Here is a 72,089-nt window from a genome sequence, read left to right as displayed (position 1 = left end):
CGCCAGGGACCAGTGGCTGGGCGTTCAATGCCCAGAAGGAGCACAAGGTTGGCGTTGAATGCCAGAAGGGGGATAATCTAGGCGTTAAACGCCCAACAAAGGGTAGTAAGGTTTAACTCTTTCAAATCATATTATTTCCAAATCATATCTTGTTGTTTTTAATTTTGAAACAAAAATCTTTCAACTACTATCTTTTAAATTTAATTTCCTTTTAAGTTTAAAAATATTTTCATATCTTTTTCAATTCCTTTTCAACTCTTTTTCAAAATTTTAAATCTTTTTCAATTATTCTTCAACTCTTTTGTTAAACTTTTAAATCTTTTTCACATCTTTAAATAACTTATATCTCGTTTTTTTAACTTTCATGCTTCAACAATTTTAAAACTTATCTTTCTTATCTTTTATCAAAGTTTAAGTCAATTCTTCTTTATCTTTTATCTAATCAATTCTCGAAACCTACCCTACCCCTCCCTATATAAACCACTCGCTCCATACACTCCTTCATCCATCTCCCATTTGACTCCTTCTCCTCTCATTCAACTTCTTTCTCTTCTTTTTGCTCGGGGATGAGCAAACCTTTTAAGTTTGGTGTGGAAAGAGCTCTGCTCTCTCATTCATTCGAACTCCATGGCTCTAAAAAGTGGAAAATCCAATTCAAGAAGCAAGAAAGAAGACGACCTATCAACACCAATTGCTATTTTAAAACCCTTCAGATTCTACACCAAGCAACATAAGGAACATTATTACAAAATAATGAGCAAGAAGACAGTGATCCCTGATGACAAGTCATCTTAGCCTAGTTTCACTAGTCTTTTTCCTTTGTTTTCACTTGAATTGTGCACTTTCTTGAGCTACAAGTAAGCTAATTTGGGTAGATTTTCATGCTTCCTTTGATTGAATCAACCATGTATGAATTCATGCTATTTCATGAGGTTTTATGCTATAATTGTCACATATTATGATAAAATGAATATCTCATGATTTTAAGCATAGCTTTGATGTGTTTGGTTGATTAATGATAGGTGAAGAAAGCTTGGAGAAAGGTTGAAGCAAGAAGGAATGGCTAGGAGTAAAGAGAGGACAATGGAATAAGTGAAAATGAACCAGGAAGCAAAAAGCTGGACCAAAAGTTAGCCTCAAACTTTTGCACAAACTTTTGGGTGAAAAGTTAGCCCCAACGTTAGCCCCCAACTTTTGGGCTAACGTTGGCACATGAAAGTTACTCCCTGGGCACCAAAAGTTTGCGCCAACGTTAGCCCCTAACTTTGTGGCTAACGTTGGCATGAGAAAAACACTCCCTGGGCACCAAAAGTTTGCGCAAACGTTAGCCCCTAACTTTGTGGCTAACGTTGGCATGAGAAAAACACCCCCTGGCCACCAAAAGTTTGCACCAACGTTAGCCTCTAACTTTTGGGCTAACGTTGGCACATGAACATTACAAAGGGGGAGCAAAAGTTTGCGCCAACGTTAGCCTCTAACTTTTGGGCTAACGTTGGCGCCATAAGTACACATAAGGAGGCCAACGTTGGAGCAAAAGTTAGACCCCTAACTTTTGCCTCAACGTGGATAGCAGCAAAGCATGGAGGCTGATAGTAAAAGTTAGAGTAAAAGTTAGCCTCAAACTTTTACTCTAACTTTTACTCAAACTTTTGCAAAACTTCAACCCGGTTCAATTGGTTCACTTTGGTTCCTCTCCAAACTCCAAGAGCAATCAACCAAGGCCTCTCTTAACCCAGTTCCACCAAGAGCAAAGGCCCAACTCAAGGCTTGAAGATCATTTGAAGAAAGTGTATAAATAGGATAGAATTCAAGTTCTTAGAGAGCTTTCCTTTTGAGTTTTCATAATAGTTTTTGGAAAGCTTTGGATATTGAGTGCTCTTTAATTTCTTAGTTTCGGGGAAGGAGAATTCCACTCTCTTCCTCTTAGTTTTATTGCTTTCAATTTCAATTGCAATTGTCTTGGATCTTGGGTTGGAGAATTGAAGGAATTCTGTTTCAATCTCATCCGAAGATCTCTCTGTTTCTTCTATTGCTTATTGAATTTAATTTCTGTTAATTGTTCTTCATCTACTTCCTTTGCAATTTACAATTCCTTTGCAATTGTTCTTGTTGGATCTAGGAAGGCATTGAGATCTAGAATTGGTTATCTAGTCTCTTGGGTCCTGAGATCCGGATTCCCCATTTCCCATTCCCTGTTTACTGTTTTCATGCTTATTTACAATTCTATTTTTAGATCCGGTTCAATCCAAGTGTTCTTTTACTTCTCTGTTGGTTGTAATTTACTTTCCCTCGTTTAATTTCTGCAAATCCAACTCCCAATTCCCTTTACAATTCAAGCTATTTACATTTCTTGCACTTTAAGATTCTGCAATTTCCATTTCTTGCGTTCTAAGTTTCTACCATTTAATTTCTTGTTCTTTAAGATTCAGCATTTAAATTCCTGTTCTCTTTAATTTCATGTCAATTACCCATTCCCTTTACTTTCCATGCAATTTAAATTCTGCAAATCACAAATCACTCAACCAAATCTTGATTCGCTTGACTAAATCAACCACTAAACTAAAATTGCTCAATCCTTCAATCCCTGTGGGATCGACCTCACTCCCGTGAGTTATTATTACTTGATGCGACCCGGTGCACTTGCCGGTTAGTTTTGGGTGTTTTGGAGAAATTCGTTTCTCCACAAAAATATCCCATCAAGTTTTTGGCGCCATTGCCGGGGATTGATTAGATTGACAATGATTAAGTGAGGTGGTGATCTAGATCTAGCATTTTTATTTTCTGTTCCTTTAATTTTCAATTAACCCACTAACTGTTTGAATTTTTGCTTAAGCTAACTAAAACTTCATTCTAGCAATAGATTGAAGTGTCACTGGTTTGTGTGTTTCTTATGTTTTCTGCTTGTATGTCAGGTACAAGAAGAAATACACCCATCTTTCATGAACAAGACGAAAGAACTCTTAGAAGGTTAAAAAGAGCTGAAAGAGGGAAAAATATTGTTGGAGAAGAGGAATCAGAAGAAGAATTCCAAGATATGGAGGAATATTCAACCAATCCACCAGGTGGAGTAGACAACAACAATAACAATCCACCCCAGAGGAAAGTTCTGGCCTCCTATACCTTTGCAAATGCTAGACATTATGGAAGCAGCATTCTCACCCCTAATGTCAATGCAAATAACTTTGAATTAAAGCCACAACTCATTACATTGGTCCAAAACAACTGCTCGTTTGGGGGAGGACCATTGGAGGATCCAAATCAACATCTGTCTACCTTCTTAAGGATTTGTGACACTGTCAAGTCCAATGGCGTGAATCCTGAGACCTACAAGCTTCTAGTGTTCCCGTTCCCATTAAGGGACAAGGCCGCACAATGGCTTGAAACTTTTCCTCAAGGAAGCATCACTAGCTGGGATGATTTGGTGACTAAATTTCTAGCCAAATTCTATCCACCTCAAAGGGTTAACAGGCTGAAAACTGAGGTACAAACATTCACACAATTGGATGCTGAAAATCTGTATGAAGCATGGGAGAGATACAAGGCTCTGCTGAGGAAATGTCCACCAGAAATGTTCACTGAGTGGGACAAGCTACAGAACTTCTATGAAGGACTCACCCTAAAGGCTCAAGAATCACTTGACCACTCAGCTGGAGGTTCCTTGCAACTCATGAAAACTGCAGAGGAAGCTCAAAATCTCATTGATATGGTGGCTAACAACCAATATTTCTTTGCTCATCAAAGAAACCGCCAACCATCACAAAGAAGAGGAGTAATGGAGCTAGAAGGAGTGGACTCAATCTTGGCTCAAAACAAGATGATGCAGCAGCAAATTCAACAACAATTTGAGCAAATGGCCAAGAGGATTGATAGTCTCCAAGTTGCAGCAGTTAACACTAGTCAACCATCAACCACATGGGGACAGAGTGAAGAAACTCAAGAAGAACAACAACAAGAGCAAGTACAGTATATGCACAACCAAGGACCAAATGAAGTGCATGGTGATACATACAATCCATCCTGGAAGAACCACCCAAACCTCAGATGGGGAGATAATCATACCCAAAACCAATAACCATGGCAGAGGAACTCAAACCAAAACAACCCAAGAAGCAACCAAAACCACAACCAGCAGCAGACTAACCAAAACCCCTACAGAAAACCTCAAAACAACTACCCCAACCCCAACCAATACCAATCTAATAACCAACCCACCAACCAAAATGCCTACCATCCACCACCCACATCTCATAACCCACCTCAAGTATCACCTGAAGCCCAGAGAATCACTAACTTGGAGGCTGTGATAGACAAAATGTTGAAACACCAGGAAATGGTAACCAAGAATCAGGAAGCATCCCTGAAAAGCCTAGAGAGACAGATGGGGCAAATCTCCAAACAGATTTCTGTTGAGAGACCTTCAAGCTCACTGCCGAGTGACACAATCCCAAATCCTAAGGAAGAATGCAAGGCAATACAATTAAGGAGTGGGAGAACATTGATGAGCAACAATGACACTACTAAGAAGCAAGTAGAGAGCAGCAAAAGACCAATAGAAGAGGAACAGCCAACACACACAGAGGAAGCCAATGATGATGATGCAATGGCAAGCAAGGAAGCTTCAAAGCAAAGTCAGGCAAAGGAGGAACAATCAAAAATTCCGAAAAAAGGGAATGAAGCAGTTGAAGAGCCAACCAAGAATCAAAAGCAGCAAGCAGAGAAAACCTTTATACCTCCACTGCCATATCCCCAGAGGTTCAACATAGAAACCAAGGACCAACAATTTCATAAGTTCCTTGAGACTTTCAGAAAGCTGGAAATCAATATTCCTTTTGCTGAAGCACTTGAGCAAATGCCTCTGTATGCCAAGTTTTTGAAGGAGCTTATCAACAAGAAAAGAAGTTGGGATGAGAAAGAAACCATACTGCTCACTGAGGAATGTAGGGCTTTGATTCAAAAAGGGTTTCCCCCTAAGCTTGAAGATCCAGGGAGCTTTTTGCTACCTTGCACCATTGGGGAATTAACCATCACTAAAGCAATGTGCGATCTAGGAGCAAGTATCAACTTAATACCATCCTCCTTGGTAAAAAAGCTGCATATAGAGGAAGTTAAACCAGTACAAATATCTCTAGAGCTAGTAGATAAGTCAACAGTATATCCCAGGGGTATGATTGAAAACCTGCTGGTCAAGGTGGACAACTTCATATACCCTGCAGATTTTGTGGTTCTAGATTCAGAAGGGGATGATGGTGATTCTATTATTCTGGGAAGGCCATTCTTGGCCACTACTAGGGCTATCATAGACATAGAGGAAGGAGAATTAACTCTTAGAATGCATGATAAGAGTGTCACTCTGAAGGTATTACCAGAGGCACAATTTAGCAAGGAGAAGAAAGACTATATGAAAATTGACAAGGGAGAATCACAGTTGAAGGAAGAAAATGACAAAGAGAGTCACAGCAACATCCCAAGGCTAAGGATTATGCAAACTGATGAAGAGGCCCAAGAGGATATTGGAGTATTAGCCACTGAGAAGAGAGGTCCCCAAGGGAAGCCTACGGCCAAAAAAGAAAGATCAACAAAAGGAAAGATGAAACGGAGAAACAAAACAAAAAGGGGTTGGAAGAACAGGAAGATCCCAACAGAGGGGCTTTCCAAAGGTGACAAAGTGCAACTGATATATCAACAGCTGGGGGCAAACCAACAAACTGAGGACTACTACACTGTCAGCAACATACTCTCATTAGAGCATGCTGAAATTGAACACCAGTGAACAAAGAAGAGGATTACAGTCAGGGGAGTCAAATTGAGGCTCTACAAGCACCAACCACCATAAAAGAAAGCCTCAATATCAAGCTAATGACAATAAAAGAGCGCTCCATGGGAGGCAACCCATGATTTAAGATTCATGTCATTTTAAATTCAATAAGTTATGATCATTTGAGCATGAATTCTTTTCTCTTTTCATGAACATGTCCATTGACTGCATGCACTGTTTTGAAACATATGCTGAGAATTCTAAGTTTGGTGTGCCTTCAAGCACACTAAACTAATGTTACAAATAATTCCGTTTTGCAAGCTTAGAGTGTCTTGACAAAGCATATGGCCAAACACTAAAGTTTGGTGTCCACATAGCTTCATGAAAATTAGAAATTCATGCATCAATAATCATACAATTGTTGTTTTCCAAAATCTTATAAATGAAAAAATTCTTATTCGGTAATGAAGGCATCAATTGTGATGTACCCTTTGACAAGAAACAAGTTTGGTGTTCATCAAATTAGGATGAAAGTAATTCTTATAAACATGTAACTAAGAGTGACATTGGGATTTCACTAATTGGAGGAAGAGATACAATTTCTTCATACATGACCAAACATTAAGTTTGGTGTCCTCCAAAGATAAGTCACAGTTTAATTGGATATAAGAATTGATGATTCATATAATATTAATGAAAGGAATAATCTTGCCACGGTTGGACAAAACTAATGTATGTTGTCTTGTTGTGATGACTAGGTGGTCAAAGAATCTTCAATGAAAGAGACAAGACAAAGGAAAGCATAGCATGAGGACAAAATCTCATCACATGCTTCGAAAAAGAAATCTGCCACTCCTTGAGAATGATCACGGCAAAGGCAAGTGAAGAAGCAAGCTTTGTCTTCATTCATCCTTACATGCACACCTTTGATTCCCATAGTGTCTAGTTGAATCCTAGCCTTTCATTGCTCATTTAAAAATGTACCACCTCAAGCCATGCACATGACCGAATCACTCCAACCTTTGAAACTTCATTCCCTTCATCATTTCTTGTCATAGCAAGTTCGGTCTCAATTTCGTCTTGCTCCAAACACACATCAAATTCTCCAACATTCTTCACACTCCCTCTAACCTCACAAAACTCAACCAACCAAGTGATCATGGCCTCTTCCTCAAGAACCAAACAAAGAAAAGGAAAAGATCCCATGGTGGAGGAGAGCATCCCTGAATATGATCAATGGAGATTCAAATCTCGGTACCATCAAATGCAAATTGAATGGATGAACGAGAAAAAGATCTATCCTGAAATTCCATTCTTGTTGCCGGATGATGGATACCAAGAAATGAAGAACAAAATTCGAAAGAGGAGGTGGGAGGAACTTGCATCACCAGCCACCCGAATCAATGCCAATATCATAAGAGAGTTCTATGCAAATGTCTCAAGGCTTGACATGCGTGAGCCCCCAACGTACAAGAGCTATGTGCGGGGGGTGGAAGTAGACTTTAGCTCGGATGCAATCAAGAAAGTCTTGGGACTAAAGTCAGTCCGCTTTAGTGAACCGGGATACCAACAAAGATTGAATGAAGATCAGGATTATGATGAGATTGCGAGAGATATTTGTATGGAGAACTCAGAGTGGGAAGGAGATGACAGGAACAAATATAAGTATCTGAAGAGATGTAACCTCACCCCGGAAGCAAAAGGATGGTATGAGTTGATGAAAAGATCAATTCTGGGCACAGTGAACACCTCAGAAGTTAACAGGGAGAGAGCCGTGATGTTGCATTGCATCATTGTGGGAGGAGAGACAAGAGTTCATGAAATCCTTGCAAAAGACATTCAAAAGCTGGCTGAGAAGAATTCGGCCGGATCTTGGTTGTACTATCCGAGTACCATTTGGAGGTTGTGTGCAAAGGCTAAAGTTCCAATGGAAGAGGAGAATCCAATGTGGTTAAGCCAAGGCATGCCTATAACCATTGAAAGAATGATGATGCCCCCTGAAGCACATCAAGGCCGAAGGCCACATGGAAGAAGGCAAAGAGAAGAACCAATGGAAGAAGATGAGCCACACATAGAAGAAAAGCCACAAGAGGAGGAGGAACAGCCGCACTTTTTCCCACATGGCAATATGGATATGACTCAAATGCAAGAAGCAATTGGAAGATTGTCACAACAGTACACAAGAATTCAAGAAAGGCAAGAGGAATATCATTCACTATACATGAAACACCAACAAGCACAAGAAGAACGGGAGCTAAGAATGATGAACAAACAAAGTGAATTCGAGTCAAGATTCCTTGTGATGCAAGAAGAACATGCTTTTCAATCTCATGAATCATTTGGAAAGTTGGAACAAATGCAAGCTGAAAATTTGAGGGCTCTCAAAGAGTTCACAACACTCCAAGATGCAAGATATGAAGTCCAAGCCGACTACAACATAAATAGTCAAATCAAGCTTAACTATATTGGAGAGCATCTGCACAACATGGATCCAGCTTTTCCAACCTTTGATGAATTCTTCAAAAAGAGAAGTGAGATAGAAGTAAGCAATGCAATGAAACTTGAAGATAGAGTAGAGGAAGCAATGAATAGAGCTGGGTTCTGGCAGGATCAACAGACAACAGACATGGACACAGGGAACACCATCAACCAGGTGTATGAAAGAAGAAAGAAAAAGCATGACAAATAAAAGGTGGACTTGATCCTTGTTCAACACTAAGAAAGCATGCATTGTGTCTGTTTTAAGTGGTCCTTGCATCTTTAAGTAGTTGTCATAATTAATAGTCTTTGCATCTTGTTTGTTTCTCTTAGAATAAGTAAGCTAGTCCATGTGTGTGCTTGTGTGTTTACTTTCACTTAGCAAAAAGCATGTTTTGTCCCCTTTATCTTTAAGTTCAATAAAAGAAATGTTTGAATGAGAAGTAAGATGGTCTCTGTTAGATAGAAGTAGAATAAAAGTAAGTGGTGGTATGTGTGTGATTGTATAATAGCTCACTTTTAGTGAATAAAGAGCTAGGATATCTCCTTCTAAGTATAGAGTGGCCTACTGTCTATTAATCTCAATCGAATAAAAATCCTTGGTTAGAAAGAAAAACAAAAAGAAAGAAAAAAAGAAGTGGCAGAACAAAAGAAAAACAAAAAAAGAAACAAAGCTGGACACCAATAGCTTGAACCTTAGAATATATGCCTGTGGTGTCTTTGTATTAGGATCTGCTTGGATTATTAAGCTCTTTGGAGTGCATCAACACTCGGTGACTTGGGTTAACTAACCCGGGATCATCAGCTGAAAGTCCACTATCAAGAGCAACCTAACTACGAGGCACTTAGTAGCCCAAAGAGGTACTGGGCATCAATGTTCTAAGAAGGAATGTGAGCCAAGTGTCTATAGTGAATAATGTGTCAAGTATAAAGAAAAGGAAATGAACTTGCTACACATGACACTCAAATAAAGCTTATAAACAAAGTAATAGCCAAGGATAAAGGAATAATGAGAGGTCATAGCAGTATGTTACTTGAAGCTTGAAGGAGACTTTCTAGGCCTAGGAGTCAATAAGAAGTGAGTATTTACATATCCACACAAAATCCCATGAACTATCAATAATACTCTGCTAGCATGAACATCCTCTTCCATTTCATCCTTTCCTCTCAATAAATCTTTTCTTGCTTGGGGACAAGCAAGCTTTAAGTTTGGTGTTGTGATGACAAGTCATCTTAGCCTAGTTTCACTAGTCTTTTTCCTTTGTTTTCACTTGAATTGTGCACTTTCTTGAGCTACAAGTAAGCTAATTTGGGTAGATTTTCATGCTTCCTTTGATTGAATCAACCATGTATGAATTCATGCTATTTCATGAGGTTTTATGCTATAATTGTCACATATTATGATAAAATGAATATCTCATGATTTTAAGCATAGCTTTGATGTGTTTGGTTGATTAATGATAGGTGAAGAAAGCTTGGAGAAAGGTTGAAGCAAGAAGGAATGGCTAGGAGTAAAGAGAGGACAATGGAATAAGTGAAAATGAACCAGGAAGCAAAAAGCTGGACCAAAAGTTAGCCCCAACGTTAGCCCCCGACTTTTGGGCTAACGTTGGCACATGAAAGTTACTCCCTGGGCACCAAAAGTTTGCGCCAACGTTAGCCCCTAACTTTGTGGCTAACGTTGGCATGAGAAAAATACCCCCTGGCCACCAAAAGTTTGCGCCAACGTTAGCCTCTAACTTTTGGGCTAACGTTGGCACATGAACAATACAAAGGGGGAGCAAAGGTTTGCGCCAACGTTAGCCTCTAACTTTTGGGCTAACGTTGGCGCCATAAGTACACATAAGGAGGCCAACGTTGGAGCAAAAGTTAGACCCCTAACTTTTGCCCCAACGTGGATAGCAGCAAAGCATGGAGGCTGATAGTAAAAGTTAGAGTAAAAGTTAGCCTCAAACTTTTACTCTAACTTTTACTCAAACTTTTGCAAAACTTCAACCCGGTTCAATTGGTTCACTTTGGTTCCTCTCCAAACTCCAAGAGCAATCAACCAAGGCCTCTCTCAACCCAATTCCACCAAGAGCAAAGGCCCAACTCAAGGCTTGAAGATCATTTGAAGAAAGTGTATAAATAGGATAGAATTCAAGTTCTTAGAGAGCTTTCCTTTTGAGTTTTCATAATAGTTTTTGGAAAGCTTTGGATATTGAGTGCTCTTTAATTTCTTAGTTTCGGGGAAGGAGAATTCCACTCTCTTCCTCTTAGTTTTATTGCTTTCAATTTCAATTGCAATTGTCTTGGATCTTAGGTTGGAGAATTGAAGGAATTCTATTTCAATCTCATCCGAAGATCTCTCTGTTTCTTCTACTGCTTATTGAATTTAATTTCTGTTAATTGTTCTTCATCTACTTCCTTTGCAATTTACAATTCCTTTGCAATTGTTCTTGTTGGATCTAGGAAGGCATTGAGATCTAGACTTGGTTATCTAGTCTCTTGGGTCCTGAGATCCGGATTCCCCATTTCCCATTCCCTGTTTACTGTTTTCATGCTTATTTACAATTCTGTTTTTAGATCCGGTTCAATCCAAGTGTTCTTTTACTTCTCTGTTGGTTGCAATTTACTTTCCCTCGTTTAATTTCTGCAAATCCAACTCCCAATTCCCTTTACAATTCAAGCTATTTACATTTCTTGCACTTTAAGATTCTGCAATTTCCCTTTCTTGCGTTCTAAGTTTCTACCATTTAATTTCTTGTTCTTTAAGATTCAGCATTTAAATTCCTGTTCTCTTTAATTTCATGTCAATTACCCATTCCCTTTACTTTCCATGCAATTTAAATTCTGCAAATCACAAATCACTCAACCAAATCTTGATTCGCTTGACTTAATCAACCACTAAACTAAAATTGCTCAATCCTTCAATCCCTATGGGATCGACCTCACTCCCGTGAGTTATTATTACTTGATGCGACCCGGTGCACTTGCCGGTTAGTTTTGGGTGTTTTGGAGAAATTCGTTTCTCCACAAAAATATCCCATCAATCCCGTAGGCCAGATTCGAATTAAAAGAAGATGAATACTTGGAGATCCAAGAGCATATTCGAAAAAAGGGTTGGGAAACTCTGGCCAACCCTGTGACCAATGTTGGAATAGTAATGATCCATGAATTCTATACAAATTTGTGGATGACAGATAAACAAAAGAAAGATGGACAAGGCTTTCACACTTTTCGGACCATGGTCCGAGGAAAGACTCTCTATTTTAATCTTGACAAGGTGAGAAAGATCTTTAAATTATCCCCACAAAAGGATGATCCAGAATCCTTTAGTAGGAGGGTACAAGCAAATCCAAAGCTGGATCAGGTTCTAGAGGAAATATGTCTTCCTGGAGCTCAATGGATCAATGACACAAAAGGCAAACCAAACCAACTGAGAATAGTAGACCTCAAACCAGTTGCTAGGGGCTGGCTGGACTTTATTGGGCGCTCCATTCTCCCCACTAGCAATCAGTCTGAAGTCACTCTTAAAAGAGCTATGATGATTCACTACATCATGATGGGGAATAAAGTGGAAGTTCCCCAATTGATTCCCATTGAACTGTACAAGTTTGCAAATAGGATGTCAACTCAAGCTAAATTGGCCTTTCCAAACCTTATCTCTCGCTTGTGTAATGAGGCTAGAGTCCTAATTAATAGAGATTCACGTATCCCAACAGACAACCCAATTACAAAAGCAGTGATGGAAAGCACCAGAATACCAGAAGAGCATCCCAAAAGGAAAACACCTGAACCTCAACAAGAACAGAATAACCCTCTAATTGAATATTGGACTAAGCTAGAAGAATCTGTTGCACAATTGCAATCCACTTTGAATCAATTGAGAGAGGAGCAAAAGGACCAAACTAGCATGCTTTGCGATGAATCCATATTTTACGATATATTTTAGTTTGATTTGAGTGGATTCCATCACATAAACCCACATTTATTCACCTAAATAGCATGCTTTTGAGATTTCTTCCCAAATTGTGCTTGAAAGTGAAAACATGCTCTTTTGTGCTTAATTTAGTCAATTTTATTCACTTTAATCCCATTTGGTGCCTTGATGTATTTGGTAAGTGATTTTTAGGTTTCCAAGGCAAGTATGGGTTGAAGAAGGGAGGAAAAGAGCATGCAAAAGGGAAGAATTCAAGAAATGAAGGATTTGGAAAGCTGCCAGCCCTGACCTCTATGTACTAAATTGGTCATAACTTGAGCTACAGAGGTCCAAATGAGGCGGTTCTAGCGGCATTGGAAACCTAACGTCCGAGGCTTCAAAATGATATACAATTTACTATAGCGGACATAAGTCTAAGTGTGGGTACACACAGGTACTTATGCGTACGCACAAGTCAGGATTCAGCGTGTGTGTTTGGGCGTCCGTACAGGTCCCTCCACGTGACCTCATTAATTGCAACTCGCTGGCAGCAATTTTTGGGCCCCCAAAACCCAATCCAACTCATTTTTTTGAAGCTATTTAAGGCCAAATTGAAGAATGATGAAGGGGGGCAATTAGGGTTAGCTTTTATCATGTTTTAGTGTAGTTTCTAGAGAGAGAAGCTCTCCCCTCTCTCTAGAATTAGGGTTCTTTAGTTTAAATTCTTGTAATTTCTACTCTTAATTCTTATTTTGATTTACTTTTCCTTGTCAATTATTGTTATTGCATCTTTGTTCTTCTTTATTTATCTTGTATTTCCTTTATTTTGCCACTTTTATGTTATGAGCACTCTTTTGTTATTTTAATTCCAATTAATGCAAATTTATGTTTCTATGTCGTTTATTACTTTCTTTAGTTGTTATTGTCATTTTCTTGATTTTGGTATTTTAGCATTTATTTTAATGTCTTTAATATTATTTTATTCTCATGCACACCACGTGTTTGATAAAATGCTTGGCTTAGTTTTTACATAGTTTTTCTTCACTCTTGGCTTGAAATTGTTAACTTTGGTGTTCCTTGAGTCATTGATATCCATTATTGTTTGATACATTAGAGTAGTTAGTTGATTTGGTTTCCCTTGACTCTATGTGACCCCTTAGCGTTGACATAGGACTTAGGGATTGAAATTAACTATGCCTATTTGACTTATCTTCGATGTAAGGTTGACTAAGTAGGATTAACTCTTCACAATCATCATATGTTTGTGGTCAATGACTAGGATAGATAGTCTTAGCCTTCAATTACTTGCCAAGAGGTTTCTTGCATTTTAAGTTTCTTTTACTTACATTTAATTTCTTTGACTTTTATTGCATTGACTTTTATTTGCTTTGATGTTTAATTTCTTGCAAGTTTAATTTTCACACTCTTGGTTGAGAAATTGGATGTTTGGGTGGAATTGAGTTGTGGATGTCCATTCCACATTGTGTGAGAATGGTTAATTGATTTGGTTTCCATTGATGCTAGTCTTTCACTAAGTAATTAGTGAGTTGACTAGGACTTATGGATTGAGATCAATTACACCTTTTGACTAATTTTCAAGGAGGATTGACTAGTTTGTACTGCTTCCACACAATTGGCATGTTTGTGGTCCACAACTAGGATAGGAAGCCTAGATTACCCAATTCTTGCCAAGAGTTGCTATTTACATTCCTTGCATGTTCATTTACTTTCTTTCTATTTACATCTCTTGCTTTCATTCACAATCCCCCATGCTCTCTCTCATAGCCAATAATTGTACATCTCATTTGCAACTCCTAGGGAAGACGACCCGGGAGCTAAATACTCTCGGTTATAACTTGTTTTAATTTGAATTTAACATTTGATTTGGGAATTCATTGTTGGTTTGGACTATGCTACCAATGAATTGATTCTTGTTTTGACTATACAAGAATTCACGTTATCAAATTTGGCACCGTTGCCGGGGAGTTGCAATGGTGTAAAGTTAGTGGCTATTGTAAATATGTTAATATGTAAATAGCTTGCTTTTTGGTTGTCTTTTGTTAGGATTGGGATCCCGGAGGATATTGGACATTCAAGGATTTGGTGGGAAAGTCAAGCATAAGCCACCATAGCAAGGGCTCTCCCAATTGTCTAACTTAAAGACATTAAATAAAAGTGCTTGGTAACATCATTCCTACTCTTCTCTTTTTGTATATATTTTGGCTTTATTGCATGTTTGCTTGTTTTGGTTAGCTTAGAATTAGTTTAATTTTTAGATTTGTAAGTTAATTTTGGTTTGGATCATGAATTTATGGGTTATTGCATGTTTTGGTGTTTGGTTTTGATTGAACTAAGGCTTGGTACCTTAGAATTTTGAAGAAAAATTTTTGCAAAACAGGGCATTTGTGCGTGCGTACAGAACTTCTTTTTTCGCGACCTGTGCGTGCGCACCGACCTGTGCGCACGCACATGTATCATTTTGCCCTCTGTTCGCAGCGCTAGCACACCTTGTGCGTGCGCGTTTCCCTGCTTTCTGCGACCTGTGCGTACGCACCTAATCGTGCGTACGCACACATACCCTTTTTCGCGCTTCCTGTGCGGATGCACAGACGTGTGCGTCCGCACGCCAACTTGCAACCACTCTGTTGGGAGCGTTCGCACAGCGTGTGCGCGTGAACCCCTGCCCCTTACGCTCTTGTGTGCGTGCACGGACCTGTGTGCCCGCGCACACATGATCCTTCCCCAAAAAAAAAAAATTTCTTCTGTGCGTGCACACACCCTTGTGCGCACGCACACTTCGTACTCCCTCTTCTACCAGGAGCGCTCGCATAGCGGTTGCGCTCATACACCTTTCCCTTTTCTCATAGTGTGCGCATGCACACACCCCTGTGCGTGCGCACACCCCCGTTTTCTAACACTTTACTTCTTTTCTTCTCTTCTCTCTACTTCTCCTCTTCTTTTCCCTTCCACCCCTCTCTTCCCTTGCTTTTGCCCTTTTTTTCTACTTATTCTAGTTGCTTTTCTTTGCATTTTTTTTTACTTTAGTAATTACATTAGTTTTTGTTTAGCTACTTGTTAATTGAATAAATTGCAAGTGTTTGCTTTATGATTATTGGTTTGCTTCTTACTTTAAATTTGATCGAATGAATATGTGCACTGAGCATCATGTCTTTATTTAATTTCCTAGATGAATTGTGAGTTTGATTCATATGTTGTAGCTACCATATGCGTTAAACTTTACCCTTGTTTGGCATCTTGAACTGTGCACTTTCACTTTGGTGAATTGAGTTGAAATTACTTGTTCATCTTGATTTTCATATCATATGGATCACATGTCCGGTACTTGTTTCTTTTTTATGTTTTGCATTTGTTTGAGTGACTTAACTTGATTGCTATCAAGTGTATCACTTTTTGTAACAAGTACCTATACCATGTGACTTTTTCCTTGTGTTTCATGATGAATAAGTAGTTTCCTTTTCATTAATGGATCGGGTGTTGTTTATTGTGCTATTTTATTTCACTCTTGAGCTCTCACTTGCACAATTTCAATATCCAATATTCTTAATTCAATTCACTCTTGTTGCAATTGCCTAAGTTTGCTTATGTTTGATTGATGCTCATTTATTGCTTGCTTCTTAGGCCATTTAGTTGGGGAACTCATGCTTACTTTTTCATTGTGTGGATGCCATGTTAACTGGCCGTTGTGTGTATTTCATACCACTATGCAAACTTCCTTAATTAGATGCCTAATTGCTCTCTCTTTTACCTTTTTGTGTTACTTGCCTATGAATTCTAATTATGCTTTATTCATTCTTTTCGAGGATGAGACATGAAGGCAAGGAGCCGGGAGAGGAGGAGGATACTGACGAGGGAGATGCCGAGCATACATGGACTCGGTAATCTCCACACAACCCAAGCCCCTACATCCGCCAACCGAAGGTGGAGCTCTTGAGAGACATTCTCCCCGGATTTTGTTTGTGCACGGAGGATCGTACAACGCTTAAGTGTGGAAGAGGATTCGCCATTTTGGGGTGTAAACTTTCTTTTCTCAAACACCTTACACTTTCTTTTTACTTCTTTTAGTAGGTTTCTTGTATATATTTAGAGTATTTTTTACTGTTGCATTGTATTTTCCTTTGGTATATATATCATAGTTTATATCTAGCTATGGCATGTTGCATTTTTGCATCTATTCCTTAGTATATATTTTATAAATAGAAGTTGTGATTGGATGATATGAATAGTATAACACCTAGTTCAATTTTGTCCTAATTATTCATGTTAGTTTTTGCTTGTTGAAAATTAGAAATAGAACTAGGAAGATTTTGAAATTGCATCCATCACAACATACATACATGCATACATATAGTAAATAAGTTTTGGTAAAACAACAAAGAATTTTCAAGAAACCCCTTTTTAGGGCATTCCATTGATTAGATTTGAAACCTGTTTTTGAACTTGCTTGAAGTATCTTTTTATGGAACATAGAAAAGAGCTTGAACAAATACCAAGTGAGATTTGAGCTTTAATTGTGTGATTGCACATTTTCAACCATAATTTTTTGTTCTTGTGTGATAAAATCCTTTTATGATTGTGATCTTAGATTTGCTTTAGTCTATATGTCCTATATTTGTTGTTTTGGATTGCATTTAGTATGATTGAGGCCATCTTTGTATAGCTCACTAACCCATATGGCCAACTCTTGCATCTATCTTTGTAAACCACTTTTTGAGCCTTTAATTCCCCTTTGTTCTCATTATAAGCACATCATTTACCCTAAGTGAAAAACCATTATGTCCATTGATTGTATCTTTGATTAGCTTGGGCTTGAGTGTGTGTGTTAATCAAGTGTGGGGGGAATTTGTGGGAAACATTGGTAGTTAGTTAGCTTTGGGTGTTCATTAAAAATATGGCAAAATGGGTAACTACTCATGCATCTATTGGTTAAAACATATACATCTCTTTTTGTTAATAATAAGAAAAGAAATGAAAAGAAAAAAGAAAAAAAAGGAAAAGAGAAAAAGAAAAGAAAGAGAAATGATAATAAGAATGTAAATAACAGATGCATATGTAGTTGAATTGGAAAGAGTATGCATTAGTGAGTGTGAGAAAGAGAATAAATGGGTAATTAGATTGTTTTGTTATGTATATGGGATGATATAAGATTAGGTGGGATACTTGAGCTAATCAAAGATCCAATCTATTAGCCAACTAAACCATATTTGCATTCATTCATCAAGTATTAGTTGATTGTTAGATGACTTGCAAATCTTTGAGAAATATGATTAAAGGAGGATTGAGTGATTAAACCCTACACACTGAGCGATTAGAGTGTAAACACATTCGGTGAGGGTTTCAATTGCCCAATTCTATGTTTCCATTGCTTATTTTGTATCTTTTCGCAAGTTGTTGAACTTAATTTTGAAAATTACAAATCAATCTTTGGACATTGATCATATTGCTATATTTTCCTTATCTTGGCCCTAAGTTTCTACTTTGGATTGATTAAGATTCTTTTATTTGTTTTTGCCAAAATCAATAGGAATCATAGTGTAAATATATATAGATAGCATTTAGTATAGTTACATGCATGTAGGTAGTTGCATTAATAATTACCCCTTCATTCATCTCCTTTGATTGGTTTAGCATGAGGACATGCTTGGTTTAAGTGTGGGGAATTGATGAATCTATATTTTACGATATATTTTGGTTTGATTTGAGTAGATTCCATCACATAAACCAACCTTTATTCACCTAAATAGCAGGCTTTTGAGATTTCTTCCTAAATTGTGCTTGAAAGTGAAAACATGCTCTTTTGTGCTTAATTTCGTCAATTTTATTCACTTTAATCCCATTTGGTGCCTTGATGTATTTGTTAAGTGATTTTCAGATTTTCAAGTCAAGTATGGGTTGAAGAAGTGAGAAAAAGAGCATGCAAAAGGGAAGAATTCAAGAAATGAAGGATTTGGAAAGCTACCAGCCCTGACCTCTATGTACTAAATTGGTCATAACTTGAGCTACAGAGGTCCAAATGAAGCGGTTCCAGCGGCATTGGAAAAATAACATCCGGGGCTTCAAAATGATATGCAATTTGCTATAGTGAACATAAGTCTAAGTGTGCGTATGCACAGGTACTTGTGCATATGCACAGGTCAGGATTCAGCATGTGTGCGGACGCACACATCTGTGCGTCCCGCACAGGTCCCTGCACATGACCTCATTAATTGCAACTCGCTGGCAGCAATTTTTGGGCCCCCAAAACCCAATCCGACTCATTTTTTTGAAGCTATTTAAGGCCAAATTGAAGAAGGATGAAGGGGGCAATTAGGGTTAGCTTTTATCATGTTTTAGTGTAGTTTCTAGAGAGAGAAGCTCCCCCCTCTCTCTAGAATTAGGGTTCTTTAGTTTAAATTCTTGTAATTTCTACTCTTAATTCTTATTTTCATTTACTTTTCCTTGTCAATTATTGTTATTGCATCTTTGTTCTTCTTTATTTCTCTTGTATTTCCATTATTTTGCCACTTTTATGTTATGAGCACTCATTGTTATTTTAATTCCAATTAATGCAAATTTATGTTTCCATGTCATTTATTGCTTTCTTTAGTTGTTATTGTCATTTTCTTTATTTTGGTATTTTAGCATTTATTTCAATGTCTTTTAATATTATTTTATTCTCATGCATACCAAGTATTTGATAAATTGATTGGCTATGTTTTTACATAGTTTTTCTTCACTCTTGGCTCGAAATTGTTAACTTTGGTGTTCCTTGAGTCATTGATGTCCATTCTTGTTTGATACATTAGAGTGGTTAGTTGATTTGGTTTCCCTTGACTTTATGTGACCCCTTAGTATTGACATAGAACTTAGGAATTGAAATTATCTATGCCTATTTGACTTATCTTCGATGTAAGGTTGACTAAGTAGGATTAACTCTTCATAATCATCATATGTTTGTGGTCAATGACTAGGATAGGTAGCCTTAGCCTTCAATTACTTGCCAAGAGGTTTCCTGCATTTTAAGTTTCCTTTACTTGCATTTAATTACTTTGACTTTTATTGCATTGACTTTTATTTGCTTTGATGTTTAATTTCTTGCAAGTTTAATTTTCACACTCTTGGTTGAGAATTTGGATGTTTGGGTGGAATTGAGTTGTGGATGTCCATTCCGCATTTTGTGAGAATGGTTAATTGATTTGGTTTCCATTGATGCTAGTCTTTTGCTAAGTAATTAGTGAGTTGACTAGGACTTATAGATTGAGATCAATTACACCTTTTGACTAATTCTCAAGGAGGATTGACTAATTTGTATTACTTTCACATAATTGGCATGTTTGTGGTCTACAACTAGGATAGGAAGTCTAGATTACCCAATTCTTGCCAAGAGTTGCCATTTACATTCCTTGCATGTTCATTTACTTTCTTGCTATTTACATCTCTTGCTTTCATTCATAATCCTCCATGCTCTCTCTCATAGCCAATGATTGTACATATCATTTGCAACTCCTAGGGAAGACGACCCGGTGGCTAAATACTCTCAGTTATAACTTATTTTGATTTGAATTTAACATTTGATTTGGGAATTCATTGTTGGTTTGGACTATGCTACCAATGAATTGATTCTTCTTTTGATTGATTCCAAACTATACAAGAATTCACATTATCACTTGGTAAACTGGTTAAGGAACAAGAGAAGTAGGGGCATGAACTAGAAGAGCTGAAGTGTCAAAAGTTATCCCCTAAAGAGAATAATGACCACCATGACTAAGGTGGTTGAGTTCCATCCTATCTAAGTCTTATTTTAGTATTTTAGTTTCTGTCTTTTAATTTAAGAATTGCATGATCACTATTAGGATTTTATTTTTAGTTATCTCTCTTCTGCCAATTAGATATAAAATATTCTTCTTATCATTCCATTGAACTTGAATAAAAATTTCAAATTTTTTTAGAAGTAAGATGTGTGAACTCGAGTTATATAATAAGAATAGTTTAATTATGTGATGTGGTGGCATTACTTTTACTTTCTGAATGCATGAATAAACAGTGCATATTTGATGTTGGAGTAAGGAAGGTTGGTCCTTGAAAGAATGATAGAAAAGGTGAAGTAATATTGGTAATCTGAAAAATCCAATTATTGATTCTTGAAGCAAGAAAAACCATCAAAAAGAAAGAAAAAGAAAGAAACGAAAAAAAAAGAGAGAAAAAAAAAGAGAAAAAAAAAAGAGAAAAAGCCAATAGCTCTTTAAACCAAAAGACAAGAGCAGGGATCCAAGACTTTGAGCATCAATGGTTAGGAGGGTCTAAAGAAACAAAATCTTGGCCTAAAAAGTTCAAATGAACTCCTCCCCTAACTAAATACTTGTGGTATGAAGGTGTCAAGTGAAAAGCATGAGACTGAGTAGTTAAAGTCGTGATTCCAAAAGCAAAAGAGTGTGCCCAATAACTCTGGATACCACTGGCTGGGGATTCTAGCAAAGCTGAATCACAATCCAAAAGGGTTCACCAAGTTAAGTGTCTGTGGCATTTATGTATCCGGTGGTAATACTGGAAAACAAAGCGCTTAGTGTCACGGCCAGGCTCTAAAAGAGGCTGTGTTCAAGAATAAAAAAGAACTAAACTAAGAGAGTCAATAATATCATCCGGATTCTGAATTCCAAAAGACACCAACACTTTTGAGCTTCAAAGGATAGTGAGATGCCAAAACTATTCAGAAGTAAATGGTTACTAGCCCCGCTCATCAATTGGAAATGAGCTTCATTGAAAAACTCTAAGATTTATTGTATCCTTTTCTTCATTCTAATCCTACTTTGTTTTTGGTTGCTTGGGAACAAACAACAGTTTAAGTTTGGTGTTCTGATGAGCGGATATTTTATATGCTTTTTGGCATCATTTTCATATTGTTTACTTATGTTTTGTTCAAGTTTTATTGTGTTTTCATAGGTTTTAGTGCAAAATTCACATTTTTGGATTCTACTTTGAGTTTGTGTGTTTGCATATGGTTTCAGGTAAATTCTGGCTGAAATTGAGGAGTTTTGGCAAAGTCCGATTCAGAGGCAAGGAAAGTGTAGCAAATAGTGTCAGAATCAGACTTTCGTGCATTAAAAAAAGCATTTTTGGATCTACAGAGGTCCAAATGATGCATTCTCAACGGTGTTAGAAATCTAACTTTTAGATCTTGTCAGCAATATATAATGTTCTACGCTTTTCTCGAAGGAGCCTGTCCAAAACTGGGTTAAACGCCCACTTCTCCCCCTTATTTGGCGTTACATGCCCAAAAGGGGGCAAGCTGGTGTTGGACGCCGAAAAGGGGGCAAACTGGTGTCCAACGCCCCAAAAAGAGTCATAGGACGAGGAGACACGCCAAGCTTAGCCCAAGCACTCAACCTAAGCGGGCCCAAGGATGGATTTCACACCTCTATTCTATTCTATCATATTTTTTTGTACTTCTTAGTTATTAGATTAGTATATATAGGAGAAGATCACCCAAACTTTAGATTTTTCCCCCACTTTTTACTTTCGAACACTATTATACAGTATGAGCAACTGAACCTCCTAGGTTAAGGTTAGGAGTGATGAGGGAAAATTGATTCCACAAAAACTCACCGGCAAGTGTACCGGGTCGCATCACGTAGTAATAACTCACAGGAGTGAGGTAGATCCCACAAGGATTAATGGATCAAGCAACTTTAGTGAGGTGATTAGTTTAATCAAGCTAACAGTGGTGAATTGAAGGAAATTAAACTAATAGAGAGTGAATTGCAAGAATTATAAATTGCAGAAAGTAAATTTGACAGAATCTTAAAGAGCAAGAAATTTAAAGTGCAGAAAATGTAAAGGGAATTGGGTGCTAGGAATTTAAAGAACGCAGTAAATCAGAACTCAGAACAATTGTAGAGGAATTAAATTGCATGAAAAGTAAATTCAGATCACTACAAACTCAAATGTAAAGTTGCAGAAAGAAAAATTGTAGAAAAGGAAATTGTAGCAGAGTATTGCAGAAACCGAAAATTCATAAACTAAATTCATTACTGAAATGTAGAAAGTGCAGAAAAATAAAAGTGTACCAAAGAGAGCCTTCTATTCTACTCCTACTCCTACTCCTACTGCTGCCTACTACTACTGTAGCCTACTGTCCTTGCCTCCTAACGAAATGAAACTGATGCCTTTATATAGGCTTTACAAAATAAAAATGAAATTGCAAACAAATTACAAATCAAATGAAATTCGTATTCTAACTATCTCTTGTGTCTTTGAGTGATGATACAGGGCTCTGCTTGCTTTTGAGATTCAATGGGCTTGGAATAAGATTAATTGAACCACAATTATGCTCCCAGAAGAACGTAGCATTTTAAAATTGAGCGCAATGTTCATTCACCCACGCGTACGCATCCCTCACGCTTGCGCATGTTTTTGCATTTTTGCCCATCGATGCGTGTGCGTCATGCACGCGTGCGCGTCCCTTGCAGCGTTCTCTTAATGGGCGCTACGTTGGCTTAGTGAGCGCTGCCCACGCGTGCGCGTTCCCTGTGCGTGTGCGTGGCAATACAAGAAAAACACCTATTCAGCCACACTTTTTTTAAGCTACATTTGAAAAGCGTAGCCTATTCCTAGAATAGGCTACGCTTTTCTCAGTGTTGTCTTTTTGTAAGAGAAAAGGAAACACAATTTTGGCATCATTTGAAAAGTGTAGCCTTAGGTATTATAGAAATCACTTATAAAGCGTAGCCTTTTCTAAATATCTATGGCTACACTTTTCACACCAAAGACAGCACTTTTAAAGAGTAACCTATTTGTTATAATTTGGGTACTCTTCAAAAACATCTCCTAATGTATCTAGGGCCAAATACAACGTATAACTTAGTGAATATTTTCCCCTTTGCCCCCCAAAGCACGCAGATCAGCTAGCTCTTCAGTAACTCGCGCCTCACCTTCATTCACTATCAGAGAAAGCCTTCGCGTCCTCACTTCTCACCTTCGCCACTCACTGTTGCTCCTTCTCCACTCACCACTAACCACTCACCATACACGACTTCGCCACTCATCGTCAGCTGCTCTCTCCTGCATTGATCGTCAGTTGCGCTCTCTTGCATTGATCGTGAGCTGCACCCTCACCATCGTCGTCTCTGTGCTCTGGTCGTCCTCTCTACGCACACATCGTCGAGAAGGTATCTATAGATTTCCGTTTGGTTCTGAAATTTGGGTGTTTAGAGTTCCAATTTTAGGGTTTTTAATTTGGGGGTTTGGTACAATAATATGGTTTATATGCAACTGTGAATTGTGAATTGATGAACAAGCCATGTATTGTTGATGAACATGCAGGGTTCAACTTGAATACCCCTTTTTTTTCCTAATTCTCGCCAAATCCCGTTACCCAGTTTCTGTACGCACCTGCTACCCTCTACGGTTTTGAAGTTCCATCAAGCTGAGCTCGAGCTTCAGGTAGCGGCTTTCCTTTCCATTCTTAGTGGAATTTACATTTTATTTGTTTATTTGTTTATTTTTTCTGAATTGTTACTGATTCTGGTTTGCGTGGCGATGTTATTTTGGAATAAAGAGGGAAGAGAGTAATTGCTTGTAGTGTTACTGAGCCACATTCAGATCCCAAGGGTGATAATGAGGAGGTACTTTCAGTTTGCTTTGGTACTATATCTGTTGGAGAATTTGTGAGTTGGTTAATTTGTTGTAACTTTCAGGTTAGTTAGAAATCAGAAGTTAGTTTGTTTGTTTCAAATTTTGACAATTTGCTGCACTATATCTATTAGACTAGCATCTATTATAACAGTTATTTTAGTTTCAAAAGTTAGTGTCGATTAGTTTCAAATTCTAATCATCGTAGAACTCGACAAGAAGGAATTTGATTCAAGAGCTGTACCCTTGCATGTTTATAAATTCTAAGTGGCCGGTTCAGTCCCCTATTGCAGCTCTTTCCCATTTCTTGAAGATAAGTATTGCTCATAAGTATAGCAATGGTCGTATGAGCTTGCTGATTTTGTTTGAAATTTAAAATCAATAGTAAAAATATGTGCATGATAAGCAGCTCTTTCCCATTGTATTTTTGCTTCTTATGCTTACTATATGTCATTCTGTTTCCTGAATTTTGATATCAATTAAAAAGCAAAATTGAAGATTTGCTAATGACTTTCAATATGATGCTACAATTTACATTTTACAAAACACCATATATGAATGAGTTGCTGATCCTTTTCTATGTTCTCGGAAGTTATATTATTTTAAACACCAACTGCCAATGTACGTTCAGCTGATTTACTTGGATCAGTATCACATTGGAACTAACCTTCTTTCTTTGTTTTTTCAGTGTAACTCAACTGTGTCATCATTTGGATTATGAAACAGATCTCGAGGATGTGAAGTATTGGAGTTGGCACAATGAGGTTGTTGGAGTTTGGGTGCCTGGTTGCAGTTCTATGTGGTATTCTTGTGTCTGTGAAAGCTGAGATTAGCATTACTCTTTCTTTTAGTTGCATTGTCATAGCTACTGGTTTAAGCTATGTACCTACCTTATTTTAATTTAACTTTTTTGCACAAGACAGCTATAAGAAATGCTTGATTACAAGTAAAGCAAGTTGATTCCTTCGTGCCAAACAGAGTTGGAGTTTTGGTTCCAATTTTAGAGTTATCTTCAGGGATTATTAAGTAACTTTTTTAACTTTGAATTTGCTAGTATATTTCTTATAGGAAGGGCATCTTTGGGAATTGGGAAGGGTATATTAAATTGTGACTAAAAGGAAACCTTTTTACTAGTATACTTTGTGGCAGGATTTATTGTAACTTTGAATCTCCCAATGATTTTTATTGTTGCTTTATGATGTGGAGGCTGCTGTGAGTTATGAGATTGGAGTCATTTTCAGGTTTGATTTGTATTTATTTAATTTTCTATAGCGAATGTGATTTCTTTTCAAGTAGGTGCTTCTCTATGTGGATGAGAAGAAAATAGCAGCTTTATTTTTCGAATGATTGTTATGGTATTTTATTAAACTGATATAATTTGCAATGCAATTTTTTGTACCTTTGACTATTGTATCAATATGTAGATAACCTCTCTACTGAATCTGTTGCTCAGATATTCAGAAAAAAGAAGCCCAATAAGTAAAACTCAAACTTGTTTACAATTTCATAGTTACTAAGGGGCCTATTTTGATCATCCCTTATTTTGATGAACAAGTTCTCATGAAAAAGGATTGGTATAAGAAGTGAGGACCTAGAAGATTCATTGGAGTTGTTGATAAAGGGTTGTAGCATGTCCCTTTCATTTCCAAGGCTTGTGATTCCAGCAGCAATCTATGGTATTTCGGTTCTGTCCCATCAGTATTTTACCAATGATTTCTTTGATTTTCAGGTAAAATTTGAAACTTATGCTATAAAATATTTGAAGTGTACATTACTAGACAAAACACATTCTCATTTGCATTAATATATATCATTCATTTTAACTTGTGTCGGTCATATTTGGGATGTTTTTGTACAAGGCTGCAGTTCTAGTTCAAGTTAATAGAGACAATGAAGACTTGCAATTAGTATTTCCAGAAAATGACTTACTCAATTAAATGATATTTTATTTGAAGGAAAATGAAGAGAGCTATAACCAAAGCTATTCACTGCTTAAAGTCCTTCAAATTTTAATGGTTGAGGCCATTGTTGGCATAGTTAGAGTTGGTCAATTGGTTCTAATAATTACCAGAAGATGCAGCTTTGATATGTCCATTTTTATTTTGTTCATTCCAATTTAAGATTTCGATCATAGTTCTCTATTAATGAACTGAGTTTGATTGAGTTGCAAGAGTAATATATGTAATGTAATATGAATGCAGGCAATAATTAGGGGTGTGACATGGCTTCTACATTATTTTTGGAATGTACACAATTAGCATGTTTATTTGATTCTCGATTTGGTAGTGAATTTATTTGAAGTTGTTTATTATGATGATGAATTGTTGATTTGCTGCAGATTGAGCATTAAGATCCAGTTGCATCTTATGCATTCCATGAATGATAACTGCCGATGATTTAGATCGAGTCTCCATTTGGAACTGGGAACACCGCCAATGTTGCTCTGCTCTTTGCTCGCCCAGTCTTCATCAAGAATTTGCTTCAATATATGTTCAATTCAGTCGCAGATGTTAGGTGCTCTATTTGACATCAATTTGTTTTTTTCTCTTCTATCAGAAGATTAATAACTTTTATTAGAAGATACTTATGTAGGATACAATATTTTGGTTTTTTATAGTTTATTAGTAGTAAATTCTAAGTGATCTAATGTATATTTTTGATATGGGTGTGTTTAATTTAGTGTGAGATGTATGAATACTCATTTATGATCATCCCAATATTTTTAGTTCATTATAAACATATTTTGTTAAAGGATAATTTTTATTATTTAAAGAATATTGTATGGTATTATTATGTATTTATTTTTATTTTATAATTTTTGACTAATTTAATTAAAAAAATAGGATTATATATATAATCATATTACTAAATATTAGGTTTTAGAAAAAAATTTATTAGAATATATATATATATATATATATATATATATATATATATATATATATATAGAAAATTAAAAAAAAAAACAATGAGGGACCTAAGGCTACACTTATATATAGTAGCTATAGTATAGAAAAAAAAAGAGGGACCTAAGGCTACGCTTATAAAAAGTAGCTATGGTATACAATGTGGCTACGCTTTACAAGTGATGCAGTAGCGTTGAAAACCGTAGCCTGTTCTGGAAAAATGAAAGCTGAAAAGCGTAGCCTTTGGTCCTGGACAGCATCACTTGAAAAGCGTAGCCTATTCCCAAATTTCAAAAGCGTAGCCCTTGGTGCATAAAAATGTAGCCTTTGAGAATAGGCAACAGCCGAATAGGAATCACTCCAAAAAGCATAGCCGTAGCCCAAAAAGCGTAGCTGTAGCCTAAGGCATCATTTTTTTTCACTTTTGGCTACACTTTTCAAGTGTACCTGAATGGGTGTTTTTCTTGTAGTGTGGGTAGCAAAGTATGCAATTCAGGCTTTAGCGCCAGCCACGTATGAGCGTGCTTTGTCCCAGGTGACCCATCGACGCGTGCGCGTCGTTTGCAAAATTTTGCCTCCAAATTCGAACATGCTCGAAAATGCTGGCTTAGTGAACGTAGCACTCTTTTTTGAAACGAGCGTCAAACACTTCCACGCGTACGCGTGGTTCTTCGAAAATTTCCCCCTGACGCGTGCGCGTCATGCACGTCGTAGTTTTTTCCCGCCAAGAGCCCTCTCTTTGTTTAAATCATGGGCCATGCTTTCAAAAGCGTGGCCTAAGGCTCCAAATTGTGCCCAAGCTCCAAAATGTGCCCCGGAATTCCTCTTTTCTCCTTTTTAGCTTATTTTGTACTTTTTTGCTTCTTTTTCTTCTTATTTCCTACAAAGTTTATAAAATCAAGAGATCAAAGAAATATACTATTTAAGCATAAAAACATTCAATATTTAAGCACTAATAATCACTTTCTTGTATGAAAAAGCATAGAAAAACATGACATGATGACATGTAATCACAATACCAAACTTAAACATTGCTTGTCCCCAAGCAAGAAAAGAATCATGCAGTAAATTTTGACAACCCAAGGTGAGAAGAATAGCAAGTTAATCTTTATCGTTGGCTAGTTTTCTATGCATGCTACAATCACAAAAGAAATGTAAATGATTGATGCTTCTATCTAGCTCATTTTATGAAATCTTTTCCTTATATTTCTTCCTTGAAACAAGCTTTTGATTCTCTTATTAGCTTCTCCTTTTGGGTGCCTTGCCCCATGAGTTGATAACAAGGCTACGACTCTAAATGCTTTATTTTCAAGTATTATCACTTGATACATAAGCACCACAAGTATTTAATTAGAGGACTTCTTTTAAGCTCATTTGTTTCTTTTCTTTACTCTCTAATTATTGATGCTCAGAGCCTTGAGCTTTGAGGGAGTGCTTTTGCACTTGAGCCTAGCCTTGATTCTAAGTGTTTTGTTTTCAAGCTTTTTGCCTGATACATAAACACCACAAGTACTTAACAAATGAATTGTCATTGGTACTCAGAGCCTTCAGCTTTTTCATTCTTTCCTTTTTCTTTTCTTGCCTTAATTTGCAATTGCTTCTTTAAGGTTTTCATGATTTCAAAAAAATTTCATAAAATGTCCTAGATGAAAACTTCAATTAAATAAAATCTAATGCAATTGAGCAACAATTAATCATACTAGCCTTCCAATACTTGTATTCTCATGCTAAATTCTTCTTTAATGCCTTGTTCATTTATGATCATGATACTTTATTGCTTTTGAACTCACAAAATTCAAGATAGTAGTCATAATGTCACAGCAACATGTTACAATTTATACACTATGCTTATTCATAACACACATGCATACAGAGAAGATAAAGACAATCATGCAATTTAAAATGCTGGAAACAAATGAGAGGAAAAAGAACTTTGCCACCTTGTAGTTCATCTTCACTATTGTTGTCCCTTTTCTCCCATTCTTCCCCTTTCCATACCAACTTAGGGTGTTTGCTCATCCTCAAGCAACAATTAGAACAATGGTGATGGGGCTAAGATGGATCATGAATGTCTTACATAATGAAATGTCAGTAGCACATGTGTTTAAGCAAGCAAAATTAAGAATAACCATGAAGGCACATGAGACAGAGACATTGTGATTACAAAAATAAGAGGGTGTGCATGATACATTGCATAAAGAATGAGTGGCACACCAAACTTAGTGTGACACTTTCACTTGGAATTGATGCAAGTATCCAATATAGATTGGAAACAAATTTTTGTTGCATAGCAACACCAAACTTATAATGCAATGATATGTTAATTTATTTGAACTAAAACTAAACAAAGGAAACTGTTATATGTTAAATACAATTACCAAGGGAAGAATCTATCATGAATAAGGATTTCTTGGAGAGGTATTTAACAAAAATAGTTAAGGAGAAAAATAAATGAAAGCATTAAAAATAAAGAAATGACTAAAACAAAGATAATAATAAAAATGTTAAACCAAAAGAAAGATAACTTTGCAGAGGCATTATGATTATGCAGACAAGTGGTGTTGCTGAATAACATGCATAGAAAAATAAGTGGCACACCAAACTTAGAATCTTAGTGTGACACTTTCAATTAGAATTGATGCAATCATCGAGAGGGATTGAAAACAAATTGTTGCATGGCAACACCAAACTTAGAATGTAATCATATGCCAATTTATTGAAAATAAACAAAGCAAGGAAAGAAAATAAATAAAGTAGAGAAATGAAATGTTACCTAAGGTTGGGTTGCCTCCCAACAAGCGCTCCTTTAGTGTCATTAGCTTGACATGTTGTTCTTCACTTTCTTCCTCTTCTTCCAGTTTGTTAAGAGGAATGACCTCAAGGGGGGAGAAGATTCAGCTATTGTCCTCTGTTTTGGTCTCTCCTCAGCAAGCTTCCTTTTGTTATTTGCTGGATTGAGCTTGCTTACTGGATCAGGGGTAGGATTGTTTGCAGTTGACCTTTTCTTGAATGTTGTCCTTGGTATCTTGGTCACAATCCTTTCTTCGGTATTTTTGCTGGTTGCCTTCACTCCTTGGATATCAAGATATGGTTGCTGTGTGATTGTTGGAGCTTTATCTTCATCAAAAGCCTTTTGAATTGGTGGTTCAATGAGCCCTTCTTCTATGTAACTTTCTGCCTCACTTGAGTATGGACTTCCTTGATTGTCTTCCTCACTTTCTTGTTCTTCCACTTCCTCTTTTGCACTCAACATTTGATGTAATAGCACTTTCATGGAGGAGGTTTGTTGTTCTTCCCAAGATTTCTTCATCTCCTCCTCATATCTTTCAATCACAAATTCAAGTGTTGAGAGTTTTTGGTTTAGAGAAGTTTGTAGGGGTCGTGAGTTTTCATGTTCCCTTTGCACTCAAGTGGCTTCTGTAGATGTGAAGTTTCAGGTTCAAATACCTCCACCACCTTATTCTTCATCAAAATTTTGCTTGACACAGATGCCTCTTCTTCTTGCTCTTCCACTTCCTCCTTCACATCCATCAATTGGTCTTCATCTTCCTTGCTCAGTAGTTATAAGTTTCTCCTCATTTGCTCTAAGTACCCATCCATCTTCTTGAAGAGGGTCTCTTTCTCTTTCCAGGATTGTTCTTGTCTTTCCAAGAGTTCTCTAGTTCTCTCCCTAGAGTCTATGGCACTTTGCAGGTATTGTTCTGCTTGTAGCAAGAGAGAAGCTGATTGGGGCGGATTTTGTGGGTTTGTGGGTATTGTGGTGAAGTTGTGTTGAGGGATATGAAATGGATTTTGTGAGTAATCAGGTGTGTCTTGTGGTTAGTGAAATGAATTGCATTGATCTTGGAGGTAACTTTATGTTGCGGTATAGTCAAGTGATGAAGGATTTTCAAATGAAAAACGGGGAGGTGAAGTTGGACAACTTTGCATATATGAGTTGAAGGTTTGCTCAAGTGATGATGGATCTTGATTAATGGAGTATGACACATTGAGTGCTCTCTGATTTTGATCCTCCCAAGCACAACTTAAAGAATTTTTGAATTCATCACAGTATGGATCATCTTGTGGCATTGGGGGACAATTTTGCATGAATTTATTGAAAGTACACTCCAGTGATGATGTCTCTTGATGAGTGGAGTATGAACTGTTGAATGCTATTTGGTTTTAATCCTCCCACCCACAACTTGAGTGATTGTTGAATTCATCACATTGTGGATTATTTTGTGGCATGGAGGAACAATCTTCCATGTATGTATTGACAGCATAGTCAAGTGATAATGTCTTTGAATGATTAGAATGTGAATCATTGCAATTCCTTTCCCAGCCATAATTTATGTCAGTGTCATAACAATATGACTCACTTTGTGGCTTTGAAAAATAGTTTATTTCACTTGATTGTTCATACTCCCTCATTCCTTGTTGATATTCCCAGTCACCACAAGGATAATGACCTAAATCATCTTGAGGTGGTGGGCAATATCTCATGAAATTGTCTTGATCATTTTCTGAAGCATATCCCCATTGATTGGGTTGCTCAGAATCTGTTAATTCTTGGGGATACTCTCAGCCACCATATAAATCATTTTGTGGTGTTGGGTAATATCCCATGAATTTGTCTTGCTCATCTTGTGGCTCTGAAGCATATCTCTATTGATTGGAGTGCTCAGAATCTGTGATTTCTTGGTGATATTCCCAGCCACCATTAGAATAGTCAATTGGTGATGGTGGATAATATCCCATAAAATTTGTTTGATCACAAGATGAGTTGAACTCTATTTGAATTTTGTAAAACACAGTCACCAATGAAAATTGAAATTCATGTCTCAGAGAAGAATTTCTTAGTGAGGCAATAACTCAAACACCTTGGTATCAATTTAGAGCAGAAAATTAAAAAGAAAAAAAACAAAGAAAATGCTTAATCTAGACTTCTCACCCACTTAATCATTATCGACCTAAATCAATCCCCGGCAATGTCGCCAAAAACTTGATGAGGGAAAAATGATTCCACACAAACTCACCGGCAAGTGTACCAGGTCGCATCAAGTAGTAATAACTAACAAGAGTGAGGTCAATCCCACAGGGATTGATGGATCAAGCAACTTTAGTGAGGTGATTAGTTTAGTCAAGCTAACAGTGGTGAATTGAATGAAATTAAACTAACAGAGAGTGAATTGCAAGAATTATAAATTGCAGAAAGTAAATTTGACAGAATCTTAAAGAGCAAGAAATGTAAAGTGTAGCAAATGTAAAGGGAATTGTGTGCTGGAAATTTCAAGAACACAGTAAATAAGAACTCAGAACAATTGCAAAAGAATTAAATTACATGAAAAGTAAATTCAGATCACAACAAACTGAAAAATTGCAGAAAAGGAAATTGTAGCAGAGGATTGCAGAAACCGAAATTTCATAAACTGAATTCAATAATGAAATGTAAAAAGTGCAGAAAAATAAAAGTGCATCAAAGAGAGCCTTCTATTCTACTCCTATTCCTACTCCTACTGCCCACGCGTGCGCGTCCCCTGCGCGTGCGCGTGGGCAGCAAAATATGCAATTCAGGCTTTAGCGCCAGCCACGCATGAGCGTGCTTTGTCCCAAGTGACCCATCGACGCGTGCGCGTCATGCACGCGTGCGCGTCATTTGCAAAACTTTGCCTCCAAATTCGAACATGCCCGAAACGCTAGCTTAGTGAACGTAGCGCTCTCTTTTGAAACGAGCGCCAAACACTTCCACGCGTACACGTCATGCACGCGTACCCGTGGTTCTTCGAAAATTGCCCCCTGACATGTGTGTGTCATGCATGCGTGTGCGTCGTAGCATTTTCGCGCCAAGAGCCCTCTCTTTGTTTAAATCATGGGCCACACTTTCAAAAGCGTGGCCTAAGGCTCCAAATTGTGCCCAAGCTCCAAAATTTGCCCCAGAATTCCTCTTTCCTCCTTTTTAGCTTATTTTTTGCTTTTTTGCTTCTTTTTCTTCTTATTTCCTACAAATTTTATAAAATCAAGAGATCAAAGAAATATACTATTTAAGCACAAAAACATTCAATATTTAAGCACTAATCGTCACTTTCTTGTATGAAAGAGCATAGAAAAACATGACATGATGACATGTCATCAAGGAGCTCTGCTGATTCTTATGGATTAATAATATCATTGTTCTATTTTAATCTATACTTGATTCTATTCTAAGATGTATCTTCATTCTTCATCCTAATGAATTGGGAGTGTAACTTGACCGTCATCCCTATTCTACATGGGTTCTTGCGGGTCCTTGACGAGATAGTACTGAACCACAAGCTTGATTATACATCTCTTAGATGGCTAATCCACGAATTCGTTCAGATTAGGGGGCGATTGGGGGCTTTGTGGTATAGGATAGAATCATAAAGCGTCATTCTCCGATCTGGAAGATTCGACCTTGTCTGTGGCATTTTGAGTAGGATCATCAAAGATTAGACTACTAGAGCTTCACCTTCGTTCAGATTAGATGACTGGTGCACGAAATTGTGATCATCAATGGCGCCAACAACTTGGTACGAACAATTGTAATCTCAACTCTTTTTCACAATTCCACACAACTAACCAGCAAGTGCACTGGGTCGTCCAAGTAATAAACCTTACGTGAGTAAGGGTCGATCCCACGGAGATTGTCGGCTTGAAACAAGCTATGGTCATCTTGTAAATCTCAGTCAGGCGGATTCAAATGGTTATGGAGAATTGATAATTAAAAGATGAATAAAATATAAAATAAGATAGAGATACTTATGTAATTCATTGGGGAGAATTTCAGATAAGCATATGAAGATGCTTTGTTCCTCCTGAACTTCTGCTTTCCTATTGTCTTCATCCAATCATTCATACTCCTTTCCATGGCAAGCTGTATGTTGGGTTTCACCATTGTCAATGGCTACCTCCATTCCTCTCAGTGAAAATGGTCCAAATGCACTGTCACCGCACGGCTAATCATCTATCGGTTCTCGATCATGTTGGAATAGGATCCATTGATCCTTTTGCGTCTGTCACTACGCCCAACACTCGCGAGTTTGAAGCTCGTCACAGTCATCCCTTCCCAGATCCTACTCAAAATACCACAGACAAGGTTTAGAATTTCCGGATCTCAGGAATGGCTGCCAATAATTCTAGCCTATACCACGAAGGTTTTAATCTTATATTAGAAACCCAAGAGATACACATGCAAGCTTGTTTGCATGTAGAACGGAAGTGGTTGTCAGGCACGCATTCATAGGTGAGAATGGTGATGAGTGTCACATAATCATCACATTCATCATGTTCTTGAGTGCGAATGAATATCTTAGAGAAGAAATAGGCTTGAGTTGAATAGAAAAACAATAGTACTTCGCATTAATTCATGAGAAACAGCAGAGCTCCACACCTTAATCTATGGTGTGTAGAAAGTCCACCGTTGAAAATACATAAATAAAAGAAGGTCTAGGCATGGTCGAATGGCCAACCTCCCAGAGAGGGTTCAATCATCAAAGCATGATTAAAAGATTGATTGCAAGATGAAAATACAATAGCAAAAGGTCCTATTTATAGACAACTAGTAGCCTAGGGTTTACAGAAATCAGTAAATGATGCAGAAATCCACTTCCGGGGCCCACTTGGTATGTGATTGGGCTGAGCATTGAAGCTTCCACGTGCATAGGCTTCTCTTGGAGTTAAACGCCAGCTTTTGTGCCAGTTTGAGCGTTTAACTCCAGCTTTTATGCCAGTTCTGGCGTTTTGACGCCAGAAATTTTATTCTGACTTAGAACGCCGGTTTGGGCCATTAAATCTCGAACAAAGTATAGACTATTATATATTGTTAGAAAGCCCAGGATGTCTACTTTCCAACCAAATTGAGAGCGTGCCAATTGGGCTTCTGTAGCTCCAGAAAATCCACTTCGAGTGCAGGGAGGTCAGAATCCAACAGCATCTGCAGTCCTTTTTCAGCCTCTGAATCAGATTTTTGCTCAGGTCCCTCAATTTCAGCCAGAAAATACCTGAAATCACAGAAAAACACATAAACTCAAAGTAAAATCCAGAAATGTGATTTTTATTTAAAAACTAATAAAAATATAATAAAAACTAACTAAAACATACTAAAAACTACCTAAAAACAATGCCAAAAAGCGTATAAATTATCCGCTCATCACAACACCAAACTTAAATTGTTGCTTGTCCTCAAGCAACTGAAAATCAAATAGGATAAAAAGAAGAGAATATAAAATGAATTCCAAAAACATCTATGAAGATCAGTCTTAATTAGATGAGCGGGGCTATTAGCTTTTTGCTTCTGAACAGTTTTGGCATCTCACTTTATCCTTTGAAGTTTAGAATGATTCGCATCTATAGGAACTCAGAATTTAGATAGTGTTATTGATTCTCCTAGTTCAGTATGTTGATTCTTGAATATAGTTACTTTATGAGTCTTGGCCGTGACCCTAAGCATTTTGTTTTCCAGTAATACCACCGGATACATAAATGCCACAGATACATAATTGGGTGAACCTTTTCAGATTGTGACTCAGCTTTGCTAGAGTCCCCAATTAGAGGTGTCCAGAGCTCTTAAGCACACTCTTATCGTTTTGGACCACGACTTTAACCGCTCGGTCTCAAGCTTTTCACTTGACACCTTCACGCCACAAGCACATGGTTAGGGACAGCTTGGTTTAGCCGCTTAGGCCAGGATTTTATTCATGTGGGCCCTCCTATACACTAATGCTCAAAGCCTTGGATCCTTTTTATTTTACCCTTGCCTTTTAGTTTAAAGGGCTATTGGATTTTTCTGCTTGCTTTTTCTTTCTCTTTTTTTTCTCTCTCTTTTTTTTTGTCGCCTCTTTTTTTCGCATATATTTTTTACTGCAAGCTTTTCACTGCTTTTTCTTGCTTCAAGAATTAATTTTATGATTTTTTTCAGATTATCAATAGCATTTCTCCTTTTTTTATCATTCTTTCAAGAGCCAAAAATTTTAACATTCACTGTCCAAGCATTCATTTTGAAAAACAAAAAGTATTGCCACCACATCAAAATAATTAATCTGTTTTAAAATTCGAAATTCATGTACTTCTTTTTTTTTTTGCAATTAAAAACACTTTTTATTTAAGAAGGGTGATGGATTCATAGGACATTCATAGCTTTAAGGCATAGACACTTAGACACTAGTGATCATGTAATAAGACACAAACATAAATAAAACATAAAGCAAAATTTTCGAAAAACAGAAAAATAAGAACAAGGAAATTAAAGAACTGATCCACCTTAGTGATGGCGGCTTGTTCTTCCTCTTGAAGATCTTATGGAGTGCTTGAGCTCCTCAATGTCTCTTCCTTGCCTTTGTTGCTCCTCCCTCATGACTCTTTGGTCTTCTATAATTTCATGGACGAGGATGGAATGCTCTTGGTGCTCCACCCTTAGTTGTCCCATGTTGGAACTTAATTCTCCTAGGGATGTGTTGATTTGCTCCCAATAGTTTTGTGGAGGAAAATGCATCCCTTGAGGCATCTCAGAAATTTCATGACGAGGAATTTCCTCATGCTCTTGTCCATGAGTGGGCTCTCTTGTTTGCTCCATCCTTTTCTTAGTGATGGGCTTGTCCTCATTAATGAGGATGTCTTCCTCTATGTCAATTCCAGCTGAATTGCAGAGGTGACAATTGAGATGAGGGAAGGCTAACCTTGCCAAAGTAGAGGACTTATCCGCCACCTTGTAGAGTTCTAGAGATATAACCTCATGAACTTCTACTTCCTCTCCAATCATGATGCTATGGATCATGATAGCCCGGTCTATAGTAACTTCAGACCGGTTACTAGTGGGAGTGATTGAGCGTTGGATGAACTCCAACCATCCCCTAGCCATGGGCTTGAGGTCATGCCCTCTTAGTTGAACCGACTTCCCTCTTGAATCTCTCTTCCATTGAGCACCCTCTTCACAAATGTCTATGAAGACTTGGTCCAACCTTTGATCAAAGTTGACCCTTCTAGTGTAGGGGCGTGCATCTTCTTGCATCAGGGGCAAGTTGAATGCCAACCTTACATTTTCTGGACAAAATCTAAGCATTTTCCCGGGACCATTGTAAGCCAATTCTTTGGGTCCGGGTTCACACTTTGATCATAGTTCTTGGTGATCCATGCATTGGCATAAAAATCTTGAACCATTAAGATTCTGACTTGTTGAACGGGGTTGGTGAGAACTTCCCAACCTCTTCTTCGAATCTCATGTCGGATCTCCGGATATTCCCCCTTTTTGAGTTTGAAAGGAACCTCGGGGATCACCTTCTTCTTGGCCACAACTTCATAGAAGTGGTCTTGATGGATCTTTGAGATGAATCTCTCCATCTCCCATGACTCGAAGGTGGAAGCTTTTGCCTTCCCTTTCCTCTTTCTAGAGGTTTTTCCGGCCTTTGGTGCCATAAATGGTTATGGAAAAACAAAAAGCTTTACCTTTTTTCACACCAAACTTAGAAGGTTTGCTTGTCCTCGAGCAAAAGAAGAAAGGAAATAGTAAAGAGGAAGAATTAGAGGAGATGGAGGGGTGTTTAATGTTTCGGCCAAGGGGGGTAAGTAGGGTGTATGGTGTGTGAAAATGAAGGAGTGAAGATGGGTTTATATAGGAGTGGAGACAGGGGTAGGGTTCGGCCATGTATGGGTGGGTTTGGCAGGGAAAGTGATTTGAATTTGAATGGTGAGGTAGGTGGATATCCTGTGGGGTCCACAGATCCTGAGGTGTCAAGGATTTCTCATCCCTGCACCATGTTAGCATGTAAACGCCCCCTTGATTGCCACTCCTGGCGTTAAACACCAGGTTGCTGCCCATTTCTGGCGTTTAACGCCAGTTTTTCTCCCCTTTCTGGTGTTTAAACACCAGCTCTATGCCCATTTCTGGCGTTAAACGCCCAGAATGGTGCCAAACTGGGCGTTTAACGCCCATTCTGCTACCCTTACTGGCGTTTAAATACCAGTAAGCTTCGCCTCCAGGGTGTGCTATTTTTAATACTATTTTTCATTCTGTTATTGGTTTTTCAATTGTTTTTGTGGCTTCACATGATCATCAACCTACAGAAAACATAAAATAACAATGGAAAATAAATAGATATGATTAAATAAAATTGGGTTGCCTCCCAACAAGCGCTTCTTTAATGTTAAAAGCTTGACAGTGGGCTCTCATGGAGCCTCACAGATGCTCAGAGCATGATGATGGCCTCCCAACACAAAACTTAGAGTTTGAATTGGGGGCTCTATTTGACTCTGCATTGAGAGAAGCTTTTCATGCTTCCTCTCTATGGTTACTGTTCCGGGGGTTACCTGAAACTATAGGTCGATCTCAGATGAGACCTTCTGTACTGGTCGGAGCTGACGTGTCCGGCTGGTGAGTGGTGGCCGGAGCGGTTGTGTCTGACTTGTTGGACTGGCTATGCTGCTGATCCTTTGTCACCGGAGGGTGGGGGTACCTGCAAGGGACTCCGATGCTTAAGTTAGCAAGGGTATTAAGCAGGTTTTTAGTAGAATCAGAGTATGAGTTATACTTGGGTGCTCCAGTGCATTTATAATTGTGAGAAGTGACCTTCTTAGTTAAGATAAGTTAGTTATCTTATCTTATCTTATCTTATCTTTGAGTGAGGTCATCTTATCTTCAAGGGAACCGCCCTTATCTCTATAGGCTTGGGCTGCCTTTGGATTTGGGTCGTATTCCTCGATTTGGGCCCTTCTTGGGCTTTCCTGTCGACTTGGCCGAGCTTTTTGAAAAGAGGTCAGATTGTCCTGACCTGAAGAGGTCGGTCGTCTTGTTGGTAGAACATCCCGGGTCGGACAGCTCGACCCAGGGTATGAACAGTGCCCCTGCTCGAGCTCGGTCTTTCTTTTGAGGTCGAGCCTTAGTTTTAGGACTTCGATCCTTCTCTGGTGAAGCTGAACTCAAGCACTTTGTCGATTTTATCTTTGTAGAGTTCTTTTTTGAATGCGGAACGTTTTTTCTTTCGTTTCCTCTGAAAGCGTGCGCTTTGTATTAGCGTCCTAGCCTTAGGAATGTGCAGTGGTTCAATACCCTAATAAATTTGGTTTTAATGCTCCGTTTCTCTTGGCTTTTTGTTTTGAATTTTGTTTTCATGAAACGGTTTCCTCTTTTGTGTAACTTCCTTCTTTTCTTTGTTCTTCTGTTTTGCCTGGAGCTTGCCTTTTCGTTTTTCTCTGCGACGCTATGTTCTTGTGCTTTGCTTAAGGGAAAATTTCTTTACTCCGGTTTCCTTCTTTCTCCAGAGCTCTTTCTCCAGGTTAGTTTTACCTTCTCTTTTGTCATTTCATCTTCGGTTTTTGATAAAGTTTTGATTTTTCTATTAAAGTGCATGCTGGAAAATCTGAATCTCTTCGTATCACTATGCGCCTGCTTGTTTACTGTTGTGGGGGTTTTTCTGGCTTTTGGAGTGGTCCTTCTGTACTCTAGGGTTCATACTGCTTGTTTTTCCTCTTCTGTGAGTTGCATGAACCTGCTTGCTTTCTCGAAAGATTGCTCCTTTGATGTTTTTTGTCTTGCTGATAGCTTTCTTCGCTGGTGAATTTTGTGGAAGATAACGACTCTTTATTATTTCTCTGAAAAAGATTGTGTCTTTGATGGCTTCTTCTTGATATGTTTTGCTATTTGTTTGCTGATAAGCTGAGACTGTGAATTTGGAAGGTAGCTATTTCGATTCTGTTTGATTTGTAGCTTTCTGGGGATGTTGCGTCTTTGAAAAAGGTTTTTCTCTGTCTTTGCTGCGAGTTTTGTTGGGACGTTAATCTTGTAGGTTTTTTCTGAATCCTTGTTCCCTGCCTGCCTCCAAAGGATGCCCCTGGATTTTTTTTGGTGTAGGTCCTGGGGTTTCCTTTTATTGCTTGTGCTGTACTAGATTAGGTTGGCCAAATTGTTTTGGCTTTGTCCAAGATGTTTTTAGTAATCCAATCTTCCTTTCTTGTTTGTAGGACTAGTTGGCCTTGTCTTCTTGTAAAAATATTGTCGAGGCGTCTTTTAAGGTTCCCAAGGGGATGTCTGATTGGTTGGACTCCCTGGTGTTGCTGTGTGTTTCTTTAGCCAATTATGAATTTTGCGTAGAGCTTAGAAAACATCACCGTCTCTGCAAGAGTAGAGATGAAGAGAGGAATTATGAATTGGTGGCACCTGACTCCGAGGAGAGGGTTTGCTTCCCTGTCCCGACCCAAGGGGAGCGCCCTTTCTTTTATGCTTACGACTATTTTTTCAGCCAGTTGGACATCACTTTTTCCTTTACTTTCTTTGAGACAGATTTGCTATGGTCATGTAATGTAGCTCCGTCCCAGCTTCATCTGAACTCCTGGGGTTTTATTAAGATTTTTCAGCTTCTTTGCCATGAATTGAATGTTGCCCCTTCTCAAACTCTTTTCTTTTATTGGTTTATTTTAACTAAGCCCGGGATTTCTTCGAAAAAGAAAGCCTCGTGGGTTTCTTTTAGATCTGCACAAGGACATAAGGTTTTTACCATGTATGACGAGTCCTTTAGGGACTTCAAGAATTATTTCTTCAAGATTCGAGCTGTTGAGGGAGCTCACCCCTTTTTTCTGGAAGTGAATGATGAGCCATCCTTCCCTCTGTGTTGGCAGCAGAATGTAGTAGTATCCCGATATACATGAAAAATGCTCAACGAGATTAAGCAGGCTTTTGTAACTGTTTTGGAGGACCTTTAGGGGGAACCTCCTCATTTAGATACTAAAAAATCCTTGGGGGACCCTTCCCTTTTTCCAGCTGCATTGGGTATTACTTGATATATATTGCTTCTTGTTTTTACTTTGCTTTCCTCCTTTTTCCTGGTCTGTAAAACTACTGGTTTCTATTTTACAGAGATGACCAAGAATAATGACTCGATGAAAGCTTTCAAGAAGGCGAGAAAGGCTGCTGCCGCTCAGAACATCTCGGCCAAAACGGATGGGGAAGGGTCTTCTCAGGTGACGTCAAAACCGTCCGTGCCGAGCTCTGCTGGCCTGAGGAGAATGATCCCTACTCCTCGAGTCCGTGTAGTGGATCCTCCGCAGTCTTCTGCTGTTGCTGCATCTTCTCCTCCGATCGTTCCCCCTTCCAAAAGACCTTGAACTGTTGAACCCTTCAATCTAGATGCCCCTGACTTTGATGCTGATGGGTTTGTCGACCAGCAGAACGGTCCTTATGGTGTCCTCCCTATGGATGATGTATCACTCCTTCACCATTTAGACTTTATAACTCGGAGTAGTGTCAAGATGGCACATATGGGGGCGGCCTTATATCGGACTGCCCAAGATCTTCCTCTTCATGCTACGAAGGCCTTTATAGAGGAGGAAAAATTGGAGTTCGATCGGATAAATGGTTTGAAGGAGGAGCTCGAGGTGAAGGTGACCCAGGTATAACTCATACTCTGATTCTACAATAAACCTGCTTAATACCCGTGCTAACTTAAGCATCGGAGTCTCTTGCAGGTACCCCCCACCCTCTAGTGACCAAGGATCAGAAGTAAAGCCAGTCCAACAAGTCGGACACAATAGCTCCGGCCGCCACCAGCCAGCCGAACACAGCATCTCCGACCAGTACAGAAGATCTCATCTGAGATCGGCCTACAGTTTCAGGTAACCCTCGGAACATTGGCGCCGTTGTCGGGGAACTTGGAAGTCATCCTATCACCATGGCGGACGACCATGACAACAACCACAACTCAGATCTAAAGGATAGAACGCCGCACAAAAATACGGATGCCACACCAAAGGATACTCCAGAATCTAACGGAGACAAAAACTCATCACATCCGGGAGTAATAGAAGCACTTCAAGATCGCCTAAATCAACTCGAAAAAGAAAGCCAGTACCAGCAAGAAGTTGGCAAGGATCTACAAAGAGAGGTAAAGGCGACGTCGAAAATTGGAAGATAAACTCCTACAACTTGAAGCCAATCTCAAAGCAAAGGCTACCCGGACCACCCCTGAGGATAACTCTCGCAAGGATCAAGATCCATTCACTAGGGAAATCATGAAGACTAAAATCCCTAAAGACTTCAAACTTCCAGATATGACTTTGTATGATGGCACTACAGATCCCAACCATCATCTCAGCAACTTCAGAAGCAGAATGTACCTCACCGACGCTTCAGATGCCGTTCGCTACAATGCTTTTCCAACGACTCTCACAAAGACAGCAATTAGATGGTTTGACGACCTACCTCCGAAGTCCGTCTCAAACTTTGACGACCTGGCCAAAAAGTTCCTGGCCATATTCTCCATCCAAAAAGACAAGGCTAAGCACGCTCCCAGTCTACTGGGTATCAAGTAAGGAGATCGGGAAAGTCTTCGCAACTACATGGAAAGATTCAACAAAACATGCCTAGACATACAAAGCTTGCCAATAGAGGCTGCCGTCATAGGCCTCATCAACGGCCTACGAGAGGGACCTTTCAGCCAATCTATATCAAAGAAATACCCCACATCTCTAGACGAGGTGCAAGAGCGGGCAGAGAAGTACATCAACATGGAAGAAAATTCTCGACTTGGAGAAGCCTCAAAATCTGTTTTCACCTACCGAGATAAAGAATCCAAGAAGAAGAAGATCGAACAGCCGAAAAAATCAAAAAGTATCATAATTACACCCCTCTTCAGGTGTCCCTTGTGGATATTTACAAAGAAGTCTGTAACACAGAAAAGATACCCCCAGCTCGACCACTCAAAGGCAAAAGAGGAGGAGGAAATCGGAACAAATACTGTGAATATCATCGGGTCCGAGGGCATTCCACCAACGAATGCTTCGACTTAAAAAACATCATAGAAAAATTAGTAAGAGAAGGAAAACTAAATCGGTGTCTGGCCACCCGAGATGATGAGCAAAGAAAAAGACAAAGAGATGAAGATGTCGGATGAGCTGAGCGATCACCTCGTACGCCAGAAAGACATGTCCATATGATACATGGAGGATTCACAGGAGGTGGAATCTCCAAATCATCCCGCAAAAGATACCTCAAAGAAGTATATCATGTCGAAGGAAAGGAGGAAGCACCCGACATCCCTGCGATCACGTTCACCAAAGAAGACGCATCCGGTATCATCTCAGGACACGATGATCCCATGGTCATCACCATCATACTAGCAAACGCCAATCTCCACTGCACATTAATAGACCAAGGGAGTTCTGCCGACATCTTATTCAAAACAACCTTGACAAACTCGGCTTAGAAGAAAAGGAGCTTAGAGCATACTCGAACAGCCTGTTCGGACTGGGAGATACCCCAGTACAACCACTGGGATAAGTGTCACTACATACAACCTTCGGAAAAGGGAACAAATCCAGAACACTCAAGATAGACTATATTGTGGTCGACGTGAGTTCAGCCTACAATGCCTTAATATGTCGGACAACACTAAATCAACTCAGCGCAATAGTCTCAACTCCACATCTATGCATGAAATTCCCAACTACAGAGGAGATAGCCACAATAAAAGCAGATCAAAAGATGGCACGCCGCTGTTATAACGAAAGTCTAAACCTCAGAGGCAAAGGAGAAGAGTTCCATACAATTGAGCTTGGTAGAGTCCAGAGACGAGAAGAACTCCGTCCACAGCCTGAAGGTGAAATAGAGAAAGTTCAGATCGGAGACACCTCGGACAAAACCACTAATATTGGCACGATCCTGAAAGGAGATGGAAAGGAATTACTAGTACAGTTCTTGCGAGATAATGTCGATCTCTTTGCATGGAAAGCTGCAGACATGCCAGTAATAGACCCCAAGCTAATGTGTCACAAATTGGCGGTCTATCCAGGATCTCGATCGGTACAGCAGAGATGAAGAAAACTTGGGCCAGAGCAATCCCAAGCTGTGGAAGAACAGGTACAAGCACTACTGGAGGCAGGATTCATAAAAGAAGTCAAGTACCCACTATGGCTAGCTAACATCGTCTTGGTGAAAAAATCAAATGGGAATCGGCGAATGTGCACCGACTACACCGACCTAAACAAAGCCTGCCCAAGTATCGACGCTCTGGTAGATGCTTCCTCCGGATATAGATACCTCTCGTTTATGGATGCATATTCCGGATACAACCAAATCCCCATGTATCCACCAGATCAAGAAAAGACCTCATTTTTTATGCCGAAAGCAAATTACTGCTACATTGTGATGCCTTTCAGTCTCAAGAATGCAGGAGCTACTTATCAAAGGCTAATGAATAAAGTCTTCTCAGATCACATCGGAAAAATCATGGAAGTCTATGTGGACGACATGTTGATAAAGACACAATGCGAAGAGACATTATTGTCCGACCTGGCTCAAGTGTTCGACACTATAAGGAGGCACGACATGCAACTCAATCCCGCAAAATGCACCTTTGCAGTAGAAGCGGGCAAATTCTTAGGTTTCATACTCACACAAAGAGGAATTGAAGCGAATCCAAACAAATGCCAGGCCATACTCAACATGACGAGCCCAACTTGTGTGAGAGAGGTACAACAACTCAACGGGAGATTGGCAGCCTTATCTAGATTCTTAGCGGGATCAGCGATAAGATCTCTCCCCTTCTACACCATTTAAGGAGAGGAAAAAATTTCGAATGGACAAAGGAATGCGAGCAAGCCTTCCAAGATTTTAAAAACTTCCTAGGACAACCACCTATTCTAACTCGACCACGAAAGGAAGAACCACTCACATTGTACCTTGCGGTAGGAAGTCGGGTAGTAGCCTCAGCACTGGTTCGGGAGGACGACAAAGGGCAACAACCTGTATACTTCATTAGTAAAGCGCTGCAGGGATCCGAGCTAAACTACCAAAAAATAGAAAAGTTTGCCTACACTCTCAAACTGACATCTGGATGACTTCGCCCGTACTTCCAGGCTCACACCATTAAGGTTCGAACCGACCAGCCCATAAAATGGATATTACAGAAAACAGATCTAGCAGGCAAAATTTTACAATGGGCAGTCGAGTTATCTGAGTTCGACCTCCAATATGAAGCTCGGATAGCCATCAAATCATAGTACTTGGCTGACTTTATTGCGGAATTCATAGATACCCTGGAAACCCCACAGAATGGAATCTCTACGTGGACGGTTCCTCGAATAAGACCGGAAGCGGCGCAGGTGTGATAATAGAAAACAACCAAGGAATCCAAGTTGAGCTTTCCCTCAAATTTGGGTTCCCGGCCTCAGACAACCAGGTGGAATATGAGGCGTTACTTGCTGGTCAATGACTAGGATAGGTAGCCTTAGCCTTCAATTACTTGCCAAGAGGTTTCCTGCATTTTAAGTTTCCTTTACTTGCATTTAATTACTTTGACTTTTATTGCATTGACTTTTATTTGCTTTGATGTTTAATTTCTTGCAAGTTTAATTTTCATACTCTTGGTTGAGAATTTGGATGTTTGGGTGGAATTGAGTTGTGGATGTCCATTCCGCATTTTGTGAGAATGGTTAATTGATTTGGTTTCCATTGATGCTAGTCTTTTGCTAAGTAATTAGTGAGTTGACTAATACTTATAGATTAAGATCAATTACACCTTTTGACTAATTCTCAAGGAGGATTGACTAATTTGTATTACTTTCACACAATTGGCATGTTTGTGGTCTACAACTAGGATAGGAAGTCTAGATTACCCAATTCTTGCCAAGAGTTGCCATTTACATTCCTTGCATGTTCATTTACTTTCTTGCTATTTACATCTCTTGCTTTCATTCATAATCCTCCATGCTCTCTCTCATAGCCAATGATTGTACATATCATTTGCAACTCCTAGGGAAGACGACCCGGTGGCTAAATACTCTCAGTTATAACTTATTTTGATTTGAATTTAACATTTGATTTGGGAATTCATTGTTGGTTTGGACTATGCTACCAATGAATTGATTCTTCTTTTGATTGATTCCAAACTATACAAGAATTCACATTATCACTTGGTAAACTGGTTAAGGAACAAGAGAAGTAGGGGCATGAACTAGAAGAGCTGAAGTGTCAAAAGTTATCCCCTAAAGAGAATAATGACCACCATGACTAAGGTGGTTGAGTTCCATCCTATCTAAGTCTTATTTTAGTATTTTAGTTTCTGTCTTTTAATTTAAGAATTGCATGATCACTATTAGGATTTTATTTTTAGTTATCTCTCTTCTGCCAATTAGATATAAAATATTCTTCTTATCATTCCATTGAACTTGAATAAAAATTTCAAATTTTTTTAGAAGTAAGATGCGTGAACTCGAGTTATATAATAAGAATAGTTTAATTATGTGATGTGGTGGCATTACTTTTACTTTCTGAATGCATGAATAAACAGTGCATATTTGATGTTGGAGTAAGGAAGGTTGGTCCTTGAAAGAATGATAGAAAAGGTGAAGTAATATTGGTAATCTGAAAAATCCAATTATTGATTCTTGAAGCAAGAAAAACCATCAAAAAGAAAGAAAAAGAAAGAAATGAAAAAAAAAAGAGAGAAAAAAAAGAGAAAAAAAAAAGAGAAAAAGCCAATAGCTCTTTAAACCAAAAGACAAGAGCAGGGATCCAAGACTTTGAGCATCAATGGTTAGGAGGGTCTAAAGAAACAAAATCTTGGCCTAAAAAGTTCAAATGAACTCCTCCCCTAACTAAATACTTGTGGTATGAAGGTGTCAAGTGAAAAGCATGAGACTGAGTAGTTAAAGTCGTGATTCCAAAAGCAAAAGAGTGTGCCCAAGAACTCTGGATACCACTGGCTGGGGATTCTAGCAAAGCTGAATCACAATCCAAAAGGGTTCACCAAGTTAAGTGTCTGTGGCGTTTATGTATCCAGTGGTAATACTGGAAAACAAAGCGCTTAGTGTCACGGCCAGGCTCTAAAAGAGGCTGTGTTCAAGAATAAAAAAGAACTAAACTAAGAGAGTCAATAATATCATCCGGATTCTGAATTCCAAAAGACACCAACACTTTTGAGCTTCAAAGGATAGTGAGATGCCAAAACTATTCAGAAGTAAATGGTTACTAGCCCCGCTCATCAATTGGAACTGAGCTTCATTGAAAAACTCTAAGATTTATTGTATCCTTTTCTTCATTCTAATCCTACTTTGTTTTTGGTTGCTTGGGGACAAACAACAGTTTAAGTTCGGTGTTCTGATGAGCGGATATTTTATATGCTTTTTGGCATCATTTTCATATTGTTTACTTATGTTTTGTTCAAGTTTTATTGTGTTTTCATAGGTTTTAGTGCAAAATTCACATTTTTGGATTCTACTTTGAGTTTGTGTGTTTGCATATGGTTTCAGGTAAATTCTGGCTGAAATTGAGGAGTTTTGGCAAAGTCCGATTCAGAGGCAAGGAAAGTGTAGCAAATAGTGTCAGAATCTGACTTTCGTGCATTAAAAAAAGCATTTTTGGATCTACAGAGGTCCAAATGATGCATTCTCAACGGTGTTAGAAATCTAACTTTTAGATCTTGTCAGCAATATATAATGTTCTATGCTTTTCTCGAAGGAGCCTGTCCAAAACTGGGTTAAACGCCCACTTCTCCCCCTTATTTGGCGTTACATGCCCAAAAGGGGGCAAGCTGGTGTTGGACGCCGAAAAGGGGGCAAACTGGTGTCCAACGCCCCAAAAGGAGTCATAGGACGAGGAGACACGCCAAGCTTAGCCCAAGCACTCAACCTAAGCGGGCCCAAGGATGGGTTTCACACCTCTATTCTATTCTATCATATTTTTTTGTACTTCTTAGTTATTAGATTAGTATATATAGAAGAAGATCTCCCAAACTTTAGATTTTTCCCCCACTTTTTACTTTCAAACACTATTATACAGTATGAGCAACTGAACCTCCTAGGTTAAGGTTAGGAATGATGAGGGAAAATTGATTCCACACAAACTCACCGGCAAGTGTACCGGGTCGCATCACGTAGTAATAACTCACAGGAGTGAGGTAGATCCCACAAGGATTAATGGATCAAGCAACTTTAGTGAGGTGATTAGTTTAATCAAGCTAACAGTGGTGAATTGAATGAAATTAAACTAATAGAGAGTGAATTGCAAGAATTATAAATTGCAGAAAGTAAATTTGACAGAATCTTAAAGAGCAAGAAATTTAAAGTGCAGAAAATGTAAAGGGAATTGGGTGCTAGGAATTTAAAGAACGCAGTAAATCAAAACTCAGAACAATTGCAGAGGAATTAAATTGCATGAAAAGTAAATTCAGATCACAACAAACTCAAATGTAAAGTTGCAGAAAGAAAAATTGTAGAAAAGGAAATTGTAGCAGAGTATTGCAGAAACCGAAATTTCATAAACTGAATTCATTACTGAAATGTAGAAAGTGCAGAAAAATAAAAGTGTACCAAAGAGAGCCTTCTATTCTACTCCTACTCCTACTCCTACTGCTGCCTACTACTACTGCAGCCTACTGTCCTTGCCTCCTAACGAAATGAAACTGATGCCTTTATATAGGCTTTACAAAATAAAAATGAAATTGCAAACAAATTACAAATCAAATGAAATTCCTATTCTAACTATCTCTTGTGTCTTTGAGTGATGATACAGGGCTCTGCTTGCTTTTGAGCTTCAATGGGCTTGGAATAAGATTAATTGAACCACAATTATGCTCCCAGAAGAACGTAGCATTTTAAAATTGAGCGTAATGTTCATTCACCCACGCGTACGCATCCCTCACGCTTGCGTGTGTTTTTGCATTTTTGCCCATCGATGCGTGTGCGTCATGCACGCGTGTGCGTCCCCTGCAGCGTTCTCTTAATGGGCGCTACGTTGGCTTAGTGAGCGCTGCCCACGCGTGCGCGTTCCCTGCGCGTGTGCGTGGCACTACAAGAAAAACACCTATTCAGCCACACTTTTTTTAAACTACATTTGAAAAGCGTAGCCTATTCCTAGAATAGGCTACGCTTTTCTCAGTGTTGTCTTTTTGTAAGAGAAAAGGAAACACAATTTTGGCATCATTTGAAAAGTGTAGCCTTAGGTATTATAGAAATCACTTATAAAGCGTAGCCTTTTCTAAATATCTATGGCTACACTTTTCACACCAAAGAGAGCACTTTTAAAGAGTAACCTATTTGTTATAATTTGGGTACTCTTCAAAAACGTCTCCTAATGTATCTAGGGCCAAATACAGCGTATAACTTAGTGAATATTTTCCCCTTTGCCCCCCAAAGCACGCAGATCAGCTAGCTCTTCAGTAACTCGCGCCTCACCTTCATTCACTATCAGAGAAAGCCTTCGCGTCCTCACTTCTCACCTTCGCCACTCACTGTTGCTCCTTCTCCACTCACCACTCACCACTCACCATACACGACTTCGCCACTCATCGTCAGCTGCTCTCTCCTGCATTGATCGTCAGTTGCGCTCTCTTGCATTGATCGTGAGCTGCACCCTCACCATCGTCGTCTCTGCGCTCTGGTCGTCCTCTCTACGCACACATCGTCGAGAAGGTATCTATAGATTTCCGTTTGGTTCTGAAATTTGGGTGTTTAGAGTTCCAATTTTAGGGTTTTTAATTTGAGGGTTTGGTACAATAATATGGTTTATATGCAACTGTGAATTGTGAATTGATGAACAAGCCATGTATTGTTGATGAACATGCAGGGTTCAACTTGAATACCCCTTTTTTTTCCTAATTCTCGCCAAATCCCGTTACCCAGTTTCTGTACGCACCTGCTACCCTCTACGGTGTTGAAGTTCCCTCAAGCTGAGCTCGAGCTTCAGGTAGCGGCTTTGCTTTCCATTCTTAGTGGAATTTACATTTTATTTGTTTATTTGTTTATTTTTTCTGAATTGTTACTGATTCTGGTTCGCGTGGCGATGTTATTTTGGAATAAAGAGGGAAGAGAGTAATTGCTTGTAGTGTTACTGAGCCACATTCAGATCCCAAGGGTGATAATGAGGAAGTACTTTCAGTTTGCTTTGGTACTATATCTGTTGGAGAATTTGTGAGTTGGTTAATTTGTTGTAACTTTCAGGTTAGTTAAAAATCAGAAGTTAGTTTGTTTGTTTCAAATTTTGACAATTTGATGCACTATATCTATTAGACTAGCATCTATTATAACAGTTATTTTAGTTTCAAAAGTTAGTGTCGATTAGTTTCAAATTCTAATCATCGTAGAACTCGACAAGAAGGAATTTGATTCAAGAGTTGTACCCTTGCATATTTATAAATTCTAAGTGGCCAGTTCAGTCCCCTATTGCAGCTCTTTCCCATTTCTTGAAGATAAGTATTGCTCATAAGTGTAGCAATGGTCGTATGAGCTTGCTGATTTTGTTTGAAATTTAAAATCAATAGTAAAAATATGTGCATGATAAGCAGCTCTTTCCCATTGTATTTTTGCTTCTTATGCTTACTATATGTCATTCTGTTTCCTGAATTTTGATATCAATTAAAAAGCAAAATTGAAGATTTGCTAATGACTTTCAATATGATGCTACAATTTACATTTTACAAAACACCATATATGAATGAGTTGCTGATCCTTTTCTATGTTCTCGGAAGTTATATTATTTTAAACACCAACTGCCAATGTACGTTCAGCTGATTTACTTGGATCAGTCTCACATTGGAACTAACCTTCTTTCTTTGTTTTTTCAGTGTAACTCAACTGTGTCATCATTTGGATTATGAAACAGATCTCGAGGATGTGAAGTATTGGAGTTGGCACAATGAGGTTGTTGGAGTTTGGGTGCCTGGTTGCAGTTCTATGTGGTATTCTTGTGTCTGTGAAAGCTGAGATTAGCATTACTCTTTCTTTTAGTTGCATTGTCATAGCTACTGGTTTAAGCTATGTACCTACCTTATTTTAATTTAACTTTTTTGCACAAGACAGCTATAAGAAATGCTTGATTACAAGTAAAGCAAGTTGATTTCTTCGTGCCAAACAGAGTTGGAGTTTTGGTTCCAATTTTAGAGTTATCTTCAGGGATTATTGAGTAACTTTTTAACTTTGAATTTGCTAGTATATTTCTTATAGGAAGGGCATCTTTGGAAATTGGGAAGGGTATATTAAATTGTGACTAAAAGGAAACCTTTTTACTAGTATACTTTGTGGCAGGATTTATTGTAACTTTGAATCTCCCAATGATTTTTATTGTTGCTTTATGATGTGGAGGCTGCTGTGAGTTATGAGATTGGAGTCATTTTCAGGTTTGATTTGCATTTATTTAATTTTCTATAGCGAATGTGATTTCTTTTCAAGTAGGTGCTTCTCTATGTGGATGAGAAGAAAATAGCAGCTTTATTTTTCGAATGATTGTTATGGTATTTTATTAAACTGATATAATTTGCAATGCAATTTTTTGTACCTTTGACTATTGTATCAATATGTAGATAACCTCTCTACTGAATCTGTTGCTCAGATATTCAGAAAAAAGAAGCCCAATAAGTAAAACTCAAACTTGTTTACAATTTCATAATTACTAAGGGGCCTATTTTGATCATCCCTTATTTTGATGAACAAGTTCTCATGAAAAAGGATTGGTATAAGAAGTGAGGACCTAGAAGATTCATTGGAGTTGTTGATAAAGGGTTGTAGCATGTCCCTTTCATTTCCAAGGCTTGTGATTCCAGCAGCAATCTATGGTATTTCGGTTCTGTCCATCAGTATTTTACCAATGATTTCTTTGATTTTCAGGTAAAATTTGAAACTTATGCTATAAAATATTTGAAGTGTACATTACTAGACAAAACACATTCTCATTTGAATTAATATATATCATTCATTTTAACTTGTGTCGGTCATATTTGGGATATTTTTGTACAAGGCTGCAGTTCTAGTTCAAGTTAATAGAGACAATGAAGACTTGCAATTAGTATTTCCAGAAAATGACTTAATCAATTAAATGATATTTTATTTGAAGGGAAATGAAGAGAGCTATAACCAAAGCTATTCACTGCTTAAAGTCCTTCAAATTTTAATGGTTGAGGCCATTGTTGGCATAGTTAGAGTTGGTCAATTGGTTCTAATAATTACCAGAAGATGCAGCTTTGATATGTCCATTTTTATTTTGTTCATTCCAATTTAAGATTCCAATCATAGTTCTCTATTAATGAACTGAGTTTGATTGAGTTGCAAGAGTAATATATGTAATGTAATATGAATGCAGGCAATAATTAGGGGTGTGACATGGCTTCTACATTATTTTTGGAATGTACACAATTAGTATGTTTATTTGATTCTCGATTTGGTAGTGAATTTATTTGAAGTTGTTTATTATGATGATGAATTGTTGATTTGCTGCAGATTGAGCATTAAGATCCAGTTACATCTTATGCATTCCATGAATGGTAACTGCCGATGATTTAGATCGAGTCTCCATTTGGAACTGGGAACACCGCCAATGTTGCTCTGCTCTTTGCTCGCCCAGTCTTCGTCAAGAATTTGCTTCAATATATGTTCAATTCAGTCGCAGATGTTAGGTGCTCTATTTGACATCAATTTGTTTTTTTCTCTTCTATCAGAAGATTAATAACTTTTATTAGAAGATACTTATGTAGGATACAATATTTTGGTTTTTTATAGTTTATTAGTAGTAAATTCTAAGTGATCTAATGTATATTTTTGATATGGGTATGTTTAATTTAGTGTGAGATGTATGAATACTCATTTATGATCATCCCAATATTTTTAGTTCATTATAAACATATTTTGTTAAAGGATAATTTTTATTATTTAAAGAATATTGTATGGTATTATTATGTATTTATTTTTATTTTATAATTTTTGACTAATTTATTTAAAAAAAATAGGATTATATATATAATCATATTACTAAATATTAGGTTTTAGAAAAAAAATTATTAGAATATATATATATATATATATAGAAAATTAAAAAAAAAACAATGAGGGACCTAAGGATACACTTATATATAGTAGCTATAGTATAGAAAAAAAAAGAGGGACCTAAGGCTATGCTTATAAAAAGTAGCTATGGTATACAATGTGGCTACGCTTTACAAGTGATGCAGTAGCGTTGAAAACCGTAGCCTATTCTGGAAAAATGAAAGCTGAAAAGCGTAGCCTTTGGTCCTGGACAGCATCACTTGAAAAGCGTAGCCTATTCCCAAATGTCAAAAGCGTAGCCCTTGGTGCATAAAAATGTAGCCTTTGAGAATAGGCAACGGCCGAATAGGAATCACCCCAAAAAGCGTAGCCGTAGCCCAAAAAGCGTAGCTGTAGCCTAAGGCATCATTTTTTTTCACTTTTGGCTACACTTTTCAAGTGTACCTGAATGGGTGTTTTTCTTGTAGTGTGGGTAGCAAAGTATGCAATTCAGGCTTTAGCGCCAGCCACGTATGAGCGTGCTTTGTCCCAGGTGACCCATCGACGCGTGCGCGTCGTTTGCAAAATTTTGCCTCCAAATTCGAACATGCTCGAAAATGCTGGCTTAGTGAACGTAGCACTCTTTTTTGAAACGAGCGTCAAACACTTCCACGCGTACGCGTGGTTCTTCGAAAATTTCCCCCTGACGCGTGCGCGTCATGCACGTCGTAGTGTTTTCCCGCCAAGAGCCCTCTCTTTGTTTAAATCATGGGCCATGCTTTCAAAAGCGTGGCCTAAGGCTCCAAATTGTGCCCAAGCTCCAAAATGTGCCCCGGAATTCCTCTTTTCTCCTTTTTAGCTTATTTTGTACTTTTTTGCTTCTTTTTCTTCTTATTTCCTACAAAGTTTATAAAATCAAGAGATCAAAGAAGTATACTATTTAAGCATAAAAACATTCAATATTTAAGCACTAATAATCACTTTCTTGTATGAAAAAGCATAGAAAAACATGACATGATGACATGTAATCACAATACCAAACTTAAACATTGCTTGTCCCCAAGCAAGAAAAGAATCATGCAGTAAATTTTGACAACCCAAGGTGAGAAGAATAGCAAGTTAATCTTCATCGTTGGCTAGTTTTCTATGCATGCTACAATCACAAAAGAAATGTAAATGATTGATGCTTCTATCTAGCTCATTTTATGAAATCTTTTCCTTATATTTCTTCCTTGAAACAAGCTTTTGATTCTCTTATTAGCTTCTCCTTTTGGGTGCCTTGCCCCATGAGTTGATAACAAGGCTACGACTCTAAATGCTTTATTTTCAAGTATTATCACTTGATACATAAGCACCACAAGTATTTAATTAGAGGACTTCTTTTAAGCTCATTTGTTTCTTTTCTTTACTCTCTAATTATTGATGCTCAGAGCCTTGAGCTTTGAGGGAGTGCTTTTGCACTTGAGCCTAGCCTTGACTCTAAGTGTTTTGTTTTCAAGCTTTTTGCCTGATACATAAACACCACAAGTACTTAACAAATGAATTGTCATTGGTACTCAGAGCCTTCAGCTTTCTCATTCTTTCCTTTTTCTTTTCTTACCTTAATTTGCAATTGCTTCTTTAAGGTTTTCATGATTTCAAAAAAATTTCATAAAATGTCCTAGATGAAAACTTCAATTAAATAAAATCTAATGCAATTGAGCAACAATTAATCATACTAGCCTTCCAATACTTGTATTCTCATGCTAAATTCTTCTTTAATGCCTTGTTCGTTTATGATCATGATACTTTATTGCTTTTGAACTCACAAAATTCAAGATAGTAGTCATAATGTCACAGCAACATGTTACAATTTATACACTATGCTTATTCATAACACACATGCATACAGAGAAGATAAAGACAATCATGCAATTTAAAATGCTGGAAACAAATGAGAGGAAAAAGAACTTTGCCACCTTGTAGTTCATCTTCACTATTGTTGTCCCTTTTCTCCCATTCTTCCCCTTTCCATACCAACTTAGGGTGTTTGCTCATCCTCAAGCAACAATTAGAACAATGGTGATGGGGCTAAGATGGATCATGAATGTCTTACATAATGAAATGTCAGTAGCACATGTGTTTAAGCAAGCAAAATTAAGAATAACCATGAAGGCACATGAGACAGAGACATTGTGATTACAAAAATAAGAGGGTGTGCATGATACATTGCATAAAGAATGAGTGGCACACCAAACTTAGTGTGACACTTTCACTTGGAATTGATGCAAGTATCCAGTATAGATTGGAAACAAATTTTTGTTGCATAGCAACACCAAACTTAGAATGCAATGATATGTTAATTTATTTGAACTAAAACTATACAAAGGAAACTGTTATATGTTAAATACAATTACCAAGGGAAGAATCTATCATGAATAAGGATTTCTTGGAGAGGTATTTAACAAAAATAGTTAAGGAGAAAAATAAATGAAAGCATTAAAAATAAAGAAATGACTAAAACAAAGATAATAATAAAAATGTTAAACCAAAAGAAAGATAACTTTGCAGAGGCATTATGATTATGCAGACAAGTGGTGTTGCTGAATAACATGCATAGAAAAATAAGTGGCACACCAAACTTAGAATCTTAGTGTGACACTTTCAATTAGAATTGATGCAATCATCGAGAGGGATTGAAAACAAATTGTTGCATGGCAACACCAAACTTAGAATGTAATCATATGCCAATTTATTGAAAATAAACAAAGCAAGGAAAGAAAATAAATAAAGTAGAGAAATGAAATGTTACCTAAGGTTGGGTTGCCTCCCAACAAGCGCTCCTTTAGTGTCATTAGCTTGACATGTTGTTCTTCACTTTCTTCCTCTTCTTCCAGTTTGTTAAGAGGAATGACCTCAAGGGGGGAGAAGATTCAGCTATTGTCCCCTGTTTTGGTCTCTCCTCAGCAAGCTTCCTTTTGTTATTTGCTAGATTGAGCTTGCTTGCTGGATCAGGGGTAGGATTGTTTGCAGTTGACCTTTTCTTGAATGTTGTCCTTGGTATCTTGGTCACAATCCTTTCTTCGGTATTTTTGCTGGTTGCCTTCACTCCTTGGATATCAAGATATGGTTGCTGTGTGATTGTTGGAGCTTTATCTTCATCAAAAGCCTTTTGAATTGGTGGTTCAATGAGCCCTTCTTCTATGTAACTTTCTGCCTCACTTGAGTATGGACTTCCTTGATTGTCTTCCTCACTTTCTTGTTCTTCCACTTCCTCTTTTGCACTCAACATTTGATGTAATAGCACTTTCATAGAGGAGGTTTGTTGTTCTTCCCAAGATTTCTTCATCTCCTCCTCATATCTTTCAATCACAAATTCAAGTGTTGAGAGTTTTTAGTTTAGAGAAGTTTGTAGGGGTCGTGAGTTTTCATGTTCCCTTGTCATCTCAAGTGGCTTCTGTAGATGTGAAGTTTCAGGTTCAAATACTTCCACCACCTTATTCTTCATCAAAATTTTGCTTGACACAGATGCCTCTTCTTCTTGCTCTTCCACTTCCTCCTTCACATCCATCAATTGGTCTTCATCTTCCTTGCTCAGTAGTTCTAAGTTTCTCCTCATTTGCTCTAAGTGCCCATCCATCTTCTTGAAGAGGGTCTCTTTCTCTTTCCAGGATTGTTCTTGTCTTTCCAAGAGTTCTCTAGTTCTCTCCCTAGAGTCTATGGCACTTTGCAGGTATTGTTCTGCTTGTAGCAAGAGAGAAGCTGATTGGGGCAGATTTTGTGGGTTTGTGGGTATTGTGGTGAAGTTGTGTTGAAGGATATGAAATGGATTTTGTGAGTAATCAGGTGTGTCTTGTGGTTAGTGAAATGAATTGCATTGATCTTGGAGGTAACTTTATGTTGCGGTATAGTCAAGTGATGAAGGATTTTCAAATGAAAAACGGGGAGGTGAAGTTGGACAACTTTGCATATATGAGTTGAAGGTTTGCTCAAGTGATGATGGATCTTGATTAATGGAGTATGACACATTGAGTGCTCTCTGATTTTGATCCTCCCAAGCACAACTTAAAGAATTTTTGAATTCATCACAGTATGGATCATCTTGTGGCATTGGGGGACAATTTTGCATGAATTTATTGAAAGTACACTCCAGTGATGATGTCTCTTGATGAGTGGAGTATGAACTGTTGAATGCTGTTTGGTTTTAATCCTCCCACCCACAACTTGAGTGATTGTTGAATTCATCACATTGTGGATTATTTTGTGGCATGGAGGAACAATCTTCCATGTATGTATTGACAGCATAGTCAAGTGATAATGTCTTTGAATGATTAGAATGTGAATCATTGCAATTCCTTTCCCAGCCATAATTTATGTCAGTGTCATAACAATATGAGTCACTTTGTGGCTTTGAAAAATAGTTTATTTCACTTGATTGTTCATACTCCCTCATTCCTTGTTGATATTCCCAGTCACCACAAGGATAATGACCTAAATCATCTTGAGGTGGTGGGCAATATCTCATGAAATTGTCTTGATCATTTTCTGAAGCATATCCCCATTGATTGGGTTGCTCAGAATCTGTTAATTCTTGGGGATACTCTCAGTCACCATATAAATCATTTTGTGGTGTTGGGTAATATCCCATGAATTTGTCTTGCTCATCTTGTGGCTCTGAAGCATATCTCTATTGATTGGAGTGCTCAGAATCTGTGATTTCTTGGTGATATTCCCAGCCACCATTAGAATAGTCAATTGGTGATGGTGGATAATATCCCATAAAATTTGTTTGATCACAAGATGAGTTGAACTCTATTTGAATTTTGTAAAACACAGTCACCAATGAAAATTGAAATTCATGTCTCAGAGAAGAATTTCTTAGTGAGGCAATAACTCAAACACCTTGGTATCAATTTAGAACAGAAAATTAAAAAGAAAAAAAACAAAGAAAATGCTTAATCTAGACTTCTCACCCACTTAATCATTATCGACCTAAATCAATCCCCGGCAATGTCGCCAAAAACTTGATGAGGGAAAAATGATTCCACACAAACTCACCGGCAAGTGTACCGGGTCGCATCAAGTAGTAATAACTAACAAGAGTGGTGTCAATCCCACAGGGATTGATGGATCAAGCAACTTTAGTGAGGTGATTAGTTTAGTCAAGCTAACAGTGGTGAATTGAATGAAATTAAACTAACAGAGAGTGAATTGCAAGAATTATAAATTGCAGAAAGTAAATTTGACAGAATCTTAAAGAGCAAGAAATGTAAAGTGTAGCAAATGTAAAGGGAATTGTGTGCTGGAAATTTCAAGAACGCAGTAAATAAGAACTCAGAACAATTGCAAAAGAATTAAATTGCATGAAAAGTAAATTCAGATCACAACAAACTCAAATGTAAAGTTGTAGAAAGAAAAATTGCAGAAAAGGAAATTGTAGCAGAGGATTGTAGAAACCGAAATTTCATAAACTGAATTCAATAATGAAATGTAAAAAGTGCAGAAAAATAAAAGTGCATCAAAGAGAGCCTTCTATTCTACTCCTACTCCTACTCCTACTGCCTACGCGTGTGCGTCCCCTGCGCGTGCGCGTGGGTAGCAAAATATGCAATTCAGGCTTTAGCGCCAGCCACGCATGAGTGTGCTTTGTCCCAAGTGACCCATCGACGCGTGCGCGTCATGCACGCGTGCGCGTCATTTGCAAAACTTTGCCTCCAAATTCGAACATGCCCGAAACGCTAGCTTAGTGAACGTAGCGCTCTCTTTTGAAACGAGCGCCAAACACTTCCACGCGTACACGTCATGCACGCGTACCCATGGTTCTTCGAAAATTGCCCCCTGACATGTGTGTGTCATGCATGCGTGTGCGTCGTAGCATTTTCGCGCCAAGAGCCCTCTCTTTGTTTAAATCATGGGCCACGCTTTCAAAAGCGTGGCCTAAGGCTCCAAATTGTGCCCAAGCTCCAAAATTTGCCCTAGAATTCCTCTTTCCTCTTTTTTTAGCTTATTTTGTGCTTTTTTGCTTCTTTTTCTTCTTATTTCCTACAAATTTTATAAAATCAAGAGATCAAAGAAATATAATATTTAAGCACAAAAACATTCAATATTTAAGCACTAATCGTCACTTTCTTGTATGAAAGAGCATAGAAAAACATTACATGATGACATGTCATCAAGGAGCTCTGCTGATTCTTATGAATTAATAATATCATTGTTCTATTTTAATCTATACTTGATTCTATTCTAAGATGTATCTTCATTCTTCATCCTAATGAATTGGGAGTGTAACTTGACCGTCATCCCTATTCTACATGGGTTCTTGCGGGTCCTTGACGAGATAGTACTGAACCACAAGCTTGATTATACATCTCTTAGACGGCTAATCCACGAATTCGTTCAGATTAGGGGGCGATTGGGGGCTTTGTGGTATAGGATAGAATCATAAAGCGTCATTCTCCGATCTGGAAGATTCGACCTTGTCTGTGGCATTTTGAGTAGGATCATCAAAGATTAGACTACTAGAGCTTCACCTTCGTTCAGATTAGATGACTGGTGCACGAAATTGTGATCATCAATGGCGCCAACAACTTGGTACGAACAATTGTAATCTCAACTCTTTTTCACAATTCCACACAACTAACCAGCAAGTGCACTGGGTCGTCCAAGTAATAAACCTTACGTGAGTAAGGGTCGATCCCACGGAGATTGTCGGCTTGAAACAAGCTATGGTCATCTTGTAAATCTCAGTCAGGCGGATTCAAATAGTTATGGAGAATTGATAATTAAAAGATGAATAAAATATAAAATAAGATAGAGATACTTATGTAATTCATTGGGGAGAATTTCAGATAAGCGTATGAAGATGCTTTGTTCCTCCTGAACTTCTGCTTTCCTATTGTCTTCATCCAATCATTCATACTCCTTTCCATGGCAAGCTGTATGTTGGGTTTCACCATTGTCAATGGCTACCTCCATTCCTCTCAGTGAAAATGGTCCAAATGCACTGTCACCGCACGGCTAATCATCTATCGGTTCTCGATCATGTTGGAATAGGATCCATTGATCCTTTTGCGTCTGTCACTATGCCCAACACTCGCGAGTTTGAAGCTCGTCACAGTCATCCCTTCCCAGATCCTACTCAAAATACCACAGACAAGGTTTAGAATTTCCGGATCTCAGGAATGGCTGCCAATAATTCTAGCCTATACCACGAAGGTTTTAATCTTATATTAGAAACCCAAGAGATACACATGCAAGCTTGTTTGCATGTAGAACGGAAGTGGTTGTCAGGCACGCATTCATAGGTGAGAATGGTGATGAGTGTCACATAATCATCACATTCATCATGTTCTTGAGTGCGAATGAATATCTTAGAGAAGAAATAGGCTTGAGTTGAATAGAAAAACAATAGTACTTCGCATTAATTCATGAGAAACAGCAGAGCTCCACACCTTAATCTATGGTGTGTAGAAAGTCCACCGTTGAAAATACATAAATAAAAGAAGGTCTAGGCATGGCCGAATGGCCAGCCTCCCAGAGAGGGTTCAATCATCAAAGCATGATTAAAAGATTGATTGCAAGATGAAAATACAATAGCAAAAGGTCCTATTAATAGACAACTAGTAGCCTAGGGTTTACAGAAATGAGTAAATGATGCAGAAATCCACTTCCGGGGCCCACTTGGTGTGTGATTGGGCTGAGCATTGAAGCTTCCACGTGCATAGGCTTCTCTTGGAGTTAAACGCCAGCTTTTGTGCCAGTTTGAGCGTTTAACTCCAGCTTTTATGCCAGTTCTGGCGTTTTGACGCCAGAAATTTTATTCTGACTTGGAACGCCGGTTTGGGCCATCAAATCTCGAACAAAGTATGGACTATTATATATTGTTAGAAAGCCCAGGATGTCTACTTTTCAACCAAATTGAGAGCGTGCCAATTGGGCTTCTTTAGCTCCAGAAAATCCACTTCGAGTGCAGGGAGGTCAGAATCCAACAGCATCTGCAGTCCTTTTTCAGCCTCTGAATCAGATTTTTGCTCAGGTCCCTCAATTTCAGCCAGAAAATACCTGAAATCACAAAAAAACACATAAACTCAAAGTAAAATCCAGAAATGTGATTTTTATTTAAAAACTAATAAAAATATAATAAAAACTAACTAAAACATACTAAAAACTACCTAAAAATAATGCCAAAAAGCGTATAAATTATCCGCTCATCACAACACCAAACTTAAATTGTTGCTTGTCCCCAAGCAACTGAAAATCAAATAGGATAAAAAGAAGAGAATATAAAATGAATTCCAAAAACATCTATGAAGATCAGTCTTAATTAGATGAGCGGGGCTATTAGCTTTTTGCTTCTGAACAGTTTTGGCATCTCACTTTATCCTTTGAAGTTTAGAATGATTCGCATCTATAGGAACTCAGAATTTAGATAGTGTTATTGATTCTCCTAGTTCAGTATGTTGATTCTTGAATATAGTTACTTTATGAGTCTTGGCCGTGACCCTAAGCATTTTGTTTTCCAGTAATACCACCGGATACATAAATGCCACAGATACATAATTGGGTGAACCTTTTCAGATTGTGACTCAGCTTTGCTAGAGTCCCCAATTAGAGGTGTCCAGAGCTCTTAAGCACACTCTTATCGTTTTGGACCACGACTTTAACCGCTCGGTCTCAAGCTTTTCACTTGACACCTTCACGCCACAAGCACATGGTTAGGGACAGCTTGGTTTAGCCGCTTAGGCCAGGATTTTATTCATGTGGGCCCTCCTATACATTAATGCTCAAAGCCTTGGATCCTTTTTATTTTACCCTTGCCTTTTGGTTTAAAGGGCTATTAGATTTTTCTGCTTGCTTTTTCTTTCTCTTTTTTTTCTCTCTCTTTTTTTCTCTCTCTTTTTTTTTGTCGCCTCTTTTTTTCGCATATATTTTTTACTGCAAGCTTTTCACTGCTTTTTCTTGCTTCAAGAATTAATTTTATGATTTTTTTCAGATTATCAATAGCATTTCTCCTTTTTTAATCATTCTTTCAAGAGCCAAAAATTTTAACATTCACTGTCCAAGCATTCATTTTGAAAAACAAAAAGTATTGCCACCACATCAAAATAATTAATCTGTTTTAAAATTCGAAATTCATGTACTTCTTTTTTTTTTTTTGCAATTAAAAACACTTTTTATTTAAGAAGGGTGATGGATTCATAGGACATTCATAGCTTTAAGGCATAGACACTTAGACACTAGTGATCATGTAATAAGACACAAACATAAATAAAACATAAAGCAAAATTTTCGAAAAACAGAAAAATAAGAACAAGGAAATTAAAGAACTGATCCACCTTAGTGATGGCGGCTTGTTCTTCCTCTTGAAGATCTTAAGGAGTGCTTGAGCTCCTCAATGTCTCTTCCTTGCCTTTGTTGCTCCTCCCTCATGACTCTTTGGTCTTCTATAATTTCATGGACGAGGATGGAATGCTCTTGGTGCTCCACCCTTAGTTGTCCCATGTTGGAACTTAATTCTCCTAGGGATGTGTTGATTTGCTCCCAATAGTTTTGTGGAGGAAAATGCATCCCTTGAGGCATCTCAGAAATTTCATGACGAGGAATTTCCTCATGCTCTTGTCCATGAGTGGGCTCTCTTGTTTGCTCCATCCTTTTCTTAGTGATGGGCTTGTCCTCATTAATGAGGATGTCTTCCTCTAAGTCAATTCCAGCTGAATTGCAGAGGTGACAATTGAGATGAGGGAAGGCTAACCTTGCCAAAGTAGAGGACTTATCCGCCACCTTGTAGAGTTCTAGAGATATAACCTCATGAACTTCTACTTCCTCTCCAATCATGATGCTATGGATCATGATAGCCCGGTCTATAGTAACTTCAGACCGGTTACTAGTGGGAGTGATTGAGCGTTGGATGAACTCCAACCATCCCCTAGCCATGGGCTTGAGGTCATGCCTTCTTAGTTGAACCGACTTCCCTCTTGAATCTCTCTTCCATTGAGCACCCTCTTCACAAATGTCTATGAAGACTTAGTCCAACCTTTGATCAAAGTTGACCCTTCTAGTGTAGGGGCGTGCATCTTCTTGCATCAGGGGCAAGTTGAATGCCAACCTTACATTTTCTGGACAAAATCTAAGCATTTTCCCCGGACCATTGTAAGCCAATTCTTTGGGTCCGGGTTCACACTTTGATCATAGTTCTTGGTGATCCATGCATTGGCATAAAAATCTTGAACCATTAAGATTCTGACTTGTTGAACGGGGTTGGTGAGAACTTCCCAACCTCTTCTTCGAATCTCATGTCGGATCTCCGGATATTCACCCTTCTTGAGTTTGAAAGGAACCTCGGGGATAACCTTCTTCTTGGCCACAACTTCATAGAAGTGGTCTTGATGGATCTTTGAGATGAATCTCTCCATCTCCCATGACTCGGAGGTGGAAGCTTTTGCCTTCCCTTTCCTCTTTCTAGAGGTTTTTCCGGCCTTTGGTGCCATAAATGGTTATGGAAAAACAGAAAGCTTTACCTTTTTTCACACCAAACTTAGAAGGTTTGCTTGTCCTCGAGCAAAAGAAGAAAGGAAATAGTAAAGAGGAAGAATTAGAGGAGATGGAGGGGTGTTTAATGTTTCGGCCAAGGGGGGGTAAGTAGGGTGTATGGTGTGTGAAAATGAAGGAGTGAAGATGGGTTTATATAGGAGTGGAGACAGGGGTAGGGTTCGGCCATGTATGGGTGGGTTTGGCAGGAAAAGTGATTTGATTTTGAATGGTGAGGTAGGTGGAGATCCTGTGGGGTCCACAGATCCTGAGGTGTCAAGGATTTCTCATCCCTGCACCATGTTAGCGTGTAAACGCCCCCTTGATTGCCACTCCTGGCGTTAAACACCATGTTGCTGCCCTTTTCTGGCATTTAACGCCAGTTTTTCTCCCCTTTCTGGTGTTTAAACACCAGCTCTATGCCCATTTCTGGCGTTAAACGCCCAGAATGGTGCCAGACTGGGCGTTTAACGCCCATTCTGCTACCCTTACTGGCGTTTAAATGCCAGTAAGCTTCGCCTCCAGGGTGTGCTATTTTTAATACTATTTTTCATTCTGTTATTGCTTTTTCAATTGTTTTTGTGGCTTCACATGATCATAAACCTACAGAAAACATAAAATAACAATGGAAAATAAATAGATATGATTAAATAAAATTGGGTTGCCTCCCAACAAGCGCTTCTTTAATGTTAAAAGCTTGACAGTGGGCTCTCATGGAGCCTCACAGATGCTCAGAGCATGATGATGGCCTCCCAACACCAAACTTAGAGTTTGAATGTGGGGGCTCTATTTGACTCTGCATTGAGAGAAGCTTTTCATGCTTCCTCTCCATGGTTACTGTTCCGGGGGTTACCTGAAACTGTAGGTCGATCTCGGATGAGACCTTCTGTACTGGTCGGAGCTGACGTGTCCGGTTGGTGAGTGGTGGCCGGAGCGGTTGTGTCTGACTTGTTGGACTGGCTATGCTGCTGATCCTTTGTCACCGGAGGGTGGGGGTACCTGCAAGGGACTCCGATGCTTAAGTTAGCAAGGGTATTAAGCAGGTTTTTAGTAGAAGTGACCTTCTTAGTTAAGATAAGTTAGTTATCTTATCTTATCTTATCTTATCTTTGAGTGAGGTCATCTTATCTTCAAGGGAACCACCCTTATCTCTATAGGCTTAGGCTGCCTTTGGATTTGGGTCGTATTCCTCGATTTGGGCCCTTCTTGGGCTTTCCTGTCGACTTGGCCGAGCTTTTTGAAAAGAGGTCAGATTGTCCTGACCTGAAGAGGTCGGTCGTCTTGTTGGTAGAACATCCCGGGTCGGACAGCTCGACCCAGGGTATGAACAGTGCCCCTGCTCGAGCTCGGTCTTTATTTTGAGGTCGAGCATTAGTTTTAGGACTTCGATCCTTCTCTGGTGAAGCTGAACTCAAGCACTTTGTCGATTTTATCTTTGTAGAGTTCTTTTTTGAATGCGGAACGTTTTTTCTTTCATTTCCTCTGAAAGCGTGCGCTTTGTATTAGCGTCCTAGCCTTAGGAATGTGCAGTGGTTCAATACCTTCATAAATTTGGTTTTAATGCTCCGTTTCTCTTGGCTTTTTGTTTTGAATTTTGTTTTCACGAAACGGTTTCCTCTTTTGTGTAACTTCCTTCTTTTCTTTGTTCTTCTATTTTGCCTGGAGCTTGCCTTTTCGTTTTTCTCTGCGACGCTGTGTTCTTGTGCTTTGCTTAAGGGAAAATTTCTTTACTCCGGTTTCCTTCTTTCTCCAGAGCTCTTTCTCCAGGTTAGTTTTACCTTCTCTTTTGTCATTTTATCTTCAGTTTTTGATAAAGTTTTGATTTTTCTATTAAAGTGCATGCTGGAAAATCTGAATCTCTTCGTATCACTGTGCGCCTGCTTGTTTACTGTTGTGGGGGTTTTTCTGGCTTTTGGAGTGGTCCTTCTGTACTCTAGGGTTCATACTGCTTGTTTTTCCTCTTCTGCGAGTTGCATGAACCTGCTTGCTTTCTCGAAAGATTGCTCTTTTGAAGTTTTTTGTCTTGCTGATAGCTTTCTTCGCTGGTGAATTTTGTAGAAGATACCGACTCTTTATTATTTCTCTGAAAAAGATTGTGTCTTTGATGGCTTCTTCTTGATATGTTTTGCTATTTGTTTGCTGATAAGCTGAGACTATGAATTTGGAAGGTAGCTATTTCGATTCTGTTTGATTTGTAGCTTTCTGGGGATGTTGCGTCTTTGAAAAAGGTTTTTCTCTGTCTTTGCTGCGAGTTTTGTTGGGACGTTAATCTTGTAGGTTTTTTCTGAATCCTTGTTCCCTGCCTGCCTCCAAAGGATGCCCCTGGATTTTTTTTGGTGTAGGTCCTGGGGTTTCCTTTTATTGCTTGTGCTGTACTAGATTAGGTTGGCCGAATTGTTTTGGCTTTGTCCAAGATGTTTTTAGTAATCCAATCTTCCTTTCTTGTTTGTAGGACTAGTTGGCCTTGTCTTCTTGCAAAAATATTGTCGAGGCGTCTTTTAAGGTTCCCGAGGGGATGTCTGATTGGTTGGACTCCCTGGTGTTGCTGTGTGTTTCTTTAGCCAATTATGAATTTTGCGTAGAGCTTAGAAAACATCACCGTCTCTGCAAGAGTAGAGATCAAGAGAGGAATTATGAATTAGTGGCACCTGACTCCGAGGAGAGGGTTTGCTTCCCTGTCCCGACCCAAGGGGAGCGCCCTTTCTTTTATGCTTACCACTATTTTTTCAGCCAGTTGGACATCACTTTTTACTTTACTTTCTTTGAGACAGATTTGCTATGGTCATGTAATGTAGCTCCGTCCCAGCTTCATCCGAACTCCTGGGGTTTTATTAAGATTTTTCAGCTTCTTTGCCATGAATTGGATGTTGCCCCTTCTCAAACTCTTTTCTTTTATTGGTTTATTTTAACTAAGCCCGGGATTTCTTCGAAAAAGAAAGCCTCGTGGGTTTCTTTTAGATCTGCACAAGGACATAAGGTTTTTACCATGTATGACGAGTCCTTTAGGGACTTCAAGAATTATTTCTTCAAGATTCGAGCTGTTGAGGGAGCTCACCCCTTTTTTCTGGAAGTGAATGATGAGCCATCCTTCCCTCTGTGTTGGCAGCAGAATGTAGTAGTGTCCCGATATACGTGAAAAATGCTCAACAAGATTAAGCAGGCTTTTGTAACTGTTTTGGAGGACCTTTAGGGGGAACCTCCTCATTTAGATACTAAAAAATCCTTGGGGGACCCTTCCCTTTTTCCAGCTGCATTGGGTATTACTTGATATATATTGCTTCTTGTTTTTACTTTGCTTTCCTCCTTTTTCCTGGTCTGTAAAACTACTGGTTTCTATTTTACAGAGATGACCAAGAATAATGACTCGATGAAAGCTTTCAAGAAGGCGAGAAAGGCTGCTGCCGCTCAGAACATCTCGGCCAAAACGGATGGGGAAGGGTCTTCTTAGGTGACGTCAAAACGGTCCATGCCGAGCTCTGCCGGCCTGAGGAGAATGATCCCTACTCCTCGAGTCTGTGTAGTGGATCCTCCGCAGTCTTCTGCTGTTGCTGCATCTTCTCCTCCGATCGTTCCCCCTTCCAAAAGACCTCGAACTGTTGAACCCTTCAATCTAGATGCCCCTGACTTCGATGCTGATGGGTTTGTCGACCAACAGAACGGTCCTTATGGTGTCTTCCCTATGGATGATGTATCACTCCTTCACCATTTAGACTTTATAACTCGGAGTAGTGTCAAGATGGCACATATGGGGGCGGCCTTATATCGAACTGCCCAAGATCTTCCTCTTCATGCTACGAAGGCCTTTATTGAGGAGGAAAAATTAGAGTTCGATCGGATAAATGGTTTGAAGGAGGAGCTCGAGGTGAAGGTGACCCAGGTATAACTCATACTCTGATTCTACAATAAACCTGCTTAATACCCGTGCTAACTTAAGCATCGGAGTCTCTTGCAGGTACCCCCCACCCTCTAGTGACCAAGGATCAGAAGTGAAGCCAGTCCAACAAGTCGGACACAATAGCTCCGGCCGCCACCAGCCAGCCAACCACAGCATCTCCGACCAATACAGAAGATCTCATCCGAGATCGGCCTACAGTTTCAGGTAACCCTCGGAACATTGGCGCCGTTGTCGGGGAACCTGGAAGTCATCCTATCACCATGGCGGACGACCATGACAACAACCACAACTCAGATCTAAAGGATAGAACGCCGCACAAAAATACGGATGCCACACCAAAGGATACTCCAGAATCTAACGGAGACAAAAACTCATCACATCCGGGAGTAATAGAAGCACTTCAAGATCGCCTAAATCAACTCGAAAAAGAAAGCCAGTACCAGCAAGAAGTTGGCAAGGATCTACAAAGAGAGGTAAAGGCGACGTCGAAAATTGGAAGATAAACTCCTACAACTTGAAGCCGATCTCAAAGCAAAGGCTACCCGGACCACCCCTGAGGATAACTCTCGCAAGGATCAAGATCCATTCGCTAGGGAAATCATGAAGACTAAAATCCCTAAAGACTTCAAACTTCCGGATATGACTTTGTATGATGGCACCACAGATCCCAACCATCATCTCAGCAACTTCAGAAGCAGAATGTACCTCACCGACGCTTCAGATGTCGTTCGCTACAAAGCTTTTCCAATGACTCTCACAAAGACAGCAATTAGATGGTTTGACAACCTACCTCCGAAGTCCGTCTCAAACTTCGACGACCTGGCCAAAAAGTTTCTGGCCATATTCTCCATCCAAAAAGACAAGGCTAAGCACGCTCCTAGTCTACTGGGTATCAAGCAAGGAGATCGGGAAAGTCTTCGCAACTACATGGAAAGATTCAACAAAACATGCCTAGACATACAAAGCTTGCCAATAGAGGCTGCCGTCATGGGCCTCATCAACGGCCTACGAGAGGGACCTTTCAGCCAATCTATATCAAAGAAATACCCCACATCTCTAGACGAGGTGCAAGAGCGGGCAGAGAAGTACATCAACATGGAAGAAAATTCTCGACTTGGAGAAGCCTCAAAATCTGGTTTCACCTACCGAGATAAAGAATCCAAGAAGAAGAAGATCGAACAGCCGAAAAAATCAAAAAGTATCATAATTACACCCCTCTTCAGGTGTCCCTTGTGGATATTTACAAAGAAGTCTGTAACACATAAAAGATACCCCCAGCTCGACCACTCAAAGGCAAAAGAGGAGGAGGAAATCGGAACAAATACTGTGAATATCATCGGGTCCGAGGGCATTCTACCAACGAATGCTTCGACTTAAAAAACATCATAGAAAAATTAGTAAGAGAAGGAAAACTAAATCGGTGTCTGGCCACCCGAGATGATGAGCAAAGAAAAAGACAAAGAGATGAAGATGTCGGATGAGCTGAGCGATCACCTCGTACGCCAGAAAGACATGTCCATATGATACATGGAGGATTCATAGGAGGTGGAATCTCCAAATCATCCCGCAAAAGATACCTCAAAGAAGTATATCATGTCGAAGGAAAGGAGGAAGCACCCGACATCCCTGCGATCACGTTCACCAAAGAAGACGCATCCGGTATCATCTCAGGACACGACGATCCCATGGTCATCACCATCATACTAGCAAACGCCAATCTCCACCGCACATTAATAGACCAAGGGAGTTCTGCCGACATCTTATTCAAAACAACCTTGACAAACTCGGCTTAGAAGAAAAGGAGCTTAGAGCATACCTGAACAGCCTGTTCGGACTGGGAGATACCCCAGTACAACCACTGGGATAAGTGTCACTACATACAACCTTCGGAAAAGGGAACAAATCCAGAACACTCAAGATAGACTATATTGTGGTCGACGTGAGTTCAGCCTACAATGCCTTAATATGTCGGACAACACTAAATCAACTCAGCGCAATAGTCTCAACTCCACATCTATGCATGAAATTCCCAACTACAGAGGAGATAGCCACAATAAAAGCAGATCAAAAGATGGCACGCCGCTGTTATAACGAAAGTCTAAACCTCAGAGGCAAAGGAGAAGAGTTCCATACAATTGAGCTTGGTAGAGTCCAGAGACGAGAAGAACTCCGTCCACAGCCCGAAGGTGAAATAGAGAAAGTTCAGATCGGAGACACCTCAGACAAAACCACTAATATTGGCACGATCCTGAAAGGAGATGGAAAGGAATTACTAGTACAGTTCTTGCGAGATAATGTCGATCTCTTTGCATGGAAAGCTGCAGACATGCCAGTAATAGACCCCAAGCTAATGTGTCACAAATTGGCGGTCTATCTAGGATCTCGGTCGGTACAGCAGAGATGAAGAAAACTTGGGCCAGAGCGATCCCAAGCTGTGGAAGAACAGGTACAAGCACTACTGGAGGCAGGATTCATAAAAGAAGTCAAGTACCCACTATGGCTAGCTAACGTCGTCTTGGTGAAAAAATCAAATGGGAATCGGCGAATGTGCACCGACTACACCGACCTAAACAAAGCCTGCCCAAGTATCGACGCTCTGGTAGATGCTTCCTCCGGATATAGATACCTCTCATTTATGGATGCATATTCCGGATACAACCAAATCCCCATGTATCCACCAGATCAAGAAAAGACCTCATTTTTTATGCCAAAAGCAAATTACTGCTACATTGTGATGCCTCTCAGTCTCAAGAATGCAGGAGCTACTTATCAAAGGCTAATGAATAAAGTCTTCTCAGATCACATCGGAAAAATCATGGAAGTCTATATGGACGACATGTTGATAAAGACACAGCGAAGAGACATTATTGTCCGACCTGGCTCAAGTGTTCGACACTATAAGGAGGCACGACATGCAATTCAATCCCGCAAAATGCACCTTTGCAGTAGAAGCGGGCAAATTCTTAGGTTTCATACTCACACAAAGAGGAATTGAAGTGAATCCAGACAAATGCCAGGCCATACTCAACATGAAGAGCCCAACTTGTGTCAGAGAGGTACAACAACTCAACGGGAGATTGGCAGCCTTATCCAGATTTTTAGCGGGATCAGCGATAAGATCTCTCCCCTTCTACACCATTTAAGGAGAGGAAAAAATTTCGATTGGACAAAGGAATGCGAGCAAGCCTTCCAAGATTTCAAAAACTTCCTAGGACAACCACCTATTCTAACTCGACCACGAAAGGAAGAACCACTCACATTGTACCTTGCGGTAGGAAGTCGGGTAGTAGCCTCAGCACTGGTTCGGGAGGACGACAAAGGGCAACAACCTGTATACTTCATTAGTAAAGCGCTGTAGGGATCCGAGCTAAACTACCAAAAAATAGAAAAGTTTGCCTACACTCTCATACTGACATCTCGATGACTTCGCCCGTACTTCCAGGCTCACACCATTAAGGTTCGAACCGACCAGCTCATAAAATGGATATTACAGAAAACAGATCTAGCAGGCAAAATTTTACAATGGGCAGTCGAGTTATCTGAGTTCGACCTCCAATATGAAGCTCGGATAGCCATCAAATCATAGTACTTGGCTGACTTTATTGCAGAATTCACAGATACCCTGGAAACCCCACAGAATGGAATCTCTACGTGGACGGTTCCTCGAATAAGACCGGAAGCGGCGCAGGTGTGATAATAGAAAACAACCAAGGAATCCAAGTTGAGCTTTCCCTCAAATTTGGGTTCCCGGCCTCAGACAACCAGGCGGAATATGAGGCGTTACTTGCTGGTTTGAAGCTGGCTAAGGAGGTTGGAGCTCAAAAACTCAACATCTTCAGCGATTCACAAGTAATCACCTCACAAATAACAGGGAGCTACCAAGCCAAAGATCCCACCATGAAAAAGTATTTGGATTAAACCAAGGAACAGCTCGGACAACTCGGGGAATATAAGATCTGTCACATACCCCGCGAACAAAATGCCCGAGCTGACGAACTCTCGAAACTAGCTAGCACCGAACCAGGGGACAACAATAGAAGCCTCATCTAGGAAATGCTACAGAGTTTGTAAAGAAGCTACAGAGTTTGTAAAGACATGTCCCCCATGCTAGAAACATGCCAACTTCCACATTGCCCCTCCAGAAGAACTCATCAGCGCAACTTCACCTTGGCCATTCGCAAAATGGGGACTCGACCTTCTCGGGTTCCTCAGGGATCGGGACAAGTCAAATTCCTCATAGTTGGGATAGAATATTTTACAAAGTGGATCAAGGCAGAGCCCCTAGCCAACGCCACTGCTCAAAGAAGCCGGAAATTCTTGTATAGAAATATTGTCACAAGGTTCGGAGTCCCGCACTCCATCACCACAGACAATGGCACTCAATTCATAGACGCAGGTTTCAGAAAACTAGCTATCGACTTGAACATAAAACACCAGTTCACCTCCGTCGAACATGCTCAAGCTAATGGACAGGCCAAAGCTGCCAACAAAGTCATATTGGCTGGACTGAAGCGGAGACTGCAAGAAGCAAAGGGAGCTTGGGACGAAGAACTCCCACAAGTCCTATTGGCATATCGGACAACACTACATTCTACCACAAACGAATCACCATTTCGATTAGCGTACGGAGTGGAGGCAATGATCCCAGTAGAGGTCGAGGAAGGGTCCCCTAGAGTGGTCCACTACAATGAACAAGCCAACTCTCAACTTCAAAGAGAAGAGCTCGACTTACTTCCAGAAGTCCAAGAAAGAGCTCGGATCAGGGAAGAAGCGCTAAAACATCGAATGGCTTCAAGATATAATCAAAGGGTAGTGCCAAGAAGTTTTGCTGAGAATGATCTCATCCTAATCCGAAATGATATTGGAACAACTCGACCTGGAGAAGGAAAGCTGGTAGCAATCTGGAAAGGACCCTACCGAGTTACAAAAGTACTTGGAAAGGGCTACTACAGACAGTCCGAACTCGATGGACGAGAGCTTCCCAGATTATGGAACACATGCAACCTAAGAAGGTACTATAGCTAGAAGATCTCGTCATAGGGTACACTCTTTTTCCTGAAAAAGTTTTTTAATGAGGCTCCAAGTTGAGATCCAGAAATTATTCGACTGAAAGGGATGAAAAACTCCCTCATGTATATATTTGCATTTCCTTTTGAATAAAATATATTTTAGATATTCTACATATTCTCAAGACGCATTAATCTGAAGCATTCATCGCCCGATTATAAAGCAACAGATCGGTAGAAAGTGAAAAACAGATTCACTACACGATCACGATGGAAGACCAATAAAGATGAAAACGCGATTCAT

The sequence above is a fragment of the Arachis ipaensis genome, chromosome B2, assembly GCF_059453495.1.
Source record: "Arachis ipaensis isolate K30076 ecotype BB chromosome B2, ASM5945349v1, whole genome shotgun sequence".
Classification (NCBI taxonomy): Eukaryota; Viridiplantae; Streptophyta; class Magnoliopsida; order Fabales; family Fabaceae; genus Arachis; species Arachis ipaensis.
Note: the sequence above shows the minus strand (reverse complement) of the source record.